The 72089-nt window shown below is 39.1% G+C and overlaps 1 protein-coding gene across 2 annotated transcripts; it reads right to left on the minus strand.

Moving 5' to 3' along the window:
- Positions 1–4510: 4510 nt before the first annotated feature.
- LOC126101107 (TLC domain-containing protein 3A) lies at positions 4511–35866 on the minus strand. Of its 2 annotated transcripts, none has more exons than XM_049911783.1 (6): positions 35517–35866; positions 35157–35419; positions 34416–34722; positions 14012–14113; positions 13796–13924; positions 4511–13680 (listed from the first exon to the last, which is right to left on the minus strand). In XM_049911783.1, exons 1-6 carry the CDS (start codon positions 35550–35552, stop codon positions 13561–13563), a joined length of 957 nt encoding a protein of 318 aa, XP_049767740.1. In that variant the 5' UTR covers positions 35553–35866; the 3' UTR covers positions 4511–13560. The 2 variants fall into 2 exon arrangements, with proteins under 2 accessions (XP_049767740.1, XP_049767739.1); XM_049911782.1 differs by having other exon boundaries at positions 35157–35422.
- Between the last annotated feature and the right edge of the window lie 36223 nt (positions 35867–72089).

A 72089-nucleotide genomic window follows, 5' to 3' on the forward strand; every position in this document is an offset into this window, starting at 1 on the left:
AAACAAAGAGTAACCATAATCAACTCCATTATTACAAGTAGTTAGAGAAATGTTAACTGCGCAGATGGCCGGTCAATGCGATTTAAGCAACATGCAGTCATTGAATTCTTGACAGCTAAAGGTGTCACCGCAAAGGAGATTCATCAGAGAATGAAAGCAGTTCATGGTGAATGTGTTGATGTGAGTACTGTGCGTCATAGGGCAAGAGTTTTTAAAGGTGTCGAGGTGGGAACATCTGACCTGTGTGGCAGAAAAAAGGAGTTGGACATCCTGTGACAGCAACCACCAAGTTTCACAAGTAAAATGTTGACAGATTGACAATCGTTGCATCACTCAGAGAGAAATTGCAAGCACAATCGGCATTTCACAAGAATGTGTGGGTCAAATTATTGTTTTGCTTGGTTATCAGATCTGTGCACGATGGGTACTCCAGATTCTGACTCCTGAAACGGAAGCGCACAGACTGGAAATTTGCCAGGAACTCCTCTCGCATTACGAGAATGAAGGTGACGCCTGACTTCCATCTGTTCTTGATAATGAAAGATGATCTTCGGGACATCATCGTGCTTCTGATGAAGACATTGAGAGAACTGTGAGTCTGTGGTTGCGGAAACAGTGTCGACTTCTTCCATGACGGCTTCAGAAAACTTGTTCATCGCTGACAGAAATGTATCCAATTGGCTGGTGATTATGTGGAAAAGTGAATATTGGTCATTATAGATTACATTCTAAGGATTATTTCTGCGTTTGATTTATTAAAATTTTCTCATCCAAACCCGATTAACGAAGGTGGAGGCATTACTTTTCATTCAACTCTTGTACAAAGGGCAAATTGGTTACAGTACAGTCAATGGGCTTTCTGAACAAAAGGATTGTGCACAGGAGACAGTGGCCCATATTACTTGTGAGATCGAACGGGCTGTCACAGAGTCCATCCCCCAATCTAGGAACCACATTAGACGACAGCTTGTACCTTGGTGGAACGATGACTGCCGAATGCCATTCAGGGCCAGATGAACAGCTCTGCAGAACTTTAAACACCACCCAACTGCAGAAAACCTTCACACCTTCAGATCTGCGAGAGCATATTCAAGGCAAGTGATAAAAGAATGGAAGAGGGCTTCCTGGAAGGAATTCAAGACTTCCATTAATTGGTCCACTTCCACTGCAAAAGTTTGGGACTCAGTAAGGTGGATTTTGGAAAAGGGCAATACATGTCCCCTTACGGCCTTGTCCAGTAATGGGGTCTTGGTGAGCACAACAGAAGACATGGCTCAGGTTTTAGCTGGACATTTTTTACTGTCATCCAGACAAACTCCTAATTTTCAGGTGTTCCATAGGACTGCAGAGATGAGTAAGCTTCATTTCTTCTTGCATAATCAGGAAGTCTACAACCTTCCGTTCTCCAAGTGGGAACTGGAATCAGCCTTGTCCGTGGCCAGACACACTACTCCTAGACCTGATGAGATTCATTATACCATGCTTCATCATCTGTGCTCTGAAGTGAAAGGACAGATCCCCTCTCTTGTTTCAGTCAGATCTGGTTTGATGAGCAGTACCCCACAACTTGGAAGGAGGCATTATTAATTCCACTCTGGAAATCAGGCAAGGACCATGGCACCCCTAACAGTTTCCGGAGTGTAGCCTGTACCAGTTGTATGGGTAAGACTCTTTAATGTACGGTCAATTGCCAACTTGTCTGTCTGCTCGAATCCCGAGGTCACCTGAGCTGCTCCCAGTGTGGCTTCAGGCGCTACAGTTTCACCCTTGACGACTTAATTCTACTGGAAACGGAGATACAGGAGTCTTCTTAAGCTGAAACCATTTGGTTTGCATGTATTTTTACCGCAAAAAAGCATATGACACTACTTGGAGGTACAACATCCTTTGCCAACTTCATGAATGGGGACTATGTGGACAACTGCCACTTCTTATCCAATCCTTTCTCGAGGACCGTTGTTTTCTATGTCGCATTGGCGATGCCGTGTCTGACTGCTGTATACAAGAGAATGGGGTCCCCCGAGGCAGTGTCCTCAGTGTCACGTTGTTTGCCATTGCTATCAATGGCATTTCCTCTGCAGTCAGGAACCCTGTCGAATACTATTTATTTGTGGATGACTTTGCACTCTTCTTCTTCTCTCTCTGATCTTACAACAATGATTAGAGGCAGGAACAGCTGACCATTAGGAGGTTGGAAAGCTGGGCCAGGACAACTGGTTTTCAGTTCTCACCTGAAGAGACTGCATGTGTCAATGCTAACTGCGCTAGTCGAAGTTTTAGCCAACCAGTGCAGACAGTGGGGGACAATATTTTACATTTTCAAGAAACTGTGCACTTTTTTGGTTTATTATTTGACTCAAAATTAACTTGGCTGCTACACCTGAAAACTACTAACAAAAGGCTTCCAGTAATTGATTATTTTGAAATGCCTTAGCGGAAAAACATGGGGAGCAGACAGGTCCCATCTCCTGCAGTTTTACACGGGACATTTGTCCGATCATGTCTAGATTACAGCAGTATGGTCTATGGGTCAGCCCATTTCCTAGTTCAAGATGTTAGACCCTGTCTACCACGAGGGCATTCAGATATAGACTCGAGCCTTTCGGACCAGCCCAGTTCTGAATCTGTGTGCAGAGGCTGGTGAACCACCACTCTGGATTCAGCGACTTATTCTTTTGGCTCGGCACTGAAAATATCGTCACCTAACTCATCGGTATTTAGTGCAGTGGTCCAACCCACCTTTGAACAGCTGTTTAGGAGTCAGTCCTACATGACCATGCCATTTGAGATACGTGCTACTGACTGTCTCAAGGATCCAGATCTATCAGAATTCCTAATACACAGCCAAGGATGAAACGCGTTGCCACCTTGGCATCTTCAGAGACCTAAAGTGTTTTCACACTTGACACGGTATAAGAAAACTTGTATTCCTGATTATGTTTTTACAACTTTGTTTTCCTCCATTTTAAATATGTACCATAGTTTTATCATTGTTTATATGGATGAATCCCAGCAAGAGAATGTCCTTGGTTATTCTGGTGTCTGATAGGGTTTTGAAAGAGCATCTTCTGGAATAATTTACAAATTATGATGCGGGATTATGTGGCATTCTGAAGGCTTTGGAGAGAATTCACAAGCATCACCGTACAAGGTTGCCTGTCTGTTCCGACTTGCTTAGTGAACTACTTCACCAAACGTAGCCAGTAGAGCTGCCGATTCAGCTCATCCACGACTCCTTACATGGGCTCCAACACTGTGTGCAAGGATGTGATCTTTTGCTGGGTACCTGGCCACGTCAGGGTGCAGGGCAATGACAAGGCCGACAAAGCTGCCCTGGAAGCATGTCGGCAGGTGCTCTTTGTCAATATCCCATCCCATTGCACACCATCACCTCATTTTCTGACAGGTGCATCATGCGTCAGTGGAAGACAGAATGGATGCAGGTGACAGAAAACAATCCACGGTCGCATTTCAGACTTCGTGTGAGCCTCACCGCTGGAAGGAGGTTTTGCTTACCAGACTGCACTCTCGACATAGCCCTTTAACTTGTGGCTTACTCATCCGGTGGGAGGGGTGTGCCATTTTCAATTCAGCATATTTTGGCAATGTGTGTCCTCAGTCTCAATTGAGATCTACCCACCATCCTCACCAATACTAATTGTAGTGTTACAAGAGTGCTGAAATTTTGTGAACTGTCAGGCATCATCCCTAAATTGGTCGGGAAAGGAGGCAGACTTTAATACATTATACACTGCTCCGCATGTGGGGGACAGCCTTTGTCCCCACCCGTGAGACTGGCATGCTGACTTTTTGTCAGGGTGCTGATGGGCTCCCCCACCTGGCCTTAATTTACACTAATTTCTTTGGTCTCAGCATTTCTTCACAACAATTATTCCTTTCTGCACTCCCTTTTGAGTTTTCTACCTCTTTCATTTTCTGAAATATCTCTTTTGCCTTCCCCCTCTCACCTCTTATCACATTCAATGCCCTTAGCTTTTTGCTCTTATTAACTCATGTATGATATTTTAGCAGTTATCTCTGTCTTGCATATAACTTATCTCCCACCTCTAAACTCCCAGGTTATCAAATCTCGTCCAGTGCTGTCTTAAACAATCACTTTTCCCTTCTCATCCTGTCCGGTAAGTCTCCCTTGATCCATGGTTCTGGGCGACTTTCCCAAACTCCACCCCTTTTCCTAAAGCTCAGCACTCCTTTCCATTCATCCCTCGTCATTTCCCTTGAATCCTTCTGACAGAAGGAGCCATTGCCTATGAAAACTAGCAAATTGTAATACCTTTTTATAAGTGTGTTCTCCTGCCACCATTTGGTGAGCAGATTTTTTTTTATGTATCCAATTTCTTATATTTTCATATATTACTAATGTTGTACACACTATTATTTGCTTACTAAAATATATCTATGTAACTGTCGTTAATTTGTGAACTGTCCACTGAAACAGTAACTTAATGTGCTCCTGTGTGGCTGTTGTGGAAAAAGAATAACTAACAAGTTTCTGACAACATATTTATTATCATTTTGCAGTCTTTGTACTTTTCACATTTCACGATCTATAGTACAACAATACAAATACTTAGACACTGTTTTTTTTTCTTTCTTTTTTCTTTTTAGTTGAACATTTGGTCACAGAATCTAATGCAACAGCGATATAACAGCTACCATTTACAATCAGTCCACATCAATGCCAGCTAAAGTTGTGCTATATTACAAAATTTTAGGTGAAATTCACCTACATCATAGCTCATTTGTATAATATATTTGTACAATTAAGTTATATTGAGTCCCTTCTGCAGTATAATATAAATAAAACTGTTTCTGCTGAATATTACACAGGCTTTCCATGGATCAACTAACTAGATGTACATTAATTCTACTAACTGCTAAACTATGCAGACAACATTCAATGATACATGATTGTCCAGAAAAAACAACAAATAAAGTCAAATGGAAGTATTTGTAGGTTTTGTATTAGACAAATGAACAGAAACAGACTTAGACCTTTTCCAACTCTACACAGATCATGATAATCATCATGTCATTATTATATAAAAATTTACCCACAATGCTCCAAAAGAGTTCTTACCAAATATTACCACCACAAAATTACACAAAATAATTTGCAATTTATTTCTAAAAATCACTGCACAGTTTTCTTCTACCTCTAACATATCCCCAAGAATATATGTCACTAAAATATCCAGAAAATACAAAGGTAAATATATTTATATGCTTAGTTAACAAGTGGTGTGAGATTCACTGACAGTAAAATAATCCAGCTTATCCGAGGGAAAAAAATAAAAAAAATCTTTAAATGAGATTCATAATATTGCAAGCTGTTTAGTGGATCTTTGGTATTAGGATTCAAGTCCCATTCACAAATGTTACATACTGAACAAAAATTTACATTGAAATTATTTCCAGGAATTTCCATCTATGATATAATCTTTTGCCTTGGACATTACCTGCAGAACAGGTATATTTTTAACTGCAATTTTTTCTAACAGGAAGAACAAAAGATTACAATCTTTTAGTCTTATGGAAGGCTACAATTTTTAACAAAAACTTGGCAAGGAGTATGTTTAGCAGCACTGGTCTATAACTGATCTGTGAAGTTCTGCTTCTTCCTTGCTGTGCAGTGAACTTCACTTTAATAGGTTTACACAATGATAAACAAGGAAAATGAAATTATTTAAACAAGTACGAAGAACTTTTTGAAAATATATCTGTCATATTACACGCCATACATTCAATTTTCATCCTCTTGACATCATTCAAGAGTCACATTAAATTATTATGTTAATTATTCTTGCTGAAAAGAATAGGTAAGTTGTAGCATATGTATTTCATACCTTCGCAACAGGAAACTCTAAATTTGGGAAGATCAAAAAGGATGTCATATAGTATAAAATTCAGTCCTCAATAATATGCCAAATACATATTCTGAATCAAGAATTATAGTGTGTGTGTTAGCTTTAGAAGCACAGAACTGTCCATGAAAACAAGATAGATAGGAATAGTTCAAGACCTGTAATGCAAACAATGCAAGCAGCTGGCCAATTATCTAGTGAAGAGGCGTAGTTAGGTACTTTGCAGATGAGAGATCTGACAAGGAAAATGATGACGATGATTATGATGACGATGATTATGACAAATTACAACACTGACAGGAAAAAGTGCACTACAGAAGGCAACAGCAGATTGTTCTCTCAAATATTAACAATGGGGACAATTGAAGCTCAGAAGTTAAACACGAATCCCTGAGAACACAGAACGCTTCAAAGTATGGGGGCCCCCACAGGGCAGAGCTCAGCATGAAGAGCATCTGGCAATGAGAAAGGATCATCACAACTATATCAGAGATTCTGTTTTGAGATAGTTTCTCCACTACATCTGGAACTAAGTGATCATTTCAAAATTAGTAATTCACCCCTCCTCCTATCCCCCCCCTTCCACTCCTCTTCTTCCCAATCACTTCATCTAAGTTCATTTACTATGTCACAGTAACATGACAAATAAAAATAATCTCTTGTTTAATTTTTGATGTATTTGAATCCACTCTATATCTTCACTTATATTTTTCAAGTAATCAGCAAGCATGGAAAATAACAAAATAAATATTGTTGCATGATGAACACTATTTTAATTTTCTGAGTAACTATGACCGTGATTGACACATTCTTGCCCTTTTTTCGCATCTCAACAACACAATTGCTCCTTGTTTAACACATACTTGCAACAGTTCAATTATTATGATTTGAACCAATATTGCAAGTATGTAGTTAATTTTCTCCAACCCAATTTATGAGTTAAGTCTTTATGTAACTTCCATGGGCACATTTTCAAGAATGAAATACAGAACTTGGGTGAGCAATGCCTAACTATCCCAGATATGTCTGTCCTCTGACTGTAATTGCAAATACTTAGAGGCAGATGAATCCACTTACTGTAAATTAAACTTATATTAATATATATGTTTTTCCATCCAGTCCAAACAAATTACAATGATATATTACTGATTGAAATCTCAAGCCCAAGATATTTTACACCTGCTACAGTTTAGCAATATCACAGATGGTTTAAGAAGTATGGTATACACACACATTTAGATCATGATTATGGACTACATGTACAAAACATTTAATGGCATATTTTACAACTGTACAATATGTACAAAACACATAGTTATCATGCAATAAATTCTCAATCTACTTCCAGTACATCATCTAGAATTTATTCCAACAAAATTAACAGAAAACTCCATTTACTAAAATATCAATTCCACAGCCACCAATAACTGTTTCCTACAACCTCTTGGCTCAATATATTATTCAGATCCTACTAACACCTATCACCTGGCAGTAACTGTTCTAATGAGGACACTGTTCAGCACATGCATAGTGTATTAAGCAGACATTTATAAGTGACTGATGCTGAACCACTGGATTATTTTGCTTCTATAAAACATGTTCCAAATAGAGATTCTCTGAAAGCAACAGGTATGCAGCTGATCATGTAGTGATATTCAAACCACATATGCCACACAAAACTTTAAACCTAAAATCACACACCCTGGTTATAGACAGCTACAAATATGAGAAGTAAACAATAGGAAATGACTGCAAATTCATACGTAAAACATAAAACTAAATATGCAAGTAACTTATTAGTTTAGCATGTGGTACTGAGGAGGATGAGGTTGTGATGACACTAAAATGCTATCAGCACAGTATAAAAATGTAAATGTTGTATAGATTCTGTTAAACCTCACCATGAAGTAATAGACATAAAGCAGCACGATGGATCACACCACCACTAAAGTGACAAGATCCATTTAGTGTTCTGTAAAGCTAAAAACATCAAAACAATTTGACTGCTTGTAACATATGCCTATTATTTCTCCCCTTTTGTCTCTTAGGGTAGAAATTTATGGTCGTAAGCAAGAACACTGATGCAGGAAGACAGTATAAAAATGATTGTGTGTGTAGGCAGGAAGACTATCTTTCAAATGGCATTGTTTCGTAATTGGTCAATACAGCTCAAAGGTAAATTCATACAGTGTATGTTATGATTTTTTGCAACATTTTTAATTTCCTGTGTCGTAAACCAATTAACCTCATTCAAAATGAATGATACAGGGCTTAATTGTGTTTAGTTCAAGATTACCCCCAAACACAAAATTTGTAAAATAGTATAAGTAGTAGTAAATGAATTTTGCAATTAGTACTGACTTTCTAGAAACACTTATGCTTCATAATTCTCTATTCTCTCGTGCTAACAGATGGGCAAGCTGGTCAACAACAGAACATTTGAGAATAAGTGCTCATTTCAGGAATAAAGGAACATAAAAACCTGAAGCTTTATGTATTTTGTGCTGTGCTGCTTTGTGAGTGCAGCTGACTTTACTGTCATTTTGCGATGATGCAGTGAATAATTAACTGAGTGCTTAGCCATCATTCGGCTGATGTATAATTTGTAATCATAATGAATTTTAAAATAAGTGCTTCTACCACTGAAATAAACAAGAAGATATGGACAAAGAATCTAGTACAATTTCAAGAATCAAACAGAAAAATAATAACTGTTCCACTACAACAACAATCACTTGAAAACTTGAACAGGATACTGCACAAAATACACATTGTTGGTTGTTATATATTCCTTAGAGAGTTCATGACAGACAGGGAAGAATGTGTACAGTAAACTGTGAAGGAACTATTAATGTTATGGCAAAAGGAATTAAATGGCTCAATCTCATCAATTCCAGTAGTACGTGCTTCAATACGGTACTAAAAACCTATTTTCAATGTGTAAAATGAGGAAAATATGATTAACTGAGTGAAGTTTTTCACATTACAAAAGAAAACTGAATGGGTGTGCAGTGAGGAAAAAGGTAGTATCATGCTCAGATTAAAAGCAAAGAGCATGTTAGTTACACAGTTGGGAAGCCTGAGTTCCAGAATTATCCATCTATTCAAAAGAAGAAAAATATCTTTGCAGCATACTTCAGCAGCAGCAGCAGCAGCAACAACAACATTACTACTTCTATTTCAAGTAAATCAACATAACTGTCTGACAATGGCTATCAGGAGTCCCACAGTCCAGGTGAACTGTTCCCAAACATAAGGAACAAATACATCAACACAAAAACTGTAACCCAATTGCGAACAAGTTCAAAATTATCAATCAGCAAAGTGGGCAACCATTTGCAGACAGATATCTCACGTTGAGACTGACAATGAAACCCCTTCACAACCAGGTATTTACAGATCTACCATTAAAGAAGCTGTTAAATGCAAAGGAGAAATGAAGAAAACACAAAACCTAGACAGCTGGTTCCTGCATTTTGATGGTAAGCATATTGATAACCAAGAATGTCAGGTATTGGCATTGAAAAATGAATGAAGTCAAGTTGGAAGCACTAGACTTACCAAATGGGAAAGCAGGTACTGTGGTCAAAGGAATAACAACTGTTCTCAATTAATAAAATTTATGGACAACCATTCTGCGGTGCAACGACCAGCAAGATCGGCAGAGTCCTAAGCCGGCAAGGAATCAGACCAGTCTTCCGGCCACCCAGGAAGATTAAGGAAATGCTGCGACCCGTGAAAGATAATCTTGACCTGAGAGTACCGGGAATTTACAGCATTCCTTGCGAGTGTGGCAAAAGTTATGTGGGCCAGTCTATAAGAACTGTCGCCGATCGCAGTGTGGAACATCAGCGTCACCTGAAATACAGGTATCTAGAAAAATCAGCGGTGGCTGAGCACAGTTTGTTAAATAAACATAAGATTTTATTCGATGAAACAAGACTACTTGCTCACGCTTCAAACTATTGGGACTCTGTCATCAGGGAAGCAGTTGAAATTAGACTCTGTGAAAATAATTTCAACAGAGATTCCGGTTATGCACTCAGCAATGCATGGAAGCACGCAATTGATATAGAAAGAGCGCAGAGGGAGACTTCTTACATTCCTCGCAGTTCTCCGCCTGTTGCGATGGATGGCGCTGCAAGCAACGCTGGATAAAGCGCGCAAACAAAATCTATGGATATAGAGGCTGCCACCTCAGTACGCATCGGTTTCACCGTGACGTCATCCAGCCAATGAGAAGCCGTCCACTGCTTATAAAAGCGGAAGCCTCACCGGTCCACGACAGTCAGTTTTACCCCTGACGAAGATGACGGAGGTAGTCATCGAAAGCTTGGGATTTTATCCAAATTTGACGCGGCAAGTAAACCGAGAACTTTTTATGCAAGGACTCCGTCGCAAAAGACTCCGTAGTCAAACTATAAAGAGGATTGCCACTGACACTACAAATGTGAACACTGGAAGGGAAAAATGGCACTGCTGTTCAGTTATAAACACCAGAAGAACCACGATTTATTGGCTGTCAACACTTCATTCATGACTGTGTGCTTCACATGATAGCAGATGGTGACTTGGAGGAAACAACGCATTACCCAATATCAAGTACTCATTTATCCTGGCACTTGGTATGAACTATGAGCAGCTCAAGATGAATTTTCAGAATGGTCTAGGAGAGATTACTGAAACAGAAGGATGGTGTCATGCTATGAAATTTCTAATTCACTTAACTCTCACTTTCCTAAAGTGATGTTTTGGACAATAACTTAACTAATGCAAGATGGAACTCTTAAGTAATACTAGCTCTTCTGCTATTTAATCTTCATCTTTTACAGATTGGTAGATGTTTGGTTTACTGAGTGCAGGATACAGCACTTTATTACCAGAAGCTATCAATTCCCAGAACAAACCAGAGTAGGAAATGGGAATAAATGAACACATTTTCGCTACCCACTAACAAAAGTTCATCGATTTACGGCACAAGAACATGGGGTTATAAAGAAGTCATAATCCTACCATATATAACAATGATTGCCCAGAAAGTAAGACATTGCCTTTTTTTTTTTTTCTTAGCCAGAAACAACGCTACGAATACAAAAGTTACGTATGTATAATTTGAAGTCTCCTGAGTGAGCGCGCCAAGTTTCCGTCACTTCCGACAGACAGCATAGCTGCAGGACAGTTTCAAAATGGTGTCTGTAAGTGACATACGTTACAAGCAACATGCCATCATTGAATCTCTCACTGCAGAGAAAGAAACAGTGGGGAATATGCACAAATGCTTGTGCAAAGTCTATGGGGCATCTGCTGTCGACAGAAATACAGTTAGTCACTGGACATGGAGGTTGAGGTCATCAGAAGGCAGTTCGCTGGAATGTCATGATTTGCAGTGGTCGGTGAGACCATCCCCAGCTGTCACACCTGACATATTGCAGCGATACGATGTTGGCATTCACGAGGACAGACGCATTATGAGTCGGCACTTGGCGCTGCAGCTGTCAATCAGCAAAGGAAGTGTGGATGCAATTCACACAGTGAAGCACGGGCTCTGCCACCAGGACAAGGATTGGTACCGACAAGGCATAAACTCCCTCGTTTCGTGCTGGACGAAGGCCGTAGAACGGGATGGAGATTATGCGGAAAATTGGGTGTGTAGATAAAACACAATTCTTTTGTATGTGTAATTCTCATTATGTTCAGTAAAGAATTGTTGAATAAAAAATGTGGTGCATTACTTTCTGGGCAACTCTCGTACAAACAGAAATTAATGTTGGCAAACTTTTATTTAGGATGCAACATCAAAATGTTTTCAGAATCATTAGATTGCCCCACAAGATGGAAAGCTACAAAAAATATTAATGGGGATACTTTAACAGTAAAAAAGCAAGCTCTTTAGCACAAACCAGAATAATTAAATGACTGCAACATAATTTTTGGTTTTGCTCATAAGAATCTAACATTTCCTGGATGTGTAATGAGTTGATTTTCACTTCTCAACACATTAATACTGCACTGTGGCATCAAATTCAAATTTGATAATTTGACAAATATAAAATGCACAACTTACAAATTCACACTTTTTTGATAATTATAAACAGAACAATAAGTGATTTTGATGTATCAAATTAAAGATAACATACAAGGAAGTTTGCCTTATTTTCTAAATTGAGATGGGAAAGGAAAAGAGAAAATATCAGTGTATGACAAATAGAACAATATCTGAGTACATAAACAAGCAAAGGAGGAGAGTATACATCCCTATGACAGGAACTTTCTGCTTACTGAATGACATATTATAACCCTGGGAGTGAACTTCGACAAAAGACCTGATGTCAATTTCACAAGACTGAGTATATTAACGAAAATCTTTAAGCAATGATAGGGGTATCTCTCCCACTAACAAAGTGAGAGTTCAGTACAAAGTGACTACTCATTCTACTATTTCTTTCCATTATAGTAGTCCAGGAAGTAAATAGTTTTTCTTCAAATATCAGTTTCTTTTTCTATGTCTGCACTTTTTGTGGCAACTGCTTCGTAACTACCTCTGTCCACAGGCATGTGAATTTCAAGTTTCCATCTTCAGTCTTCTAATGTGTTATTTGAATGATTAATCTTATTTCATACATTCACCTAAAAATTTTATCAAATAATATTGTTAAATCTGCATAATGAAAGTATAGGTGTTTTTTCTCTCCAGAGAGTGTGGAAAATTCTGTAACATTTTATTCAGTCTTTTAATGAAACAGCAATATAATATACTGGATTAATTTTCATACTTTTAAGCCAATTATCATAAATTCGAAGCCAAAACAAAACTCCCTACAATGCAGAAAGAAAGCTACGTCAATCTTGTGTTCCCAACAGGTAGTGCCACACACCTATAAGGACAGATGTTCTCCAGTTTATTGCTTGTTGCAATAACAATAAAACTGACAGAGCAATACTAAGCATCTCCCATGTAATAATAAATGCTAAACACATTAATCTCAGAAGTTGTCAATATTAAAAAATAATTTCTGGTAGCTATGTGGAAATAAGAGCGTTGAAATGATTACAGCAGCCATGTTCCACAGTATAATACAGAAATTAACAAGGAGCAGTGGAATGTTGTTGATCATTTTTATAACAGCTGTTAACACCCTTTCTCTACACACATTTATTAGTTAATTATTTTTTCTCCATAAAATGTTTAGGTTTTCTGCAGGTGTGTGCGAATCTGGTTGAGGCGTTTGACTCTGGTAATGTTTTGTTGTCAATACTGAACTACAATCATAATTAAATGCACATTTTTTGGCAGCATGACAGCCATGCATATAGACACATATACACACATCTATGCACATATAGGAACTATTGTCGCCAATACTTTTTGCATTTCATAAAAAAACAGCACACAACATTTAATCTGTATCTGAAAATCCTAACACAGCATTTCTAATCCCCACAAACCAATCTATCACACACATGAAATTTCAGTTTAGCTCTATCCTGCATGTTATGAAGGAAAGAGAATGTCAGATCTTTAAATACCACAGGCAGGAATAGCTATGTACAACTGTATTACAAGGACAGAAAATTGTGAATGCTCTCTTCCCACTGGCATAAGGTGAAACATTCACAACTAAATTAATGGGTATTTACTGCACAATAGTTATATTTTTTAACTGGCGATACTGTTTTACTTCACTGGGAAAAAAACTGAAAATGCACCCTTTACCATCAGAATAAACCAATATATCTGAGGAAACATCAATATGGCTATGCTAATTTTACAACCAGTAGGCAGTGATATGAAAGCCTGGAAAAGAAAAAAAAAATGTCATTACACATACATAGTTACAAGTGTCATCCTTTAACACAAAACTTTGGGAGAATAATGTTGCAACCAAAGTTCAAAACAGCCAGGTACTTACCTCCCAAAATGACAATCCTACATAGTCACTGTACTTATAGCAGACATACGGGAGCGTAATTACACGGCAGAGAAAAAACGTGACTAGCATGACTAGACCATTGACCACATAAAGCTGTGATGATTTCATCTGTAACAATAGAAAATAATTGTTCTCTATTCAATTTTCTGAGGGTGAACCAGTAATGACGCACATAAAAAGAAGCAGTTTACCAACCTTTAACTTACTGAGGATGCCTCTAAAAGAGACAAAAGGTGTACTGAGTTCCATAAGGTACACAACCCCAAATATACAGTCCCCTAAGTCACCTCTCAGATGCTGAAATTAAAGCACCAGGGAAAAAAACTGAATGATTATGAAATCTAAAAGAGTATTAATGCACTAAATATTATCTAGTCAATAAGTTTCTACTAGATTTGATATTTATACGAATCACCATTTAGTACAGAATCAACAAAAATCCTCCTAGCAGTAAATAACTAGTCCCTCAAAGTCACATATGTGCCCTTCAAATATCCCCCCTCACTGATTTAGGAGAGGTTAACCCTGTTACACAGGTGCCAGTATCTCTACACAAATAAAACGAAGTTCCCCACTTCCTTCTGTCTGTATGTACAGGCTAACCTCAGGAACTAGTGTGGGATTTTGATCCAGTTTTGCCCAATAGATACATTTCATAAGGCAGGGTAGGGCATATAATTTATATAAATATTTCATGGAAATAGGCTGAACTAAGATGAACTGGCCAGCAGAAAATGATGGCACTGCCACTTAGTAGTACAGCCACTGCAACTCCAGACAGCAGTAAATCTGGAGCAGAATCCAACTCCAGGCATCAGTGAATCTTCATCAGAATCTGAGTTGGGTCTGGTGGTTCAGCACATGACTCAAAACCAAAACGTCCAAGGACTACATGCTGGTTGGACCACAGTTTTTTCACAGGCTTAACCTAGCATTCACCCCTCAGTGGGATGTGGCTATGTGTGTGCATGTGTATAGGATTTGGGGGGGGGGGGGGGGGTGTGCTAATCTCGTTTCTCTGAATGCCATGTCTCCTTGGAGACTGCATACCCAGAGTACCATGTCAAAAACACCCATATAATCGTCCCAGGCAGTTCAGCAATGAAGTGACCACTTTTATAAAATCATGTTAACGAATCTTCTGTTGGTTCCTGGTAGAGCGACATCATAATTAGTGAAAAGTGCTAGTTTGCTTTTGTTTTACAGTATTAATTTATCTTATTACCCTGTTTTCAGCTTACAAGGCCCTCATCAGACATTTACTGACTATTGTTGCCAAAGGCAATAGTCAGTTCTGATCATTTTGCTATGAGCAGCCAGCCAATTTATTTGAAATTCCTGAAGCACTTTATTTTTTTCTGCATGTAATCTTGGTTGTCAGAATAGATGTTACAGGTTCTGAGGTCATTGTGACAAAGATAAGCATATTAATCATCCTGTATATGCTGCAGTTATTCTTATTTCCATGCTCGCTAATAACAACTGGAGGGGCATTCCAACTGATGCAAAATACCCTAGTCATGTTTAAGAACATTTTGTACTATCATCAGTGGATTTATTGTTTATTTCCATTATCAAATGAAGCTAATATGTGCATGGTCATAGTCTTAAATCCATTATGAAACCTCTAGCTTGTCACAGTTTTTGATGTTTATATGATTGACATGCTCCCATGGTCTTACATCCGCAACTGTCAAAGATTGAGTCGATGACTACAGTTTCCCAACAAACATCATCACAGAAAAAAGCTAAAGAGAGGCAGAAAGGAAAGTTCAGCTGCCGTTAACAACAAAACAGAGTGGACTGCAGATCCTCAGCAAACACAGTCATCCACTTAGCACTAAGAAACACAGACATGGGTGCAATGTTACCACATAAGAAAGGATTTCATACCTTCACTGCAGGATGCCATCTGTGAAATAATACATGGTGCTTATCATCTACATCTACACAGATACTCCGCAAGCCACCATAGGGTGCGTGGCGGTGGGTACCCTGTACCACTTCTTGTCATTTCCTTTCCTGTTCCAATCACAAATAGATCGAGGGGGAAATGACATAAAAAGAGCTGTATGCTCATGGAAGAGGAGCTACAGGCATCCCTGGCTTGTGTGCACTACGCGATGATGAAAGCATCGGGATTCTTCCTGTACCGACAAGGGCAATGCAGCCATAATTATGGAATATGTGATCTATGATACAAAGATTTATGCACAACTGGATTAAGATAGTTACTGCAATCGCTCACTTGATCTGACACTGAGAATAATAAGAAAGGCATATTAGCTTCTTAAGCACTCTTTTGTGGAAAATGGTGTGGTCTAGAAACTTCTCCCTCAGGCACCCAGACCATCTACTGCTTACAGTTTACCGAAGATCCAAAAAGATTGGATGACATTCCACCACACTGTATCTAACATTGTCTCACCGACACAAAAGCTGGTAAGTACTTGGCCAAATCCTTGCTCCACATGTGGGACACTGTCAACATCATATATATATATATATATATATATATATATATATATATATATATATATATATATATATATATATATATATATATATATATATAAAAATAATAATAATAATTTGGTCCTAGTATCCCAGTTAGTGGTGTGGTTCAAGCTATGTGGGCATACTCTTACGTCTGATTTTCTATACAATGGCCAGTATTACGATCAGGCAGATAACATTGCAATGGGAAGCCTGTTAGCTTCAACTGTTGCAAATCCCCTCATGGGAAACCCAGATCTCCCGTGCCTTATCTCTCCAGTCACCCACCACCTCCCACAGCACCAACATCCGGCCACAGAGGAGCATTCCCCTCGTGACAGTACCACACGACAGGAGCAACTTAATCACATTCTCCATCAGGATTTTGACTACCTATTGTTGTACCCTGAAATGAGGAATGTTGTACCCACTATCCTTCTCCCCCTCCCCCTCTCCCCCCACTAATGGTATTCCACTGCCCACCGAACCTACACTATCTCTGTCCACTCCTATACAATCCCTGCTCTCCCCAACCCCCTTACCTCATGGTTCATATGCCTGTAATAGACCTAGATGCAAGACCTGTCCCACACATCCTCCCACCACAACCTACTCCAGTCCGTTCACAAACATCACCTATCCCATCAGAGGCAGGGCTACCTTTGAAACCAGACATGTGATTTACTAACTAAGCTGCAAACACTTTGCTTCATTTTATGTTGGTGTGACAAGCAACAAGCTGTCTGTCCGCATGAATGGCCACCGACAAACTGTGGCCAAGAAACAGCAGGACCATCCCATTGCTGAACATGCTGCCCACCACAATGTTAATCATTTCAATCACTGCTTCACAGCCTGTGCCATATGGATCATACTCACCAACACAAGCTATCCAGATTTGTGCAGGTGTGAACACACTGTGCAATATATCCTACGTTCCCATAACCCTCCTAATTGCAAACTTTGTTAGTCGCTGTCCTTACCCTCTAGCCCCTTCCCTGTTCCCATTCCGGCACTACACCATCGCACCCCTTCTCTCCTTTTCCGCTATCCTCCCCTGCCTGTCCTCCATCTAACCTCCTGACTGCACATAGCTACCCCACCCTCTCTCCACCTAGTCCTTGTACACTCCCACAAGCAGCACTTTACTGTCCCCCACCCCTATCCTGCTATCTCTCCCCCTCCCCGTCCCAGCCTCCTCCATACTCACACCAACAGGTTGCTTTTCCAATCATGTTCTGCTGCTCACGGTCTGGCTTCTGCAGCCTGAGACTGTGGTCATGTGTGGGTGAGTTACACACGTGTGTGTGTGTGTGTGTGTGTGTGTGTGTGTGTGTGTGTGTGTGTGTGTGTGTGTGTGTGCGCGCGCGCGCATTTTTGTGTGCTTTTTTTTATCTATTTCTGACAAAGTTGGCCAAAAACTCACTTTGTGACAGTCTTTTTGTTGTGCCTATCTGCAACTCAGCATCTCTACTATATGGTGAGTAGCAACTGTCCTCTTCATAATATTGTTACAAAGCTCCTCGCGGAGAATTTGAGGATACTGCCTTACCCATGGCACCATTAAAGCCACTACCTTACACACCGCACCATTAAACCCACTACCTTACACATGGCACCATTAAAGCCTAGTTGTTTTTTCCGATATGTTGATGAAAGACTGGTCAAGGCCCCACCGATGTGAGAAACTTGGACGAGATACTGGAAAACCTCAACAGCTCTAACAGCAAACTTCAATTCAATGTGGAGGTAGAAAAAGATAATTGTTTGTCCTTTCTTAACATCTTTGTCCATTGCAAACAAAATGGATGCCTTGGCCACAGTGTCTATCGGAAACCTACTCTTGTCAATCTATACTTGCACTCACATCAGCCATCACCATCTGCCACAGAAGCACACTGTGTTAGGGCACATTGTGAAAGAATAATATCAGACCCCAATAACCTGCCCCATGAGCTGAGCTACTAGTGCAACTTCCACCAAATAAATGAAATCTCAAGAAAGAATCACAGGAAGACCACTGACGAGGAGCACAGAAAGAAACTTTCTTCTCTGCCCTTCTGTAGCTCTGTATCCGGCAATAAAAGCCACCTGCTGATATGGCAAGACCAAAAAGGTCTTTGCACCTTCAACAACAATCTGGCAATTACTGACATCCGTTAAAGATTCAGCAGGTCTCAGAACTCCTGAGGTCTATAAAACACCTCGCAATGTAGCCAGTCTTAAACCGGACAAACAGTATGCACTGTAGAACAATGCAAGAAGGGGCACGAGGAGTTTTATCATCAAAGCTACCCCTAGAAACCCACTTCAGTTGAGCATGCTTTAGATAACAATCACTGGATCAAATTTAATGAAACTTCTGTCTTGGCTTGTGCTACCAACTTCTGTGGCTGTAATTAAAGAGGCCATTGCAACAAAAATCATTGATAACATCCTTAACAAGAAATGGCAGCTCAGCACAGTGCAGGATACAGCAATGGTAAAGTTAAAATGGGCACATCAAACACCAAGTCAACGCAGCTAGCATCAGAGATGTCACAGTAGGCAGGGCAGCTAGTGTGTATAAGGGTATACCAGCAGCCCACTGGCAGTTGACAATGGCCAAGGTGAGCAAGCTTGTAGAATTTAACCACCTGACTGCAAGTGATGAGCAAAGGGATAGCATTGTTAAAAGGAAGTCTACAGATACCAGTGACTGTATGCTGGTCCCTATTTTGATTGTACAAGAGGTGGGATTTTTCCTGCATGTCAGTTAGGAGGCCTGAAGATGGCTTACTGTATTGCTGAAACTGGTAACAAAAATTTGATAAAATTGGAAATACAGATGGCTGAAGATGTTTTTGATTTGACATTTACAACAAACAGGTGAGGTCACACAACCATGGACTTACAGGGACAACAACTGGATGATATAAAAGGGGAGAATAATCTTCTCAAAATTCTCATCCTCAATACTGTTTCTTGCCATCCACCTTCCAATATGAAGTTAAATGAAAATATTAAGGCTCCTAATACTACTTTCGTACAGCAGTCCAAGAATCACAGGGCTACTGCCACATTTAATAGTCTGCAACTTGTGGACTTTTTCAAATCATGTTGAAGGATGTGTCTAATGATGAGTCAAGTCTGTGACAAAGATAGTCTGGTAACAGTTGAACATAGTGCAATTAGAGATGCATGGAATGACCACTCCTAAATATGAAATTGTGTATGGAGAAAAGTGTTGCCTGAGGCTGTATCATTGTCAGAGAATAAACTGAGCAGTGACATTACCAATGCAACTGCAGACTACTGGCACTACACAGCAAACTGGCTTCACACATGTTGGTGAAGATAATGTGAAAGACTTTCAGAAATCTTATTCTGAGGATATGAGCCATGAGAATCTGATGACAATCGTGGGATAAAAATGAAGAAACCAAGTGTGAGTACACAAAACCTGCAAGGAAGTTCGCAGCTAAGAAGATTGCAAACACTGAAATGCCTCAACATGTTCTAAAATGCTCCAAAGAGCTACATGACCACAGATGAGAATGAAAAACAACTACTTTCCTTTTTTCTTGACAAGAAACTAAATTATCCACTTCACCTGCTAACGCTGTGTTTGCTCCCAGAAATCATTAATGAACTAGAACAGATGCAGCATTGCTGAAATCTTCCAATTTAGATCACCCAGGTGCCACTGAAGTTGTTAATCTGGACTACATACCAACTTTAAGAAAGAACTGCACTAGAACACTGAGAGTGAATCATTAAAATAATGTGTTTTCCATTTTTTTAATTTACTTTATTAAAACTAGTTGCAAAAACATGCTATTAATTGTTTTCAATTGAAAACTCTCTGAAGAGAAGAGGAAAACAGTGTACAATTTCTTGAAGAGGGAAGCAAACGTAACATTTTTTATATATATAAGATGCTGTGACTTACCAAACGAGAAAGCACTGGTAGATAGACACAATAAAAAACACACACACACACACACACACACACACACACACACACACACACACACACACACGTAAATGCAAAGAGGTTGGGCAGAGATGTCAGTCGAGGCGGAAGTACAGAGGCAAAGATGTTGTTTAATGACAAGTGATGTACAAGGGGCGGCAACTTGAAATTAGCGGAGGTTGAGGCCTGGTGGGTAACTTGAAGAGAGAATATACTGAAGGGCAAGTTCCCATCTCCGGAGTTCTGATAGGTTGGTGTCAGTGGGAAGTATCCAGATAACCTGGACGGTGTAACACTGTGCCAAGATGTGCTGGCCGTGCACCGAGGCATGTTTAGCCACAGGGTGATCCTCATTGCCAACAAACACTGTCTGCAGTGCACAGTGTAGGCAGGTCAGTTGGTAAATCACGTGGGTGCTTTCACACGTGGCTCTGCCTTTGATCGTGTACACCTTCTGTGTTACAGGACTGGAGTAGGTGGTGGTGGGAGGGTGCATGGGACAGGTTTTGCACCAGGGGCGGTTCATCTACATCTACATTTATACTCCGCAAGCCACCCAACGGTGTGTGGCGGAGGGCACTTTACGTGCCACTGTCATTATCTCCCTTTCCTGTTCCAGTCGCGTATGGCTCGCGGGAAGAACGACTGTCTGAAAGCCTCTGTGCGCGCTCTAATCTCTCTAATTTTACATTCGTGATCTCCTCGGGAGGTATAAGTAGGGGGAAGCAATATATTCGATACCTCATCCAGAAACGCACCCTCTCGAAACCTGGCGAGCAAGCTACACCGCGATGCAGAGCGCCTCTCTTCCAGAGTCTGCCACTTGAGTTTGTTAAACATCTCCGTAACGCTATCACGGTTACCAAATAACCCTCTGACGAAACGCGCCGCTCTTCTTTGGATCTTCTCTATCTCCTCCGTCAACCCGATCTGGTACGGATCCCACACTGATGAGCAATACTCAAGTATAGGTCGAACGAGTGTTTTGTAAGCCACCTCCTTTGTTGATGGACTACATTTTCTGAGGACTCTCCCAATGAATCTCAACCTGGTACCCGCCTTACCAACAATTAATTTTATATGATCATTCCACTTCAAATCGTTCCGCACGCATACTCCCAGATATTTTACAGAAGTAACTGCTACCAGTGTTTGTTCCGCTATCACATAATCATACAATAAAGGATCCTTCTTTCTATGTATTCGCAATACATTACATTTGTCTATATTAAGGGTCAGTTGCCACTCCCTGCACCAAGTGCCTATCCGTTGCAGATCTTCCTGCATTTCGCTACAATTTTCTAATGCTGCAACTTCTCTGTATACTACAGCATCATCCGCGAAAAGCCGCATGGAACTTCCGACACTATCTACTAGGTCATTTATATATATTGTGAAAAGCAATGGTCCCATAACACTCCCCTGTGGCACGCCAGAGGTTACTTTAACGTCTGTAGACGTCTCTCCGTTGATAACAACATGCTGTGTTCTGTCTGCTAAAAACTCTTCAATCCAGCCACACAGCTGGTCTGATATTCCGTAGGCTCTTACTTTGTTTATCAGGCGACAGTGCGGAACTGTATCGAACGCCTTCCGGAAGTCAAGAAAAATAGCATCTACCTGGGAGCCCGTATCTAATATTTTCTGGGTCTCATGAACAAATAAAGCGAGTTGGGTTTCACACGATCGCTGTTTCCGGAATCCATGTTGATTCCTACATAGTAGATTCTGAGTTTCCAAAAACGACATGATACTCGAGCAAAAGACATGTTCTAAAATTCTACAACAGATCGACGTCAGAGATATAGGTCTATAGTTTTGCGCATCTGCTCGACGACCCTTCTTGAAGACTGGGACTACCTGTGCTCTTTTCCAATCATTTGGAACCTTCTGTTCCTCTAGAGACTTGCGGTACACGGCTGTTAGAAGGGGGGCAAGTTCTTTCGCGTACTCTGTGTAGAATCGAATTGGTATCCCGTCAGGTCCAGTGGACTTTCCTCTGTTGAGTGATTCCAGTTGCTTTTCTATTCCTTTGACACTTATTTCGATGTCAGCCATTTTTTCGTTGGTGCGAGGATTTAGAGAAGGAACTGCAGTGCGGTCTTCCTCTGTGAAACAGCTTTGGAAAAAGGTGTTTAGTATTTCAGCTTTACGCTTGTCATCCTCTGTTTCAATGCCATCATCATCCCGGAGTGTCTGGACATGATGTTTCGAGCCACTTACTGATTTAACGTAAGACCAGAACTTCCTAGGATTTTCTGTCAAGTCGGTACCTAGTATTTTACTTTCGAATTCACTGAACGCTTCACGCATAGCCCTCCTTACGCTAACTTTGACATCGTTTAGCTTCTGTTTGTCTGAGAGGTTTTGGCTGCGTTTAAACTTGGAGTGAAGCTCTCTTTGCTTTCGCAGTAGTTTCCTAACTTTGTTGTTGTACCACGGTGGGTTTTTCCCGTCCCTCACAGTTTTACTCGGCACGTACCTGTCTAAAACGCATTTTACGATTGCCTTGAACTTTTTCCATAAACACTCAACATTGTCAGTGTCGGAACAGAAATTTTCGTTTTGATCTGTTAGGTAGTCTGAAATCTGCCTTCTATTACTCTTGCTAAACAGATAAACCTTCCTCCCTTTTTTTTATATTCCTATTAACTTCCATATTCAGGGATGCTGCAACGGCCTTATGATCACTGATTCCCTGTTCTGCACTTACAGAGTCGAAAAGTTCGGGTCTGTTTGTTATCAGTAGGTCCAAGATGTTATCTCCACGAGTCGGTTCTCTGTTTAATTGCTCGAGGTAATTTTCGGATAGTGCACTCAGTATAATGTCACTCGATGCTCTGTCCCTACCACCCATCCTAAACATCTGAGTGTCCCAGTCTATATCTGGTAAATTGAAATCTCCACCTAAAACCATAACATGCTGAGAAAATTTATGTGAAATGTATTCCAAATTTTCTCTCAGTTGTTCTGCCACTAATACTGCTGAGTCGGGGGGTCGGTAAAAGGAGCCAATTATTAACCTAGCTCGGTTGTTGAGTGTAACCTCCACCCATAATAATTCACAGGAACTATCCACTTCTACTTCACTACAGGATAAACTACTACTAACAGCGACGAACACTCCACCACCGGTTGCATGCAATCTATCCTTTCTAAACACCGTCTGTGCCTTTGTAAAAATTTCGGCAGAATTTATCTCTGGCTTCAGCCAGCTTTCTGTACCTATAACGATTTCAGCTTCGGTGCTTTCTATCAGCGCTTGAAGTTCCGGTACTTTACCAACGCAGCTTCGACAGTTTACAATTACAATACCGATTGCTGCTTGGTCCCCGCATGTCCTGACTTTGCCCCGCACCTGTTGAGGCTGTTGCCCTTTCTGCACTTGCCCGAGGCCATCTAACCTAAAAAACCGCCCAGCCCACGCCACAAGGGTACGAGCCAGAGGGAAGGGAAGGTGGTTTGCGGATTTCATAAGGATGACCCTCTTGGTTCACCTTTTAAATTAGGATACACCATATGTAATCAACAGAAAGTAAAGATAAACTCTGCTACTGAGAACACCAAAACTCCAATGGATAAGGATATGGTAAATTGAACAGAAAGCCGAACAACTATCATTTCTCATGAACTTTAAAGATTCAAGATCAGTACTGCAGCAGTGGGTACAATTAGAGGACCAGGCGAAGAACAAATCAAAGAACTTGGAGGTGGCTACACTTTCTTTTAGAAAGGAAAAGAAATTCATGAACTCTGCATTCATGGTGTTGGCTCTGCTATCACAAAGAAAGTTGCTCCTCACCTTAATGAACTACCTTGTGGCAAAACCAAAAGACTCTTGCGCCTACACCTCAAACTTACGACTAACAAACAAGTTACAGTTATATGTGCGTACACACTGACCCTCACTTGTGAAGACAATGAAAAGAAAACCTTCTACTCCCAACCTGTAATGTTTAAATGCTTCTACCAAGAATACTCCATGTTGACAAAAATCATTCTCTTGGGAGACTTCAATGCTTGAATCAGTAGAGACTCAACGCTATGACCCAAAGTGATCGGAACAGGGGGTAGGGAAGAGCAGTTCCTTAGTTATCACTAATACTATCTTCAGGCAGGAGGATAATATTAAAACCTCACGGCAACATCCAGGATCAAAACACTGGCACATGATTGATTATTTAATTGTGCATGCCTGAGACCAAAGAGATGTCATAATCATGAAAGAATTGACAAGTGCTGATGAGTGTTGGAGAGACCACCGACTGTGATGATCCTTCATGTTCACTTCTAATGTAGGAAACAGAGAGAACTTGCAAGATCTAAAATGAACATAGACCATCTTAAGGATAGTTACAATAAAGGAAAATGCCAGAACTCTCAGATGATAGGCTACCATATGAATATTCTGAAAGCACATAAGAATACTGGGCAACATGGAAGGCTGCAATAATATCAGCTGCTGAAGAATTAGTTGAATACTGCAAGATTGAAAACGAAGACTGGTTTGATGAAAATGACTAAGAAATTCAGGCAATACTAAACAAAAAGAGAAGAGACACCAGGCCTGGCAGAGCAATCCTAAGTCATTCACCAAGAAAAGAGAAGATCAAAATGCGAAGGTGGAAATGCAGACAAAAACTCTTGCTCTGAAACATATGGGGGACAATGATACCTCAAGAAATGCAACCTCTAGCAGAAACTAACAGCACTCAAGCTCTCTTCAGCATTATGAAAATTATATATTGTCCAATATCTCAAAATTTAAATCCATTTAAACCTATGGATGGCTTCGTCCTCCTGAAGGACAGCAATTCCATTAACAAATAATGGATCATTTCCACAAACTATCAAATAAAGTCTGAGAGATCCAATGAAACAATGCCTTCCACAATTCCGAAAGAATCTACAAAACCTCAGCTTGGTAAAGTCCCTTCTCTACAAGAAGCTGAGAGAGCTATTAAGGAACTCAAAAACAACACCATTGTCAAAGTATGGAGCACTGGAACAATTCCTCCTGATTTCAGAGGCGCACTGATAGTTTCTGTCTTCAAAATAGGCAACAGAACCGACTGTGGTAACTACTGGGAATATCTGTTCTATGTGGTAACTACTGGGAATATCTGTTCTATCTGCCACTGAATAAATATTTGCCTAAGACCTCTTGCTGAAACACAATGTGGATTTTGACCTAATCACGCTACCACAGATATGATTTTCTGTGCCAAACAAATGCAGGAGAAATGCAAAAGAAACAACAACATCTCTGTACATGGCATTCACAGATCTTGTAAAAGCCTTTGACTCAGTCAAGAGAGGTGCCTTGTGTGAAGATCTTAGCTAAAATAGGCTGTCCTGTGAAGTACATTAACACTGTTAGACTGATGCACGATATCATGACTGGCACGGTTCTTGTCAACAATAGGCCTGGAAATCACAATGGGCATAAAACAAGATTGTTTGAGTGCTCTTATATTTTTTTCAACATTTGCACTGGAATAAGCTTTAACATCCAGAGTACGCAGAACCTACATCAACCTGCACCCAACTCTTATCGCCATACGCTCCAAGAATCACAGCCCAAGGCAAACTGCTGCAGAACATAGAGCACTTCCCATACTTTGGCAGCCATCCTTCAGCAAACGCAAATACTAATTCTGAAATACAACACTGCCTCAGACTTGCCGATACGGCTTCTGGTCGTCTTCAGGTAAGGTTCACCTTTAGGGTAAGGGGCTTTGATAACCATAATATCAACATTTAGACCAAGTTCTACATACGCCAAGCTACAGTTATACCACCTCTCATATACGAGTGTGAGGCACAGACTACTTGCAGAAGGCACACATGCCTGAGGAAGTATCATTGTCACTGCCTGAGAAGGATGCTACGGGTAAATGGCGGATCAGTGCACTAACATCAGTGTTCTGGGAGTAGCAAATTCTTCTATCATTGAAGCCATGACCATTAACTATCAACTCCGTTGGATGGGCCACATAGTCAGGATTGTCAAAGAAAATTAGAAAGATCACAGAAACAATACAAAGATTTATTAAAGGGCAACTTGAAAACATCTCAAATTGAAACTGGTCACTGGAAAAGTGCTGCACTTAATTGTCCAGTATGGAGTCACAATGTTTGGAAGGAATTCAGCACTTTGACCAATTGAGATGGAAAACAGAAACTGACAAGCATAATGCTAGGAAACAATGGGAACTCCTGAAGATAAATAACACTACACAGCCAGTCCCAACCAGTGTCAACAAGGTGGAAAAATTAACAAGTCCAGGATTGGCCTCTGTCACTTAACATCCCACAGAACTGAGTTTCAAAGAAGACAACCATACCTGTTAGTGAGTGAAAGAGGCCATCATATTATTACCGGTCAACATTTTTTAAAAACTTACTTTGAAAACTTCAGTAGTTTTGCTGTTAATCAGCCTCACTGTTTTCTTTGTCTATTTCTGAACTGCACATGTAGCTAAGTTACACAATGTAACTATATGCATTGTGCTCTAACAACCCATTAACAAAAGGATAGGCATACATATCTCTAACTTCCACTTATTGTATGAATGCATTATCTATAAGGGTACAAATGTCTTCAGCAACTTTTCCAGGGAAATTTATAGCATATTAAATTAATAAGTGACTAACACTACCCCTAGATTCTCTTTTATATCAGTTGCTTTCAAGAATCTTACTTCAAAATCAGCAAAAATTAATAATCCCTTCTTTTTGTCTGGCAGACTGCACAACAAACCATCAAAATTTCTGATGAAAATTTCATAATTATGCAGTGGAGATCATTATACTGTAAAATTTACAAGTATTACAATCCCTGGTATTAGGAAGTGTCAGATTCCACCCATCTGCTTTCACCCATGATGTCATCCACATAGCAGAAATGGCTATTCAAAGCGTCTCCAATATGGTGCCTATGAAGTAACTATATACACATAACAACAAACACGAAAATATGTATAAATAAGACAATAACGTCTCCCTCCAAATATACAATGAAACTAACAGGACAACAGCAGGAAATTGGGGGTTTTAGGGAGGGGACAAGCTAAATATAACAGTAAAAAAAACACATGATGATCCCAAAACACACAAAACGACAAACAAAAAACAATAATTACAAAATCTACAGGAATCTGACACTTTCCTTGACCTATATAGGTCAACTGCAACTGATGATACCAAAACAGCAATGCCTACACCAAAAACCACGAAAATTGGAATCAGACATTTCCCTTGAGCACAGCTGACAATACCAAAACACCAATACCTACGTATAAAAGTACGGAAGTTGGAATCGGTAATTTCCCTAGACCTACACAGCTCAACCATAACTACAGATGCAAAAAATCCAACACCTACAACTACGAAAACCAAAACGACAACATCTCAGAAAGTCAAACATCCCTACGTAAATTAAAACACATTCAATACACAAAACATTTCAGCTCGAGAAAAATAGACCCACAAAAACCAATTACTTACCACCAACAAATTTCAGCACTGCAAATTAGGTCGGCCGTCCCAAAACACACACACACACACACACACACACACACACACACACACACAGAGGGGGGGGGGGGGGGGGAGGAGGGGAAGGGCACCATCAAACAACAAGATGACATCTACAAACACAATCAACTCAAATGCCGCGCCATAATGACATCACACACGACAACACACTTAATGTCATGGGGTCAAAGCAGATGGGTGGAATCTGACACTTCTATTGACCCCTATATTATATCACAAGCACATGCTTCTATATCCACATCTACACAGAATTTACATCTTTCTACATTTATTATTTGTATTTTTTATGTGAATATTCCTCTTTTATCCATTTTGGATCTATATTAATTTGCATCTCATTTATAACAACTTACATTAGGATTTTCCATCTCATGTTCTGACATATGACATCAAATTCTTTCAAATAGCAGATTTTATAAACAAATAACTTCTTTGACTTTATTTTTATATTCCACAACAGTCCCATGAAGCAAGTTTATAAGGTGAACTGGGAGGCTTTGACAATTTAATTTCCTTTGTTATAGTCTGCCTGAATTTCAAATTTGACCTAATTTATGGTATTTGTATAACTAGAGAAATGTTTTGACATTGTTTATTGAACTACATTCTTCAAAATTGTGAAGGTAGCAGGGATAAAATACATGTAGCAAAGGTTATTTACAACTTGTACAAAAACAAGATTTCAGTCAGTCATAAGAGTTGTAGAAGACAAATAGCCATAGTTTAAAAAGCAGGGAGACAAGGCTGCAGCATATCCTCAATGTTATTTAGCTATGAGTAAAGGAATTGATGGAGAAATCTGGAGAGGAAAAAGGAATAAAAACTGCAAAGCTTGCCGATGACACAGTAGTTCAGTCACAGATGGGAAAGGACTTTGAGCAGATGAGCAGAATGGACAGTGTCTTGGAAACATTACTATGATGATTATTTGCTTTACTAGAGACAAATCGTTGGAAACCATAAAATACCTATGAGTAAGCATCCAGCTTACAAACCCTTGTTCACTAACTTCTTGAGTTCTGCTAACCAGTCTATGATCCTTAGCAAGTTGGATCCATAGAAGACGTAGACACGATTGAATGAAGAGCACCACGTTTTGTCACAGGATCATTTGGTGCACAAGAATGCATTACAAAGATGCTCAACAAACTCTTATGGTAAACGCAACAAGATTATGTGTTTTGCATCATGGAGAGTTTTACCATTAACAATGTAAGAGATTGCTACGTACCGCAAAGAAGACACACAAAATATACTTACATGAAGCTTTTGGCCACGGCCTTCATCAGTAAAAGAGAAACACACCATTCATATACACAAGGAAGCACGTCTTACGTACACATGACCACCAAGTGTTTTACTATTGAAATTCAGGAAGTTTGTTGCAGGAATTAGGTAGTATATAATTTACTCCCAGATGTGTATAACAAAATGAAGATCTGAGAAATTACAGCTAATATGGAGGTTTACCAACAACTCTTCTATTGCCCTCACCATTAACAAATGGAACAGTAAGGGAGATTAGATAGTGGTATTAGAAGTACCCTCTGCCACACACCTCAAGGTGGCTTGCAGCGTATGAATTTCGATGTAGAACAAAAGTAAAACAAGTGTAACATAGTTTAGATCAATCAAATCAGATGATGCTGAAGATTGGGAAATGAGAAAGTAAAAGTTGATGATATTTGTTATTTGGGCAACGGGTCATTCCATATCAAATCACCCAATAAAAAATAAATTTTACACCCACCTCCTTAGATTTTCATGAAATTTGGCTCAAATGGTTCTAATACCATCCTGACAACACCTGCAATATTTTTTTTTTTTTTTGCTGTATCTCTTACAGTTCTTTTTTATAAATTTTTAAAGTTTTTATGTTTTGTGTTTTCTGAACCTTCAGAAATGGTCAATTTAATTTGTATTCAAAACTTTAAATTTGCTTATCTTAAAAATTCTTTTAGATAACATCATGAATTTTTGCAGCAAGTTTATTTATTATACATATTTGAAGATAAAAATGATGCTATTAAAATATATTAATATTTTCTATGAAAAAAATATATACATGTATTTTTTTTTTTTTTTTTTTTTTTAACGGATGTTTTGTTTTATAAGAATTGCAATATCTCGAGTCTCAGACCAGATAGAATGCTCAAATTTGTTTTAATTTACTCTTAAACATATAGGCTACTTGATAAAACAAAAATAATGATGGCTTTTTAACATGTTTATTAATTATAGTAGATTACATTAGAATTATGTACAAAGATAGTTTACTTACGACACTTATGTATAACCCAACTGATGGCTTGAAACATTGAATTTTTTGAGTAATTTTGTCTTTTTAATAAACATTAATGCTGATTCAAACTGTTTTTCCACTTCATCCAAGAGCTTTCAGTTCTTTTGATACAGTCTTTTTTGAAGTAATACATTCTCCCAGTGCCGCTTGATTGAGGTGCGTCTACTACACAGACTATGTGCTCCAAAGGCACTATGCAGGAATCTTCTCTTTCAGGCCAATAAAATGATGCAGCGGGTCCTGAAGGATGTAGAAATAGAATTTCTGCATCTTCTTCATCATTGAATATTGTTTTTACCAGTCCAAAGTACCAGTTACCATCATAATTTGCAGCCACATAGCAATTTATGGATGGTTCAACACGAATCCAATCAGAAGAAGAATGGAAAGAAAAGACTAAGGAGGGTTTTACACTATCTGTAGTCCTTCTAATTTCAAGGTTGTTTGTTGGAAGTGGTTTGAAGTTATGAAAACTTCTAGTTCCAGGAATGGTTCGGGTTGCTGAAAAACGTTTTTCTAGTTTTAACCGTAGCAAATCAGCTTCTTTTTTGTCAATAAAGTGAAAATGAATGTTTTCAATATTTTTTTCACAAAACTTATACACATCGATTGCCGTCATTATTTGTTGTTTGTGTGAAAGCTGTAGACTGGCTTTCCTTAAAATTCTTTTAATAGTTCCTCCTAGGCCATCACAAATTGACTTCCCATGACTTGTTGCAAAAAAAGAGTGTTGGGCCTTCAAATTAAAGTCTCTCAAGTGTTCAGTCAAATTTTTAAAACTGTCTCTGTTTTTGTACTGCCCAGCACAACCATCTGTAAAGTAGTGAACTGAGTCAATGTCAGTATGATGTAATGACAGCCACTTTGTAATTTCTTTTTGTACAAAGTTAACAAAACCAGTGTCATGTTCTTGGTCATCACTAACAAAACAGTGGTTGGAAACAAAAACATTGTTTTCCTCATTTCTTAGAAAAACTCCAACTAGGTGTAGAGTACAACCACCTCTATTCCAGTGGTAACTTTGGATCTCATTTTGTATAACAAAGGAATAATTTTCACTGAAATCCATCACAATAATTGCTGTTTTGGGTGGTGGGTCTTCTTTCAATCTTTTAAAGGCTGCTGATTGGGATTTTGCTATAAACGAGTGTGGGGTGAGCTTATCCAATGACCTAACCAATAAAGAAATGTAGTCTTCAACACTGATAGACTGTTTGATCATTTCTGCCCTGTCTGTGTTAACCCACTGACTGATTACAATTTCTTCTTCTAAATCATAATCTTCACTTAGTTTTTCAGTTAAGCACTCTGTTAGCGCAGTATTTGCAGGACAGCTGTTGCAATGATGTAGCATGCAGTATTGGTTTTCTGTGTTGCACACAAGCATCTTAATTAGGTCTTTATAAGATTCTTCAATTTTCACAGCATCCAGTAATAGTTTAACATTCTGGTGGATACTGCATACACATACAGTGTGTGTGCCTGCAGCACCAGCAAGGATACACCATTTAGGTCTCAAGAAACAAAATTTTGAAAATCCTACTTCTACCTCGGGATTCTCCCATTTGAAAGAATAATAGAGTTCTCTCAAGTTACACAAAATGAGTCTTTTTTGCATGTACACATTTTTTTGAACACTTACTTTGTCTTTTGTTCCAGGTAGCACTCTGGAACTTTCATCCTTTTCATAAAAATCTGTTACAAGTCTTACTGTATTTTCAGAAAGAGTTTTACCTTTTTTTTGGACCAGGAGTTTCCAAACTACCCTTTTCAGATTTTAGCTTTCTAGCTTGTCGCACCATTTACTCACTTACATTAAATTCTTTCATCACTTTATTTCGAGTCCAAGAATCTGGAGCCAAGGTCAGAATCTGGATTTTTCTAGACCTCCCAACAGATGAAATCTTCTCTTTCATAAGAGAAATCATTACATCAAAATCCTTTGCTTTCTCAACCACACTTTTATCTTCTTCGTCATCATCAGAACTTGGTGCATCATATTTTAATGCTTTTGAAACCGCCTTTTTTGCAGTCTTTTCAATACTGCTAACCTTCCTTTTAAAATAAGACCCTTTACTTTGTTCTGACAAGCCATGAAGCTTTATCGGTGTTAAACCTAAATAATCAAGAGCAATGTTTGTTTGTACGAGGGATTCATTTCTGGATTCCAATGATTCTAATTCAACCATGACTTCATCATCTGTTTCACTTTCATTGACTTCAACTCTTAATTTTTCCTCACAAAAGTTATGGCATGTTGAGCAAAGCTTTTGCCCAGGTTTTATGCTAATATTTTTTGTCAGTAATTGTTTAGAAAGATCCAAGCCTACACTTCTCAACGATTTTTTGATGGGCTTTTTGTGTTTTTTTAGTGGGTCTACACGTGTTGTTTGATACTTTTCAAAAACATTTAAAAAGTAGTAGCTGTGGTGTGAACATATATTCTTAAATTCACACAGATTAATTCCAGATCGTAAGCGGATCAAATCTTTTTCTTCCTCACTCAATTCTGATACCAGTTATAACTTTTTTGAAGGTGTGTAGGTTGTTTGGAAACAGTCAGATTTTTTAAATAACCCTACACTACAGGTTTGAATATCTGACATACTGATTTCACTTTTGGTCTGATTACTGTTCTGGTTACTTTTATAGGATATTGGAAAAGAATCTCTGTAAACTAAGCAACCGTACTTACTGAGAGTTCGAATAAACTTAATAAAATACTATCCAAGCACTATTTAACACTGTAATAATTTTTTACTTCAAAACACAGGAGTAACAATACAAAATCCAAGTGTACATTGTTACTCCAAGAAGACAAAAACTTATTTTCGGTGTCTAAGTCACTTGGCATTTTTTATTTTTAAAATATAATTAATATTATTTTAAAAATTAGATAACTATTAAATAGGTTAAAAAGCCAACATAATTTTATTTTATCTAATAGCCTATACAATTAAGAGTATTTTAAAACAAATTTGAGCTTTCTATCAGGTCTGAGACTCTAGATATTGCAGTTTTTGTAAAACTAAACATCCGTTAGCTAAAAAAATAAAATAAAAAACTTATAAATTTTTTTTCATTTGGAAGAATTTAATATATCTTTATGGTAATTTTTTTAACATTTAGATATAATATACAAACTTATTCCAAAATTTCATACTGATATCTTGAGTATTCTTTAATATACAAATTTTTTTAGTTGTGAGGACACGTTTAAGTTACAATTTCCGACTGCTGAAACAAAGCCAAATCTAAAAACTTTAAAAATTTATAAAAAAAAACTATAAGAAATAGAGCAAAAAAATTTTATAAGTGCTTTCAGGATGATAAAAGAAGTAATTGTACCAAGTTTCATCAAAATCTGACATGGTTGGTGTCAAGGCCTGGGTGACTTGACATGGAATGACCCGAAATGAGAAAGTAAAAGTTGATGATATTTGTTATTTGGGCAGCAAAAATAACTGATGATGAATGATAAAGAGAGAACATAAAATGCAGACTAGTTATAGCAAGGCAAGCACTTCTAAAAAGAAGAATTTGTTAACATTGAATATAAATTTATGTGTTGGGAAGTATTTCCTAAAGGTATTTGTCTGGATGTAGCCTTATACGGAAGTGAAATGTGGATGATAAGCAGTTTAGACAAGAAGAGAACAGAAGCTTTTTGAAAATGGTGTTGCAGGAGAATGCTGAATAATAGATTGGTAGCTCAAGTAGCTAATGACGTAGTGAATCTAATTGGATTAACATGAAATTTGTGGTGACTGAAAAAAGAGGTTGGTTGATACGACATCCGGAGGCATCAAGGGATCATCAATTTGGTAAGGGAGGGAAGTGTGGCATCAAATAAAACTATGTGCACTAGGTGACTGAATAACTCCATGTGGTTAATCCCAATGGTGCCATACAATCATTTCATTATATTTCATTTACTTCATGACAATTAATGCCACCTGTGTGACTGATCATATAAAATAAAACAAGAAACATGGTGTGCGAATCAGTGAGTTGAGACACGAGTAAAATCTGATCACGGGAAGCAGAGGAGATTTTCATATGCCTTTATCTACTAATACCTCCACTGAAACATGCAATAAACCAGAAAAGAAAAATAAACCTCACTATGAAGCAAACTAACAAGTTTACAATATTTAGACTAACATTTTCTTGCTCAAAAGCGTATGTGCTAATGCAAATTCAAGTGTATAGTGTTATATGCTGCTAAATAGTCTACTCTTGAGATTTAAAGACAAACAATTTTACACATAATTTACAACACTTACAATAATGACGAGGAATCCAAATGAGCCAATAAACAAATGATGCAGTACTATCATTGGCTGTTTGCAAATGTAATCGCTCCATTGTGCAAGGCAGTGACCACTGTGTTGTTGTCGCTCCACATCACTTTTGCCAGATGTATGGACTTTGTACATTGACCATATATCATAGAAGAAGTACGAAGCACCAAACCATGCATATGCTTCTGACATGAAATGTGAAGACCGCAGGAAGTCACGTGTACACGACCACATACATACAATGGATCCCGTGATACACGATAATACTGCCTGAACTGCTGACACAGTTCTGCAACACACAGGCACAATATGTAAATAAATATATTCCTACATCTGTTAAAAGTATTGGATCTACCCTGAAACACACTGACATTTTCAGAGACCTAAGAAGGCCTAGGAAGTAAACTGTTCTAATCACATACCAGTACATACAACTTGAATGTTTAACACCACCAAGTAAACCAAGAATGCTTCACAGAAACACTTTTCGCTAATCTTATAAAACAAAGCCGCTTATTAACGAAATGAGGTTCCGTTGTTTCAAATGCTCTACGTTTTATTAATCTGATTCAACGTTTTATTAATCTGCCAAATCTTCAAACATAAGGGAAGGTTGAGGATGCTAAAATCGTGCTTCTGCTTCAAACGTGATGCAGACCAGTGTAATTTTGGTACATAGCTACATTAAATTAGACATATACACGTCCAACTCATCACACTTACTTGTTGGAAATATCGAGGACTTCATACAATGTCAGTTCGTACTTTTTTCGGAACACATGTCCCACATTCGTCTGCAATGCCACATGATTAAGGAGATCAAACAGCGAAACGAAGAAGATAAGCCCAAGCCCCGAAAGCCAGGCCCCACGGGCAACTGAAATGCGGTCTTCTGGTGCCAGAAGAATTACTGAGCCTGCTGCTAGAACAAACGACCCCAACACTGACACCAGAAGTAAGGAAGCCGGCGGAGTCTTCAAACTCTGCTGCTGAAACAAATGAACAATTATTACATACTGAGATTAACAAATTTACATAGCACACATATTTCTTCCATCTTACAAGTCCTATTATCAATCTTACCTCCGGGTATCTCCCGGCGTAGGAAAGTCGCTGCATTTTTGCCGCTTCAGCAAACTTGTGGCCTTGTTTCAAAGCATACACTACACGAGCGGCCTATCACCATTCTGTGAAGGAGTTTCGACTGCAAACTCGGCAAAGCAATCATTTCTTTACGTAACAAAACATGTATTTCCAGCACAGCGTTAATTGGAAACGAAAGAGTTCTTATGCCCTTCAACTATATATGAAGGACATAATCTTAACACATCACTCCGTGTCAAAACAAGGTACAGATGCTAGCCGTCTGCTACTTTACTTGCCATCAATAAACTTTTTTCCGAAAATAACATAACGAGACTTCATTAAGGAATAAAAATAGAAAACACTGTGTCATTACAGTCTTTGAACAAATAAACGGATAATTTTCGTCTGCTTGTAAATCGAGTTATCGAAAGTGACGTTCGACTACTGTTATAACTTCACCCCCAAGAGCTAAACAGGAGTTTTAACGCAAAATGCAAAACGTAGCGTAGTAAAGAAGCGTTTTGAGATAAAAATGAATCCTTACGTTCTGTCATTCTTTTTAATTTCGTGTTGATCAAGCCCACAGGGCAATGTATCATAAATTATTACCATTCGGAATAATTAATTATGGGAAGCAGCATTACAGACAGCAGTGAAGAGACTTAATTATTCTTTGGCCTACCGGTCGACTGGAGTTTACTAATTTTTTATTGTCTTCTAGCATACAAAGTTTTCAGCTATCGCAAATAAATGTACTGACACATATAACAAGGTAACATATTTTTTTCTTCGTCATACATACTGTTTAGGGCATACATTCATATGTTTTTAGATCCAAATTATTGTAATCAGATTACAAAACACAGTTGACCGCTAAAAATTTATTTTTTAATTAAGTTCTTTAGTTAAGTTCAATTCATTTTAGATTTTTACGTCTTCTTTCGCTAGAAACCGGGATATGTCATCGTATGTACTCCTGGTTGTATCTCCGAGAATTGGGATCGTGCAAAGCGGCTGGCAGTGAGCAAGTCCTTGAAAAAGTCGACTCTGCCTTTCTCATAGCGTCTACACTGAAATAAGATGTGATTTTCGTCGCCAATTGTTTCCTCTTCACATTGACAGTAGGGTGTCTCCGACATGCCGATTCTATGTAAGTGTGCCGTACGTGTGGCCGAGCGGTTCTAGGCGCTACGGTCTGGAACCGCGCGACCGCTACGGTCGCAGGTTCGAATCCTGCCTCGGGCATGGATGTGTGTGATATCCTTAGGTTAGTTAAGTTTAAGTAGTTCTAAGTATTAGGGGACTGATGACCTCAGAAGTTAAGTCCCATAGTGCTCAGAGCCATTTGAACCATTTGTAAGTGGGCAGAGAAAGACCCTGGACTGAGACGCAATTCTCACAATGGACGTTATAATTTTCCTTGAATGTTTGAAGTTTGCAAACCATGTCTGTCTTGGTATGCATGTCTGTATACGTGCATAGCTTTTACCTCTTGTTTGTTGGCTTTCATTCCATTCTTCCTGGCATGAGAGAATCGCTTGTTGTTTTATTTATAGGTGCTATTCTGTGTATGGGAGTTTAATGTACATAGGTCTTCCACTGTTAATCGCATCTTTCGCTAGATGATTTTCTTTGTCACTGTATAGAATGCCGGAATGTGATTTGACCCATACAAATTCTATAATTTGGCCAGTCTTCGTAGCTTTGTGGTATTGATCCAGTATGTCGAGGGTGTATTTACTAGTTATTTTGTCCCAGTTCCTGTAACTAATGGATTTCAGAACGCTTTGAGAGTCAGTGATTGTTGTTTACTCATTTATTCTCTATGAGTCTGTTCTCTGTTTATCTTTTGTCAACTGATAATTTGCTGTTGTAACCAGTAAAATAAAAAGTTACTGCGCGGTATACTGTGAGTGTGACTTTTGTAGATTACGCTATGAGCAATGTCTATAAAATAGTGACCCCGAAGGCACAAGAAGAAACGACAAATTCAAGCAAGACGCACAGCGAGGCGATGACTTCGCGTTTCGACGATGGTCAACACTGGGCGAAAGAACAACTTCCGTGCTTGCAAGCGGAGCTACAGAGACATGTTGTTGTTGTTGTTGTTGTTGTGGTCTTCAGTCCTGAGACTGGTTTGATGCAGCTCTCCATGCTACCCTATCCTGTGCAAGCTTCTTCATCTCCCAGTACTTACTATGGTGTCACCACCATACACCACACTTGCTAGGTGGTAGCCTTTAAATCGGCCGCGGTCCGCTAGTATACGTCGGACCCGCGTGTCGCCACTATCAGTGATTGCAGACCGAGCGCCGCCACACGGCAGGTCTAGAGAGACTTCCTAGCACTCGCCCCAGTTGTACAGCCGACTTTGCTAGAGATGGTTCACTGACAAATTACGCTCTCATTTGCCGAGACGATAGTTAGCATACCCTTCAGCTACGTCATTTGCTACGACCTAGCAAGGCGCCATTATCATTTGCTATTTATCTTGTGATGCATGTGCCGTCAGACCGATGTTCACCAATTATGGATTAAAGTTAAGTATTCCAGAAGCTACGTACTTTTCTTCCCACTATAAACTCCTATAACTGTTCCAGACCTCACGCCAGCCTGCGTGAGCTTAGACGCGTGCCTTTCGGCTACCAATCATAGTGGATTGGCTGCCTTGCCAAGTCACAACACATACTGCAACCTACATCCTTCTGAATCTGCTTAGTGTATTCATCTCTTGGTCTCCCTCTACGATTTTTACCCTCCATGCTACCCTCCAAAGCTAAAATTGTGATCCCTTGATGCCTCAGAACATGTCCTACTAACCAGTCCCTTCTTTTTGTCAAGCTATGCCACAAACATCTCTTCTCCCCAATTCTATTCAATACTTCATCATTAGTTATGTGATCTACCATCTAATCTTCAGCATTCTTCTGTAGCACCACATTTCGAAAGCTTCTAATCTCTTCTTGTCCAAACTATTTATCGTCCATGTTTCACTTCCATACATGGCTACACGCCATACAAATACTTTCAGAAACGACTTCCTTACACTTAAATTTATACTCGATGTTAACAAATTTCTCTTCTTCAGAAACGCTTTCCTTGACATTTCCAGTCTACATTTGATATCTTCTCTACTTCGCCCATCATCAGTTATTTTGCTCCCCAAATAGCAAAACTCCTTTGCCACTTTAAGTGTCTCATTTCAATCTAATTCCCTCAGCATCACCCGACTTAATTCGACTACATTCCATTATCCTCGTTTTGCTTTTGTTGATGTTCATCTTATATCCTCCTTTCAAGACACTGTCCATTCCGTTCAACTGCTCTTCCAAGTCCTTTGCTGTCTCTGATAGAATTACAATGTCATCAGCGAACCTCAAAGTTTTTATTTCTTCTCCATGGAGTTTAAGACCTACTCCGAATTTTTCTTTTGTTTCCTTTACTGCTCGCTCAATATACAGATTGAATGACATTGGGGAGAGGCTACAACCCTGTCTCACTCCCTTCCCAACCACTGCTTCCCTTTCATGCCCCTCGACTCTTATAACTGCCATCTGGTTTCTGTGCAAATTGTAAATAGCCTTTCGCTCCCTGTATTTTACCCCTGCGACCTTTAGAATTTGAAAGAGAGTATTCCAGTGAACATTGTCAAAAGCTTTCTCTAAGTCTAGAAATGCTAGAAACGTAGGTTTGCCTTTTCTTAATCTTTCTTCTAAGATAAGTCGTAAGGTCAGTATTACCTCACGTGTTCCAATATTTCTACGGAATCCAAACTGATCTTCCCCGAGGTTGGCTACTACCAGTTTTTCCATTCGTCTATAAAGAATTCGTGTTAGTATTTTGCAGCTGTGACTTATTAAACTGATAGTTCGATAATTTTCACATCTGTCAACGCCTGCTTTCTTTGGGATTGAAATTATTATATTCTTCTTGAAGTCTGAGGGTGTTTCGCCTGTCTCATACATCTTGCTCACCAGATGGTAGAGTTTTGGCAGGACTGGCTCTCCCAAGGCCATCAGTAATTCTAATGGAATGTTGTCTACTCCTGGGGCCTTGTTTCGACTCAGCTCCTTCAGTGCTCTGTCAGATTCTTCACGCAGTATCGTATCTCCCATTTCATCTTCATCTACATCCTCTTCAATGTTCAAATATTGTCCTCAAGTACATCGCCCTTGTATAGACCCTCTATATACTCCTTCCACCTTTCTGCTTTCCCTTCTTTGCTTAGAACTGGGTTTCCATCTGAGCTCTTGACATTCATACAAGTGGTTCTCTTTTCTCCAAAGGTCTCTTTAATTTTCCTGTAGGCAGTATCTATCTTACCCCTCGTGAGATAAGCCTCTACATCCTTGGTTGGTTGGTTGGCTCTGAGCACTATGGGACTTAACATCTATGATCATCAGTCCCCTAGAACTTAGAACTACTTAAACCTAACTAACCTAAGGACAGCACACAACACCCAGCCATCACGAGGCAGAGAAAATCCCTGACCCCGCCGGGAATCGAACCCGGGAACCCGGGCGTGGGAAGTGAGAACGCTACCGCACGACCACGAGATGCGGGCCTCTCTACATCCTTACATTTGTCCTTTAGCCATCCCTGCTTAGCCATTTTTGCACTTCCTGCCGATCTCATTTTTGAGACGTTTGTATTCCTTTTTGCCTACTTCATTTACTGCATTTTTATATTTTCTCCTTTCATCAATTAAATTCAATATTTCTTCTGTTACCCAAGGATTTCTACTATCCCTCGTCTTTTTACCTACTTGATCCTCTGCTGCGTTCACTACTTCAGAGCTACCCATTCTTCATCTACTGTACTTCTTTCACCCATTCCTGTCAATTGTTTCCTTATGCTCTCCCTGAAACTCTGTACCACCTCTGGTTTAATCAATTTATCGAGGTCCCATCTCCTTAAATTCCTACCTTTTTGCAGTTTCCTCAGTTTTGACCTACAGTTCATAACAAATAGATTGTGGTCAGAGTCCACATCTGCCCCTGGAAATGTCTTACAATTTAAAACCTGGTTCCTAAATCTCTGTCTTACCATTATATAATCTATCTGATACCTTCTAGTATCTCCAGGATTTTTCCATGTATACAACCTTCTTTCATGATTCTTGAACCAAGTGTTAGCTATGATTAAGTTATGCTCTGCGCAAAACTCTACCAGGCGGCTTCCTCTTTCATTTCTTAGCCCCAATCCATATTCACCTACTATGCTTCCTTCTCTCCCTTTTCCTACTCTCGAATTCCAGTCACCCACGACTATTAAATTTTCGTCCACCTTCACTACCTTTTATCTCATCATACATTTCATCAATTTCTTCATCATCTGCAGAGCTAATTGGCATATAAACTTGTACTACTGTAGTAGGCGTGGGCTTCGTGTCTATCTTGGCAACAATAATGCGTTCACTATGCTGTTTGTAGTAGCTTACCCGCACTCCTATTTTTTTATTCATTATTAAACCTACTCCTGCATTACCCCTATTTGATTTTGTATTTATAACCCTGTATTCACCTGACCAAAAGTCTTGTTCCTCCTGCCACCGAACTTCACTAATTCCCACTATATCTAACTTTAACCTATCCATTTTCCTTTTTAAATTTTCTATCCAACCTCCCCGATTAAGGGACCTGACATTCCATTCTCCCATCTGTAGAACGTCAGTTTTCTTTTTCCTGATAATGACGTCCTCTTGAGTAGTCCCCATCTGGAGATCCGAATGGAGGACTATTTTACCTCCAGAATATTTTACCCAAGAGGACGCCATCATCATTTAACCATACAGTAAAGCTGCATGCCCTCGGGAAAAATTACGGCCGTAGTTTCCCCTTGCTTTCAGCTGTTCGCAGTACCAGCACAGCATGGCCGTTTTGGTTAGTGTTACAAGGCCAGATCAGTCAATCATCCAGACTGTTGCCCCTGCAACTACTGAAAAGGCTGCTGCCCCTCTTCAGGAACCACAAGTTTGTCTGGCCTCTCAACAGATACCCCTCTGTTGTTGTTGCACCACAGTACAGCCATCTGTATCGCTGAGGCACGCAAGCCTCCCCACCAACGGCAAGGTCCATGGTTCATGGTTCATGTTAGGGACCTGCAGATGCAGGATGCATCTCTTTGATAGGAAGACTTGCGTCTACAAGCAGTATATATAGCAGACGAAGGAACTGCGGATTTAACACGTCCGTCAAGACGACGATGAAAACGCAAGTTCCAAAGTTCGTACTGGAGAACCCCCAGCGTTTACGCACGAAAACATCACGAACGATTATACAAAATTTGCGCTGGCACTTAATAGTGTAGACGCTAGAACAGTGGAGAAATTGTGGGATCTCATTCTGAAACCTTTGAACATTTCAGAGACATGGTGATCTTTAGACCAATGGATGCAGCAGGTCCTACAGTTCGAACGTACTGGCGACAGGATGCCATCCAGATTCTGACTGCTTCTCCAGAACGCTGTGGAGGAAGCAGCAATGTCGGACGAGACAGGTTGGAATATGTGGCGCATGCAGCGGCCACTGTTAGTGAAAACAGCAGTTAGTCTCTTATGGAAGGACAACATTAGTTCTGTTTTGTATGTCGCTGACAAACTACATGTGGCAGTGGGGCAAGCGAGCGCCTCAGGAATAACACAGGTAGACAACAACTACAACACAACAGAAGCCACTGCTGTACAACAGGAGCCAAGGAAGTCAGTCGACGGGCAGACGTGATGGTAGAGTGTGTCGGTACTACAAAATGTTTGGAGTACAGGTCACAAGACGCACAGTTCTCTGTGCATTCCCAAATGTCCCCAGCATCTTGCAGTAGATGCAGCAGGCCACGTAACTTCACGAGAGTGCTAGAGTGGATTCAAAGCGGTTAGACATTATGTCCACAGACAGCCTGGTTATTTAAGACACTCCTTCAATGCATATGCAGACATCTAAGCCAGCTTGCCCATTGCTTGCTTGTATGGAACAGACGGAAAGGCTAATCGAATTACCTGGTCGATTCGCGCTCGGCAGTTAGCATACTGTCATTGAGGCAGTGCTTGCAGCACTCTGCCTTCCTGCCATTAACAACTCGCCCATCATGACCTATGGTGAACAGGATGCGACAATGGACATACGTTCAAATGGCTCTGAGCACTATGGGACTTAACTTCTGAGGTCATCAGTCCCCTGGAACTTAGAACTACTTAAACCTAACTAACCTAAGGACATCACACACATTCATGCCCGAGGCAGGATTCGAACCTGCGACCGTAGCGGTCACACGGTTCCAGACTGAAGCGCCTAGAACCACATGGCCACACCGGCCGGCGGTAGCTGAAGAACACATTCACAAGGTGGCTGTGATGACATCTTTCAGATTACTTGAACACCTCTGTTTGCCATTTGGATTGCAAAATGCAGCCCAGACCTGGCAAAGACTTGCAGATGAAGTGTTGTGGGACCTGGATTTTGACAGACAGCTGAGTCACATGATGGACACCTTGAATCAGTATTTGATAGGATGAAGAATTTTAGGCCCGTGGTGAATGAAGCAGTGTTCTCCGCCAGAGCCAAGTGGCGTTTTTTGGTCATGTGGGATCAGCAGCTTGTATCCATCCACTCAAGGAGAAGTGCAAGGTTTACGGAACATTCCTAGTCTGACCAGTTATCAGCAGTTACAAAGATCTCTTGGAATCGTCAACTTTTATAGACGCCATCTACTGGGGCAGCGGAGATGGCACTGCTCATGGAGGCACTAGCAGGTACCAATATAACGAGCAAGCAGCCCATACTGTGGATACCAATCCTGCAGCAGGTTTTCGAAAAGGTAAGAACTAATTTATGAAGTGTAGTACTGTATCTAACCCAATTTGTAACGCGTCATTGATGATTGTTGTAGGTGCCAGCCAACTGGTTCTTCATGCAGCAATCCATCAAAACTTAAAGGGCAGCTGGAAGGTCCTAGGGTTTTTCTCCTAAAAACTATCACAAGCACAGTCAACGTGGAGTGCATGTGATTGGGAATTACTGGCCATTCATAAAGCCATACAACAATTCTGGACATATGACGAAGGTCGGCAGTTTACGATCTACACTGATCATAAGCCGGTCGTGTGAACTTTTCAAAGAATGTAAGAGGGGTGTTCTTGGCAGTTCCATCAACTGGAGTTTATTGGGCAATTTAAAACCGATATGAGGCATATTTTTGTCAGGGATTGGCGCAATATCTGCCACAATAAATTACGAGATCAGAACAAGCCACAGACGAACAGCTACTAAAGTTACTGCCAAACAGCTCAACATCTCTTAAGCTTGAGCATTTGCGACTATTAAGCAGGAAATACCTAGTTTGGTGTGATGTGTCCAAGACCCAGCATATATCATTTGCAACTCAATTACAGCAAAAGTCAATTTCTCACAGCACCCACAACCTCACGCATACTGGCACGAACACCACTGTCAAGCTGATTATTGTGTAAATTTGTATATCCATGTATTAAGAAAGACTGCTGCATGTGGGCGACGGTGTATTTGGCCTGTCATTCGTGCATAGTTGGCAGCCAGTGGAAGACTTTCCCGAGACAACAAGTTGATTCTCTCATGTGTTTATAGACCTCATAGGCCCACTCTCATCACAGGAGGGATATTGCTGTTTGTTTATGGCAGTGGACAGATATACAAGCAGTGCAGAAGCAACTCCTGTTGGGGATATATCAGCAGAGACAATGGAAATGGCATTTCTCAATACAAGAATTTCGCACTTAAGATGTACCACTCATGTTACCATCGACCAAGGAAGACAATTTGAGTCAACATTGTTTCACCAGCTACCTAAATTATGTTGTTTCAATACCCTAGCTATCCTCCCTCAAGCAATGAAACGGTGGAGCAATGACATAAAACACTAAATGCTAGACTTACATGCCATGACAGTTGCTGGACAGTTGTTCTACGATTAGTCTCGTTACGACTTTGTACAACAGTTAACCTGGACACTGGGGCATTTGTCAAGATGTCTTACAGGGAAAAACTGCGTCTGGCGTCAGAGTTATTTTCGACACAGCTGATGTCTACAAAACTGTAACTGCTGTATATACAGCACAGGCGAACCTCCAGATAGCCAGGCTGTGCCCATGCCCAGCATCACAACACAGAGTTCAGAAAGACTTTATACATAAAGAGATTGAAACAAGCTCCCACATGATGTTGCAGACAGACACTGCACAACATACTGTTAGAACCACTATAATCAGGGCCTTTCGACATATTAAAATGTAGCGTGCATATTTGGCCAAATAGCGTACAATGACCGGTCTCTAACAGTGTCATGGGAGTGGGAGAAACCAGCGTATGTTCTACAGAGATACCTATTCAACAGCAAAAAAATGTGACTGCTACATCGGCGAATTCAACTCCTCCTGACATGTAGATTGAACAAAGAGGAGCAGCGCCGCCTTCAGCATGATAAACAAGGGCACAAAAGAAGGAAGAAAGGCTAGGGACTTATGTTAGGGCAGGTCGATGAGTACTGCACAAGTCTCCACACATTCTGGGAGCTCTACCATTAGGGTGCTGTGCGGGAAGCATCAATTTCGGTCAATGAATGAAGAGACTTCATTATTCTTTGGCTAGTCGGCTGACTAGTGTTTACTCGTTTATTCTTTGTGAGCCTGTTCTTGATCAAGTTCTCTGTTTTTCAGTTGTCAAGTGATATTTTGCTGTTGCAATCAGCAAAATAAATAATTATTCCGAGGTAGTCTGCATCTGTGGTCTTGTGGTAGCGTCGTTGACTAGTAATCGAAACGTCCTCAGTACTGGTTTCAAACCCTGCCACTGATTAAACATTGAATAAAAATCATCAGCAACGGCGGCAGCCAAAGCCTTCCAGTGTAAGAAGTCACCTTCACTCTGCCAAAAACCTTGTTAAAGTGGGTGAAGGAGCAGCAGAGATTCAGGGCATCATCTTACCCTTCGGGTGCGAAACTTCCCTGAAAAGGCAGAAGAATCAGCAGTGATCAATGGCATGAGAATTCAGCAGGATGTGGAAACCACTGTATTAAAGACACATAATATTTATCCACAGGACTTGTGGACTGTAATAGAAAAAGTGTCATGATGATCTTCCCATTGCCAAAATATTCCAATCTGGCTCCCAGTTGGATCTCTGCGAAGGGACTGCCAAAAGCAAGGAGACCATGAGAAGATATTGAGTAACTAACAGAAGGATAACGTTCTACGAGTCAGGGTGTGGAATGTCAGATGTCTGAATGTGGCAGAGAAGCTAGAAAACCCGAAAAGGGGAAAAGGATTTCTGGTCATATGAGTAATAGGGTAATATCAACAGCAGCAGAAAATGGTGTAACAGGAGTAGGAATCTTTATGGATAGGGAGATAGGGCAAAGAGTGAATTACTGTGAACAGTTCAATGACAGGGTTGTTCTCATCAGAATCGACAATAAACCAACACTGACAACGATAGTTCAGGTATACATACCAACGATGTAAGCAGAAGATAGGAGTAAGGTATATGAAGAAACTGAATGAGTAATTCAAGTGTGTAAAAGAAGATGAAAATCTAATAGTCTTAGGGGAGTGGAATATGATTACATGGAAAAGGGCAGAAGAAAGGGTTACAGGAGAATATGGTCTAGGCAGTAAGAATGAGAGATGAGAAAGACTAATTGTGTTCTGCAATAATTTTCAGTTAGTAATAATGAATACTCTGTTCGAGAATCACAAAAGGAGGAGGTATACTTTAGAAAGGCTTGGAGATATGCGAAGTTAGGTTACATCATGGTTGTGGAGAAGTTACGAAATCAGATATTGGATTGTTGGATTGTAAGATGCATCTAGGAGAAGATACAGACTCAGACCACAAAATTTAGTAATGATGAAGAGTAGACTCACGTTTAAGAGACTAATGAAGAAGAACCAATGCGCACAGTAATGGGATGTGGGAATGCTAAGGAATGAAGAGAGGCACTTGAAGTTTTCTGAGGCTATAGATACTGCTGATCGGCGGAAGATGGAAGTACAAAAATGTTCAAGGAATACAAAAATACAAGTCACTTCAGAATGAAACAGAAAGGAAGTGCAGTAAAGCTACGGCAGAATGGCTGCATGAAAAATGTGAAGAAATCAAAAAGATATGATTGCCAGGAGGAGAGATTCAGCATACAGAAAAGTCAAAACAGCCTTTCATGACATTAAAAGCAAGGGTGCAAACATTAAGAGTGCGATGGGAATTCCATTATTAAATGCAGATGAGAGAACAGACAGGTGAAAAGAGTGCATTGAAGGCCCCTATAAGGACTGATGACATGGTAGAAGAAGAAACATGAATCGATATAGAAGAGAAAGGGAATCTAAATTTAGGGTCAGAACTTAAAACAGCTTTTGAAGACATGAGATCAAATAAGCAGAAAGAATGGATAATATTCCACTGTAATTTCTAAAATCATTGGTGGAAGTGGCAACAAAACGACTATTCACGATGGTGTGTAGAACCTACGAAACTGGCGATATACCATCAGACTTTCAGAAAAACATCATCAACACAATTCTGAAAATTGAAAGAGATGATTACTATGAGAATTATCACACAATCAACTTAACTGATTACACATCCAAGTTTCTGACAAGAATAATATGCAGAAGAATGGGAAAAAATGAGGATCTGTTGGATGACGATCAGTTTTGGCATGGGAAAGATAAAGGCACAAGAGAGGCAGTTCTGACGTCGCATTTCATAATGGAATATAGACTAAAGAAAAGTCAAGAAACTTTCATCGGATTTGTCGACAATATTTGGCAGTATCAAATATTGCAAGATGTTTGGAATTACGAGAAAAATAAAGGCAAGCTATAGGGAAACATGGGTAATATACAAGAAGCAAGAGGGAACAATAAGACTTGACGATCAAGAGCGAAGTGCTCGGATTAAAAAGGACTGTTCAATTCATACAACCAAGAAGCAATGGCAGCTACATCTACATCTACATGGATACTCTGCAAATCACACTTAAGTGCCTGGCAGAGGGTTTATCCAAGCACTTTCACAATAATTGCAATTCCAAAGAGCACGTGGACAAAACGAATACCTTTATCTTTCAATGTGAGCTCTGTTTTCCCTTATTTTATCGTGATGACCGTTTCTTCCTATTTTCGCATTTGGAGGAGAAAGTTGGTGACTGAAATTTCGTGAGAAGATTCCACCACTACGAAATATGCTGTATCACGTCAGTGACACTCTCTCCCCTATTTCGGGATAGTACGAAACGTGACGCTCTTCTTTGAACTTTATCGATGTACTCCGTTAATCCTATTTGTTAGGATCCGAGAACGCGCAGCCGTACCCCCTCCTCCAGAAGAGGACAGACAAGCATAGTGTAGACAGTCTCTTCGGTCTTTATACTTCCTAAGTGTTGTACATATAATATGCTGTCTTCGGTTTGCCTTCCCCACGACATTTTCTATGTGTTCTTTCCAATTTAAATGGTTCGTAATTTTAATTCCTAGGTACAGTGTTAAATTTACAGTCTTTAGATTTGACTGATTTATCGTGTAACCGAAGTTTAACGGATTCCTTTTAGCACTCTTGTGGATGGCCTCACACTTTCTTATTTAGGGTCAATTGCCAATTTATGCACCATTTAGATATCTTTTCTAAACCGTTTTGCAATTTGTTTTGATCTTCTTATGAGTTTACTAGACGATAAACGACAGCATGGTATGCAAAGAACCTAAGATGGCTGCTCAGATTGTCTCCTAAACAGTTTACATGGATAAGAATAACAGAGGTTCTATAACACTACCTTGTGGAACGCTAGAAATCACTTCTGTTTTACTCAATAACTTTCCATCAGTTACTATGAACTGTGACCTCTCTGACATGAAATCACGAATCCAAGATAGGTAATATACAAGAACCAAGAGGGAAAAAAAGAAAGGTCAAAGAGTGGGATTAAAATTCAAGATGAAAGGATATCAGTGATAAGACTCCCTGATGACATTGCTGACCTCAATGAATGTAAGAAAGAGTTATAGGATATGTTGAATAGGATGAACAATTTAATTAGTGTAGAATATAGATTGAAAGTAAGTTGAAGAAAGATGAAAGTAATGAGAACTATCAGAAATGAGAACAGTGAAAAACTTAATATTAGAATTGTTGATCTTGAAATAGACAAAGTTAAGGAATTCTGCTACCTAGGCAGCAAAATAACCAATGATGGACAAAGAAATTTAGTTCAAATTTTTAACTTTCTAAGCTTTATACTGTTATGTCTATAGCCAGTTCCAGTAGTAAACTGCCTTTTAAAAAATTAGTACAAAACAATTAACTATCTCAGATTAAATTTCACATTAACACGTTACCCAATTTATGTTAACAACTAAGGAAGTAAGCTGTTTGTTAATAATACAACTTTGAAATTTCGTGATATGAATTGCGCAGTCATGTTACACCAATGTTCTTGAAAGTTTACTTCTCCCCTATTTCTGAAAAACTGTGATGTGTATGATTACTCAAAATGATAGCTCTACTTGAGAGCTACCAAAAATATCCTTAACAATATTTTATTCAAAATGATTTGTTTATAATTAATTAAAATGTAATTTAAATTTTTGTACTGTAAAACTCATTGAAATTATATATGAAATTATGTAAACTTTTCTAAACTCAATATCAGAACATGTAGGGCAATATGTGGCCCATTTTTGGTCTAACAGAAATCATCTAATGACTTTTAATTGCTATTTTGTAAATCTTACATTTAACAATGTATTGAATTGTTTAGTTTTATATCAAAGGAATGGCGCATGAGCCATGTAAATCAGTGAGAAATAGGCATCTAAAAGGTAGTAAGTTGAAGTGAGAGAGTCAGTCAGTTGAGTCTGCATTATTGTCTTTCGGTAGTTGTATGTGTGAGACTCTTTCAGTACCTGTCAGATGAGAAATGTACACATCATATGGAGCAGTTAAGTTACTTTTATTACCTGTGATTGAAATTTTCTACTTTTCTTTTGTCTTCTTACCTGTAATTGGTGGAGGCCCAAATTATTAAGTTGCTCCAATGGTATGATTGAGTATACCTACCACCACTGTCCAACTGTAAAAAGAACTACAAAAACTGGATATTTTATTCTCACTCTGTGTCAGTGGTGATTAAAATGCTTCACTCCTCTCACACACTCAAGGGTGACATTTGAATACGGTGTCACTGAGCTGGGACATGTGTACATGTATGTATTAATTTTTGCAATACATTTCAGGGTTTAATTGTGATGTGTAGCAATCGATTATTGGACAACAGTTGGGATCAAGCAGGAAGTATGGTGTGGCAAACCATTGTCGGACCACATTTAAGATGAGTACAATTTTTAAAATTTTAAAACTACTTTTCCTCATACTATCATTTTTTCTTTTGTCTTGTGAATTTTGATAGGCAGGATAATTGAGAATTAGTGTGTGATGATAATCTCGTTAGGTAGGTTTATATTCGAGTTTTGTGTCCAATATTATCTTGAAATGTAGCAAATACTGAAAATGTTGATACAACTGGAGAGATTTCATATACTCAATGTTCTCAATCATCGACACTGAACATGCAATAGTCATTCGATGCATCACATTTCTTAGGATTTTTCCTCAGGTTTATTAGAAAGGTTGTCTCAGCTCTTGGATCACAAGTTTACAGATCAAAATAATGATTTAAAGAATGAACTTACAAGTCAAAACAATGACCTAAAATGAGTACTGTTACTCTAAATGACACTGTTAAGACACTGGAAGGGGAATTAAGGGTACACAGGAACAAGCAGCCAACTCCCTTTCAAACGTTAGTAAATTACATGAGTCGACTGCTCTTGAAATTCAAACAGTAAACGATAAGATTGTTCACATACGTTTGCGTGTGGAGAATGTTGAAGATGTTATTCATGCTGAGTTAGGTAGAAGGAATTCTAAAATCAAAATTATGCCAGAATATACAGAACAATAAAGTGACTTCATCGAACAGAAACTAAAACTAAGTAATGATCAAATTCGTAACCATACTACGAGTGTTAACAATGATATTGAGTCTTTGAAATTTTGTAACAGGTTAACATCCGATTTGTGATGTTGCAACAAATATGTCATATCCGCAAATCGGCGAAAATTTTGTACCTTTTGCAACAATTTATCTCTTAAATACTTCACTGGGGATTTTAAAATACAACCAGTGGACCTCCTATGGCAATGTAAAGACAGCTCTCCAGTCAAACTTGCCTGATTTTGCAAAAATTAAACTAGCCAAACGTTTACTTGATGGTGAAGCATTGTCGTGGGCTAATCAAAACATAAAGCCAAACATAACATTTAATGGATCCGAACTGATGTTCTTGAATAAATTCTGGTTCCAAAAGTAAACAAGCGTGCATAGGAGCAGTGTTTTTAAACAGTAGTACATACAGACCAGGCAATCTCTCGATACGAGGATTTGTTTTGTAGCCTTGCTCTCCTGGAGAAACCTTTTGGTGATCTTCTTCTCATTGACCCCTTGAAAAGACATCTAGCAATGAGACCTCATTAGGACCTTCTTTGTTGTCCTGATGATTCAATATTTTAAAACATGTTGATAAACTTGACAAGGCTTTTGAGGAAAAGGTCAGGGTTAATAAGTCGCATGACATCAGCAACAACAATTACAATGAAGAAATGGTAACGGCAATAGCCACAATGGAACCATAGTAACCAGAAGCAGGAAAACCATAAATACCTTCTCTTGCTGCATGTCAAATGGAGGTGGTAAATCGTTTTCATGAGCAGGCAATAACAAATTCAGATCAGGAGAAGTGTGATGATGAAAATGTATGTGATTATCCTGTTAAAGCAACTAGTTTTGAAAGTAAGTTCTGGAATGTTATAACTAAACAGATGTATAGTGTCAAGAAATGTAGTGTGGCTCCTTATGAATTTGAAGTTTGTGAACCTGTTTCAGTAAAATTGTTTAACACTGAATGTTCTGTGAAAGACATAGATATTGATAGTGACTACTCTGGTATTGGTATTTTAATGTACCCTGAGCAGGAGACTTTTGTCGCTAATTGTGATGAGGAGGGGGAGCCTTATCCTGAGTCAGTAGTGGTGGAAGTGTGTGACACGGGTGAGTGGTGTCAGCACTAATGATTTAGTGGTTCAAGCTGATACACTTATTTTAGAAGAGATGGACAGTATGGTTTATATTAAAGTAATTGATCATGTATAGGCCAGTGGTGAGGCTCAGGAGAGTCAACTTGTTGCATTCGACGTTAATGACATTTTTTGTGAATGCCAGGACATTAGAACACAGCATTGTGAGGTAAATAAAGGATTATTGAACATTTCAGAGATTTTGGTAAGGATGAGTTATATTTCAGTTCAGGCAGTGTATTGATCATTATCAGACAGATTTTGTAAGTCCAACCAAACATTATAAGTTGTTCATGACAGAAGCACACAGACGCCATTTCGCCCTATACAGCTACCTAACGATAATGAGAACCCTTTGCAGAAAGATTTATTTTTGGAATATAGAGAGGATGATTTGCTTAGAGAAACTTATGTTAACAAACAGTAGGATTTATTTGGTAGTCCATAAGTCAAATTCACAGTTGGTGATAAGCATACTTATTGTCTGATTGACATAGGTAGTGCAATTTCCGTTATTTCTGAAAGCTTCAGGGATAGAGTTAAGCAGAGTTCTGAGTACATTTACATTTCCTATAACGGCAGTTAGGATTAAAGGCACTACAGGTAGGTTTAGTAAAGTTGTAAACAAACAAGCTTTAATCACATGGCCGGCCGCGGTGGTCTAGCGGTTCTGGCGCTGCAGTCCGGAACCGCGGGACTGCTACGGTCGCAGGTTCGAATCCTGCCTCGGGCATGGGTGTGTGTGGTGTCCTTAGGTTAGTTAGGTTTAAGTAGTTCTAAGTTCTAGGGGACTTATGACCTAAGATGTTGAGTCCCATAGTGCTCAGAGCCATTTGAACCATTTAATCACATTTTATGTTGACATTGCAGTTTTTGAGCAGGTATACTTGGTAGTCAGTAATCTGAATGAGAAAATGTTGCTAAGCACGGATTGGATAGTGAAAAGCAATGTCACATTTCACTGGGTAAAGTTCCGCCCACCGCTCACAGCTCTCACCTCACCCCCACCCCCAGCCCCACTCTCACCAGTTGCAGATGTGGGCTGTGCTGGCGCCTTGTGTGCTGTTCCCTTCACAGCATACAACAGTGCTTCTCTTCACATAATGATGGTATACCATCTTAGTATATATATAATGTAATTTGCACCTAAATAAGTATAAACTCACTCTCCAGGTCTGTTCTAAGGCTTGCTACAGCGAGTATTGTATCGACAGACTCCACCTCAACTATGTGTTCCGACAGATAGCTGAACATAGCCAACTGAATTTTACATATCGCTATACATTACAACGTTATTCAGTGTTCCACAATGTTGCTGCTGGTGTCGACACATTTCGAATTTGTTGGGCAAAACGTAGAATCCAACTTTAATGCATATTATTTTACAATAATAGTTCTATTTTACGAAACCAAGCCACTGTAAAAGCGAAAGGTTTCTGTGATCATAATCGTTTGACGAGAGGTGCGACTTCCTTTTTATGCCAGGGCACGTTCTTGCACATGTTATGTGGCAGACACATACATGAAATTCTCAGGGTGGCTTGAAAAGCATGCAAGATCTTAATTTCATCTTTTTTTTTTGAAATGACCATGCAAGAATGTAGCACTTCCATTCCACCGATTACAAGGCAATTGAGAAGCGTGGGGACGTTTATTTCGAGAAACATTAATGACAAACTTTACAGAAACCACAGCTGAGACAGGTAGAAAAACGATGTACATCTCAGCTCTGTCAGGAGGGACAATATGGAGCTAGATCAACTGCTTCAGGTGGCTACTTCGTCAGGCATATGTTTGGTTCCTCTTGATGGTATTCATAGGTAGGACTTCATAAGACATGACCTGCATCTCATCAGGAAAGGGTAAATTGGCTGGGATGATAGTAAAATCTTTAAGGAGAGGGGGGGCACTGAAACTCATGTGAATACTTCTTTTTTAGGCTAAGATCAGTGTAAAATCATCCAACATTGATTGAAATTAAACTTAATGAGAAGCACAGACAGGCAGATACTAGAGACGTTAAAATATTGGGACCGATGGCCTTTGTAGTCTGGTCCCTTCAACCCCCACAAACCAGCCAACCGTTAAAATACCTCATAACAGTATAGTGAAAATTAATGTTAGTATGTCACAAGATTTCCATAAAAACACAGTGAAAAATAATGTTAATATATTGCATCAGAATATCGTTGTTGTTGTGGTCTTCAGTCCTGAGACTGGTTTAATGCAGCTCTCCATGCTACTCTATTCTGTGCAAGTTTCTTCATCTCCCAGTACCTACTGCAACCTACATCCTTCTGAATCTGCTTAGTGTATTCATCTCTCGGTCTCCCCCTACGATTTTTACCCTCCACGCTGCCCTCCAATACTAAATTGGTGATCCCTTGATGCCTCAGAACATGTCCTACCAACCGATCCCTTCTTCTGGTCAAGTTGTGCCACAAACTTCTCTTCTCCCCAATCTTATTCAATACTTCCCCATTAGTTATGTGATCTACCCATCTAATCTTCAGCATTCTTCTGTAGCACCACATTTCGAAAGCTTCTATTCTCTTCTTGTCCAAACTATTTACCGTCCATGTTTCACTTCCATACATGGCTACACTCCATACAAATACTTTCAGAAATGACTTCCTGACACTTAAATCTATACTCGATGTTAACAAATTTCTCTTCTTCAGAAACGCTTTCCTTGCCATTGCCAGTCTACATTTTATATCCTCTCTACTTCGACCATCATCGGTTATTTTGCTCCCCAAATAGCAAAACTCCTTTACTACTTTAAGTGTCTCATTTCCTAATCTCATACCCTCAACATCACCCGACTTAATTCGACTACATTCCATTATCCTCGTTTTGCTTTTGTTGATGTTCATCTTATATCCTCCTTTCAAGACACCATCCATTCCGTTCAACTGCTCTTCCAAGTCCTTTGCTGTCTCTGACAGAATTACAATGTCATCGGCGAACCTCAAAGTTTTTATTTCTTCTCCATGGATTTTAATACCTATTCCGAATTTTTCTTTTGTTTCCTTTACTGCTTGCTCAATATACAGATTGAATAACATCGGGGATTAAAAAACACAGGAGATGAGCTTCTTGTTTGTTTAAAAGATTTAGAAACTGAAGCTGGCTGTCTGAACATCATGTAGTCACAGATATGGAAATGGTAAATTTAGGTGGATATAAGCTCTCAGCGTATGTCAGTAGGGACGCTATAGAGAGGAGAGGAGTTGCCATATACGTTAAAATGTGTCACAGTGTGAAAAATTTGGAAACTAAAAAATTTTGTGTAGAGCAACATATGGAAGCATGTGCATGTGAGCTTAAACTAAATAATCGTACTTTTATGATTGTAGCCATGTATATGTCCCCAGTGGGAAATTTTCAGCTGTTTTTGAAAAACTTGGATTCTTTGTTGTGCAGTGTGTCAGAGAGAGGGAAGCGAATTATTGCTTGTGGGGATTTCAATGTAGATTTTCTGAAAGAGTCTGATAGAAAGCTTGACCTTGAAGTATTACTTGGTTTTCAATTTGACATCAGTTATTGATTTTCCTACGTGGGTGGTACAGGAAAGCAGCACAATAATAGATAATGTTTTTATACACCAAGATAAATTTACTCAAATAAAAAGGTTTCCTGTTAAGAATAGTCTGTCCGATTATGATGCACAGTTAGTTACAGTATATGACATTGTCCCATACAGTAATGCAAAACAGCCCTCCAAAATAGTGCATTCAATTAACGATTTAACAATTGAAATTTTTGGGGGAAGCTTATAACAGTTAGACTGGGATGAGGTGTACAGGAAATTTGATGCTAATTTAAAATTACCCTATTTCATTATACCTTATGTGAGTATATTTGAAAACAGCTTCCCTAAGAAAACAGTGAAATATAATTGTAAGAAACCATCTAAGAAGGTATGGCTTACTAAAGGAAAAATGATATGTATCTTATAGCTAGGAGGAGTAATGATCCAGAAACAGTGAAACATTATAATAACTACTGCACTGTATTAAGAAAAGTTATTAAAAATTCCAGAAGTATGTGCATTATATCTAAGGTTAGCACATCTGGCAATAACATTTTAAAAATTTGGAATATTGTTAAAAGAGAAATAGGGCAACCGAGAGCACAGGAAGACTGTATTTCTGTCAAAACTAATGAAAATTTTTTAGCAAGCAGTTAGAAGTAGATAACATTTTTAATAATCATTTTGTAGGTGTTGTAGAGAATATAAGATCCAGCTATCCATTAGAAAATGCAAGGCAGTATATGGAAGAGGCAATACCTATGCAATTTGATAAAACTGAAATTCAAGTCACTTCTCCTACTGAAATTATGAATCAAATAAATTCACTCAAAAGCTGAAGCGCACATGGAATTGATGGCATTTCCAACAGAGTACTAAAAGCTTGTTCCCAACAGATAAGTGGGATTCTCAGCCACCTATGTAGTAGCCTGATAAAACAGGTCATTTTTCTGGACAGACTGAAACATTCTATTGTTAAACCAGGGGATATGTCTGACGCTAACAACTACCACCCAGTCTCACTTCTAGCAGCTTTATCCAAAATTATTGAAAAAATAATGTCTTCAAGAGCAGCATCACATGTTTGTGAAAGTGAAGTACTAACAAAATGTCAATTCGGTTTCAGAAAAGCTTTTCAACAGATAATGCTATATATGCTTCCACTGATCAAATATTAAATGCATTGAATAACCGACCATCACCCATTGGGATATTTTGTGATTCTCAAAGGCGTTTGATTGCGTGAATCATGAAATTCTTTTATATAAGTTTCAGTATTGTGGTATGAGTGGGACAGTGTACAAATAGTTTAATTCATGTTTTACTGGAAGAATGGAAGATTGAAATTAACAGTACAGATAGTCTACAAAAATCAACAGAGTCCTCTATGTGGGGAGGTATGAAGAATGGTGTCCGACATGATTCAGTCATGGGTCCCTTACTGTTCTTGATATATAATACTGACTTGCCTCAGAAAATTATTAAGTGGTTCTCTGGAAATGGACTCTCACTAGATTTTGAGAAAACACAGTATATACAATTCTGTGGGACAGTGTACAAATAGTTTAATTCATGTTTTACTGGAAGAATGGAAGATTGAAATTAACAGTACAGATAGTCTACAAAAATCAACAGAGTCCTCTATGTGGGGAGGTATGAAGAATGGTGTCCGACATGATTCAGTCATGGGTCCCTTACTGTTCTTGATATATAATACTGACTTGCCTCAGAAAATTATTAAGTGGTTCTCTGGAAATGGACTCTCACTAGATTTTGAGAAAACACAGTATATACAATTCTGTACAGTAAATTGCATAACACCATTGATAAATATAGACTATGAACAGAAGTCTGTTGATAAGGCAGAATATTCAAAATTTCTGGGCGTGTGCACTCATGAGAAATTGATTTGGAAGAAACATATTGACGATCTGCTGAAACGGTTAGGTTCAGCTACTTATGCTATTTGGGTTATTGCAAATTTTGATGATAAACATATCAGTAAATTTTCCTGCTATGACTATTTTCATTCACTGCTTTCATATGACATTGCATTTGGGGGTAATTTATCATTAAGAGAAAAAGCAGTCATTGCACAAAAGTGTGTAATCAGAATAATAGCAGGAGCCTGCACCCAAGATCAACTTGTAGAGATTTATTTAAGGAACTCGGGATACTCACAATACTTTCGCAATGCATATATTCACTTATGACATTTGTTATTAATAACCCATCCCAGTTCACAAATACATAGCTACATTACTAGAAGAAAGGATGATCTTCACAATTCTGGGTTAAATCTGACTTTGGCACAGAAAGGAGTGAATTATGCTAACACAAAAAGCTTTGGTTATTTGCCAAATAGCATTAAAAGACTGGCAAATAGCCAACCAACATTTAAAAACAAATTAAAAGAATTTCTGAATGACAACTCCTTCTATTCAATATTTTGTGTACAGAAAACTTACGTTAAAGTGACATGTTCCACATCATTTAAAAATGTCGTATTCATTTATTTATTTTTATTTATTTGCCTGTAGACAACTGTTGTGTTGTATAGGCATCGTCAGATGGTTATTCAAATACATAAGGTCAGTAGTTACATAGTTATACAGATTGTGGTACAAATGATTACACAAAAGTTAACATATGGTATATGATTATACAAAAGGTCAGTATGGTTGTATGACATAAATTACAGTTTCTTTGATCACAATCACATTTATAATAATAGAGAATCATATTTTTTCATTATGTAGGAATTCACTTATGCTATAGAATGCTTTCTCTTTCAACCATGTCTCTACCACCATTTTAAATCTATTTTCATGCAATTCCCTCGTTCCATGTGATGTACTGTTGTAAAATGTTTTGCCAGCGTGTAAAAAATTATTTTAGTTTTTACTCAAACATGTCCAAGGAATGTCTAATAAGTTCCTATTTCTGGTTTTATATGAGTGCACATCTGACCTGCTTTCATACATGTGGGCATTCTCTTTGGCATTCATAAGTGCTTTAAGTATGTATAGACTGGGAACTGTAAGAATTTTGTGCTCAATGAAGTACTATATGCAAGAAGTTAAATTGCTCACACCAAAAATACATCTAATGGCTTTCTTCTGCCAGAGGAAAACGTTTTTTGCCCCAGCAGAGTTTCCCCAAAGAAGTATTCCATAATACAGAGTATGAAAATATACACCCCTTACTGACACAATCCTTCAGTTTCCTGTGTGGGTATTCCAGCACAGTTTGGTATCATGATAAATGCCTAGCAATTTTATTGAATGCCTGAGTTCATTAGGTCCATCATTAATATCTCTAAGGGAAAAGAGGATGTGTTCAGTTTTATTTTTATTTAATGACAGACTATTTTCATGGAACCAGTGAGCTGCCATTTCCATCATGGATTTGTTCATTTGTTTGACAACATTCACATCATTATGTGACTTGATAAAAGTTGTCGTCAGCAGACATTACAGATTTATATCGTAATGTGTTGGGCAGGTCATTCACATACACAATGAATAAGAAAGGTCCCAGTACAGATCCTTGTGGGACTCCATATTTTGCGTTGAGAAAGTCAGATTTGTTTTTTGAATTTATATAGACCATTTGGTTTCTGTTTGTCAAATTTGATTTCAGCAGTAATAGTTCTGTTTCAGTTATTCCATATTTAACTAGTTTCTGAATTAAAATGCTATGTGAAACAGTGTCAAATGCCTTGGTTAAATCAACTAAAGTTGTATAGGTATGTTCCCTATTTTCAAAACCTTGTAATATTGATAAGACAACATCCTGAACTGGTTTTATTGTTGATAGCCCAGTTCGGAATCCATACTGAGCCTTATTTAGAAGGTTGTGACACTAAAAAAATCGTTTAATTGGTCTTTCATTAATTTTTCAATAATTTTAGATAATATTGGTACTATTGCTATAGGTCTGTAATTTTGGGTTGAATTTCTGTCTCCCTTTTTGTATATGGGCAATACAATTGTCAGTTTAAGCCAGTCTGGAAATGTTCCATCTGTAAACATCCTATTGATTAAGTAAGACAGTGGAATGAATATACTGTCTATTATTTTCTTTATGGTAAAATTAGAAAAACCATGGATGTCCTCAGTTCTGGAGTTGCTTAGTGATCTGACTACATCCAGTATATCCCTAGGATAAATGGTTCTCCATTCAAATTTTGACAAGTCTCCTGTCAACTCTGTTTCCTGCATTTTGGGAAGTATGTCCTCACTATCATCTAAATTACTTTCGTCTATCATAGCTAATTCTCCAGGATTTATGAAACTATTATTTAGTTCAACTGCACTTAGTGGAACAGGTAAATTTTCTGCAGTTAGCCCTGTTTCTGCTTTAGCAATTTTCCATGCTGCTTTATATTTGTTGCTGGACTGATAAATATAGTTATCATTAGCTCTTTTCTTTGCAGAAATGACTTCTTTTCTGTACAGCCTTTTTAAATTGGCATATGTGTGTCTATACTCATTATTGAAGCAAGATTTATCATGGTAAATTCTTAACAGAATCCTTAAGTTATTTAAGGAAGGTGTATACCAGTCAGTTACTTTTCTTTTCTGTTTTCTCCTTGCATTTAGTCTATTGTGTTTAATGATGAGGGGGCAATATTCATTAAAGATAGCGGTAATGGTGTCTAAGAAATAATCAAAAGCAACACTTAATGACTCATTTTCCATGACAGCATTACACCAGTTCATGATCATAAGTCTTTGTGTCTATGAAACGTGTATTAATGTATGTATGTATGTATGTATCATGTAACGGCCTCGCTAAAGCATCGTTACTCACAGTTTGATGTTTTACATCAAGTATAATGACGTCAGACTACTCCATTGGATTTCTAAGTCGAACGTCGAAGCATCACGAGTAAAGCGATACAGTTCCGACAGAAGTCAGAAAACAAAGGAAATTTATTGTCAGTTAATGAAAAATGGGAATGGCTGTTGAACAGCGATTCGTGTACATTACAGCGTCGATCCTGTTTCACACAAAAAGAGAAAACCCAAGCCCTGGTGTAGTGTCGAGCTTTCAAAACGAATATTACACCGACGACACAGAATTTTGCATCGAAACAGTGAATAGAGTAACGACAACTAGGCAACTGGGAGTTATACACGCATTTCTGACGACTACTGATGCTGGTAATACAACAGCTTGTTCATTTTTCCACGAAATGTAAGTTATCTGCTCACGTCTCCTGCAGTTTACGATGCAAGAACCATTCCATTCTAACTGTGAAAGGGTATGTTTCACACAATTTCACGTGTTTGGCGTTACTACATCTCTCAAGTACATGATGTTTACGTATTTAACTATTGCTACACCTTTGAATCTCTGGGAATATCGGTGTTTTACGACCGAATTGAAGCAACACACTGCACCAATGTTGTGAACAGAAGACTAGATCACCACAAACTCTCTCTCTCTCTCTCCCTCTCTCTCTCTCTCTCTCTCTCTCTCTCTATCACACACACACACACACACACACACACACACACACACATAATAGGTGGCAAGCAAACGGTTAGAGAAACCTAAGCATAGAGCTGGCAAACTCTCACCAAAGGTATGTAAAGGTAAAATTAATAGAGCAATACTGTAATGGTGTGTCTACCGCCTTCTGGGTCTTGTGTATGAACATCATGAGTTTCGTCCCACACAATCAATGTTTATGGAATACGTGTTGTTATTCTTACCCCAGAAAGGGCGTAAGATGCTTTTTTTCAAAATTTAGTATCCAGTTTCCGACTTAGACCTTTCGTTGCGTGCATCAACTCAATGATACTTCACATAACACATTTTATTTTTACTGTAACTTTGAACTTGCACTACAGGTCTAGATCGGACATGCAATAGTAATATCCATTGAATTATCACGTTAAGGTATTCGCATTTCTAGCACAGACACGAAACCAGCGCGACTTGCATGCTGAGTGTTCCATACACATTACTGACGAGCAGTGCAGTTTTTGAACCGGTAGACTATTTTCCGTCTTTCCTGGGACTCAGTTGTATGCACACAAGGTGGGAGTGCAACACACACACACACACACACACACACACACACATACACACACATACACACACACACACACACACACACACACGCACATGTATGCTTCCCTATGACGACAGCTTCTGCACCTCTCTGAGGCCCCGAATATCCTTACAGCTGTGTATGAAGTAATAATACACAATATATGGTGATCGGTCTCGTCGAGTATACATAGTCGTCTTTCTAACGTTCGGTGCTGCAGAAGTGGAATAAAAGTCCTTAACAACACAAACACACACCGGAAACCTAACATCAGACCTATCATTTCTGACGATTTGTAAAAGGGCTTCTTCAGAAAAATGTGCTGTAATATGGGTCGCTTTGGCTCAGGTGGTATACATTTGTAGTAGCAGTAGCAGCAGTAGTAGTAGATTCAGTAGGTTTAAACAGTTGGCCTCATGGCAAATTCAGACTGCAGCATGTTGCCAACCAACTGTAGGATTCTCATCCAGCTGTACCATAGTGACCCTAACATTCTTTTGATGTACAGCAGTATAACTCTTTTAACTAACACCTGTTTCCGCTGTACACATGACTTGGTGTAATGGTTTATTTTACCGCTCCCCTGATCCAGATGATACAGTTTCTGAACCGTCTAAAGAATAGGTATTCCACTCACAATTATAGTTCGTGTTTGACTTAAAGTCTATCTCGATATGCTGGCAAAAACACATGCTGAAATGCGTTGGTAGGCATAAAACGCCGTCCGAAATTGTACTGAATGCTTTCTCAGAAAATTATTTCGAACAATTAGTTCAGGAAACCACTTGAAGTGTAAATGGTTACGAAAACAAACTTGACCTCTTAGCAACACATAATTCTGAGCAAATAGGGGGCGTCATGATGGATACAGAGATTACTGGCCACAAAGTGTTGTAGAGGGACTGAATACTGTAACACACAAACCCACCAAAACTAAATGCAAAGTACATCTATTTAAAAACGCAGATAAAAATTCCCATCACATCTTTCTAATAGACAGTTTAGAGTCCTTCGACTCTGACTATGAGTGTAGACCAGCTGTGGTTTAAATTCAAGGAGAAAATATTAGCGGCAGTTGAGAGACATATATCCCATAAATTAATAGCAGATGTTACTGATCCCTCATGGTACACAAAACGGGTCAGCACACTGTTGCAGAAGCAATGAAAAAAGCAGGTCAAATTTAAAAGAATGCATAATGTCCAAGACTGGCGAAATTTTACAGAAGCCCAAATTTAGAGCAAATGTCAATGCGAGACGCTTAAAATAGTTTCCACAACGAAATCTGTCTCGAATCTGGCGGAAAACTCAAAGCGATTCTAGTTATATGTAAAATATAGCAGCAGCAAGATGTACTCAGTACCTTCACTGCACGATAACTAGGGTGACGTCACTGACGACAGGGCCACTAACTAAGGCAGAGTTACGAAACACGGTCTTTTAAAACTCCTTCAGCAATGAAGGGGCAGTACATGTTCCTGAATTCGAATCTACATAAACTGCCAAGTTAGTAGACATCATCAGTGTAGTGAAGCAGCTTAAATCATTTGATAAAGGCAAGGCCAGTCAGGTTCCTTTCAGAGTATGCTGATACAATAGCTTGGTACTTATAAATCATTTACAACCGCTCATTCGTCGATAAATCCATACCTAAATACTGGAAAGTTGCTGAAGTCACGCTGATACCCAAGAAAGGAGATAGGAGTAATCCGCTTAATTACAGACCCATATCACTAACGTCGATTTGCTGTAGGATTTTGGAATATATATTGTGTTTGAACATTATAGTCACCACGGATTTAGAAAATAATTTCTTGTGAAACACAACTAGCTCTTTATTCTTGCGGAGTAATGATGTTATCTAGATGACAAACTGATTCTATATTTTTAGGTTTCCAGAAGGCTTTTGACATCATTCCTCACAAGCATCTTCAAATTGTGTACCTATGGAGTGTAGCCTCAGTTGTGTGACTGGGTTCGTGATTTCCTGTCAGAAGGGTCACAGTTCGTAGTAACTGACGAAAAGTCATCGATTAAAACAGCAGTAATACCTGGCATTCCCCAAGGAAGAGTTATAGGCCCTCTGCTGTTCCTGATCAACATAAACAATGTAAGAGACAATCTGAGTAGCCCTATGAGATTCTTTACAGATGATGCAGTCATTTACCATCTCGTTAATCATCAGATGCTCAAAACCAATAGCAAAATAATTTAGACAAGCTATCGGAATTGTGTGAAAAGTGGCAGTTGACTATAAATAATAAAAAGTATGCAGTCCCCATATGAGGACTAAAAGAAATGAACTAAATTTCGGTTACGTGATAAATCACACAGATTTAAAAGTTGTAAGTCCAACTAAATACGTAGGGATTACAATTATGAATAGCTTAAACTGGGACGATCACACAGATAATTTTGTCGCTAAAGCAAACCAAAGATTGCGATTTATTGAGGGAACACTTAGAAAGTGCAACAGGTCTACTGAAGAGACTGCTTTAACAAAGCTCATCTGTCCTGTTCTGGAGTATTGCTGTACAGTATGGGATCCGTATCATATGGAACTGATTGAAGGTATCACAAAAGGAAGGCAGCTCTTTTTGTATTATTGCGAAATAGGGGACAGATTGCCAAGGAATGAATTAAGGTGGCAGTCATTAACATAAAGGCGCTTTTCTTAGAGGCAACATCTTCTTGTGAATTTTCAATCACCAACTTTCTCCTCTGATTGGAAAATATTATTTGAGCACACATACATAGGGAGAAATGATCATCATGATAAAATTAGAGAAATCAGAGGTCGTACATGAAGATTTCAATGCTCGTTTTTCCCGCACACCTTTCGAGAGTGGAACGGTAGAGAAATCACTTCAAGGTGGTTTGATGAACCCTGTGACAGGCACTTGATTGTGAATTGCAGAGTAATCACGTAGATGTAACTGTAGATAGGAAATTTGATATTGATATGGACCAAATGTTAAACTTCAACTATCCTTCCTATAAACAGAATGTGATTCAACATCAGGCCTGACACTGAATTTTTAAGCGATAGCTTACATAAATTATAGTGTTTTACATTGTACATAGAACATCTAAGATTTCCAGCAGATTTCCCTGTCTACTTCTCAGCTGTAGCATTCAGGCTACTCATCCCGAATGAAGTCTCTGCTATGGCTTTCTATCACATTATTCACATCTGACATTCCAACACAGTAAACCACTAATCACGATAATGGTATTTCCGCAATGTAATCCAGCAGGTACTAACAGGCATGGTTACAAGTTTAGAATCCGTGATGCCTCTGCTGATAGTAGAATCCAAGATGCCTGACCTGGGGATATGAATGCCGTCTAAAATATATCACAAACAAAATAACACAGGCACTGCAATATTAGGTTAGATTTACTTTCATTCCAATTGATTCGTTGTGAGGAGGTTCTCCAGGATGTGGAACATGTCAGAAAAACAACAATATATGAAAAATATTTACAACTCAAACAAATAATCTAACGTACCATTCCACAGGTCCCAAGTGGAATGATAGTCATTTTTTAATGAACACTATGTGAAAGAATCATTTTACAAATACTAATGCACTGAAGTTAAAATAAAAAAGTTTTTTGTTTATTTATAAGGTAATAAACGTAAAATACATTATAGTGGAACAGACCCCTCCCCACTGACGCAAATGACGAAAAAGGAAAATGTTTTTTTTTATTCAAATAAAATTACGCAATTAGTTATTTAAATTATCATTTTTGTAAATTAATATTAAAATAAATAAATAAATTTTCTTGTAAACGTGCTCTTTGGTCGGAAGCGTGAAGACAAGGCATTGCTATCTCTGACCAAAGAGGTGCGGTAGCGTTTATAGACGTCCGCCTGTCGAGAGCGGCAGCAGTTGCAATTAAGATCTCTGTTCATAGGAACAGTGCAAGTGACTGATGTATTCTTGTAAATGATATTGACCAGTTTGAAGATTCGATAATGTCAGATTTCATTGCAACTCAATTTCGCATGGTCGTAAATAAGTACAAGCAATAAATGAATATGAAAAACAGCAAGATCAAGAGTTAGAAAAAAATCATTTCCATTCCTACCTACTTCAAGAATCAGAGGGAGAAAATCAACGGAGACAATATCCTGACCAGCAGCTATCAAGAGAAAACGAAGATCTACGCAGCCTACTGTAAAATTAGGTAAAAAGGGATTCTAAAAGCAAATTCACTCTGTTAAATCTAAAAAATTATCCAAGGTTGTTATTTCTGTAGTAAATTGACCCATATTGTCCGATACGGTCGTGAAAAGTTACATTCTCAATACTGCATTAAAAACACTTTCTTTTGGCGACTTAGAAAACTTTAATAGAAATTTGTTCACATAGAAATAAATTTTCTTTTGGCAATTTTACTTCGGATCGAAAATCAGGGGTAGTCTCATTCACGAGTTCCTATCCCCCTAAACTTTAAAAAATAAACTACCTACCAAAAAAAAACAAATTTACTACAGAATTGGCTACCTTTTGACAGGACACGAATATGAGAATGTGTAAAATTTTATAAAAATTGTAGAATTAAAGAAAGTATTTATTCATTCTGTCTTTGTCATTGTTAACGTCAATTTCTGTTACATGTAACAACTTCAAAATTGAGTGCAACATTTCTGGATGAGCAATGCACATAATATAAAAGGAAAATTAGTAATATATTAAAAAAGGAGACGTAAAAAACGGTGAAAGAAGGACATAAGTGCATTCTTATCAGCAAACAATCAGAGGACATAAGTGCATTCTTATCAGCAAACAATCAGAAGACACCAATGGTGAGTGATAAAATGCAAATTCATACTACTTCTTTACGTAAGTCGTAACATCATGTAGTTCATACTTTTCCGCCTATATCTATCGCTTAGCTGCTATTGTGTGGTTGGACAATGCGTGTGACGTAAGCCGAATTGTCAAAGAGCATTGTCTTTACGTACCCAGTGTTAGAGCACGCTTGGCGGAATACGCGAGTGCAGTGAAGTTTTGTAACACCTACATTCACATTTTTGAAAATTTGAAAGTGAAAAACATCATTTGTAGTGCAAAATTTGTGTATTCGCAAAAAATCTTAACATCAATAATGTCGCAATTGCTGAGTAGTAACGATTCGGAAGCCCTGTTGCGCACTACAGGTGACGTCACAGACCACGTCAACGAACGTGTTGCTATGGACACAGCTGACCTACATGTAAACAACATGACAGACGCGACAGTCAATATTACTGATTTGGACATACAAAGTATGGAAGTGTGTAGTGTTGACAAAGATACGTAACCGATTAACACAGCTTCGGACACGTTAAGTTCTGGTAGTAGCCGTAACGGGCTTGGCCCAGAAACTTACGATAGTCCCAACACAATAAGGAAAATAATTTACGTACCGAACAGAGATCAAACACAAACACACATTTCGAGTGCATGTGAATTGCAGAACACACAACCTGTAATTTCACAACCCGACACAACACATTCTGCACAGCAATTAGGCGATGTAGCAGGAAATGGAGCGTTTGCAGCTTTGCTCACTTTCCTAGGAGACAGACTCGCACAGATCACACAAAAGATAGACGAATCGAGCGAGAAAACTACGTATGACTTAACACAGAAAATGGATGAAACGAATAGGGACTTAACACGGTTAAATCAGAAGGTAGAAGAATCAAAGAGGGATATAACGCAGCAGATAAGAGTGGTAAAAGACGATGTACAGAGCCTCACAGTGCAGTTAAAACACCTCACTGTGGAGCATAATGAATTTAAGAACCAATTAGGTACACTACATCAACAACAAGACAATTACGGTCATCACAGAATAAACTGATTACTGACGTAGGAAACATGAAAACCGAAGTAAACAGTATACAGGAGAATTACGGAAACATTCCAACAGAGGTTACAAAACTGTCAGATCGAATAGGATCACTAGAATTAAAGCAAAAACAGATCAAGGAAGATCTAAGCTTAATAAAGGAAAGTCTAGAAGACACTACAATCGCACAAAAGGTGGTGCATGAATACGGCACATGCCTTACAGGTTTCGAAAGACATCTAGCTGAAAAGGAGACAGAAATATTTGACAGAGTAACGAAACAAGTTAAGACTGCCCTGGAGCAAACCAAACAAAGATCTGTAGAGACAAACACACAAACAGAAACACCTAGAACCGTCACTACTGACACTGCTATAAGCAAACCAACAAGCATTGAATTTGGTAACGAAAAGAGTATTGTATGAGTACAAGATCAGGTACAGCAACGGTACACACCACAAGCGAAAGATAGAACTTCACCAGCTGTTAGCTGTTTACATAACATGCCGTCAAGTAGCAATTATACACCGCATTGCTCGTGTAGTCATTCATCAACACCACATGCAACTTTCATAGACAAAAGCTTACTGAAGAACAGGTAGTTCCAGGTATTTTCTGCGGCCGGCCGAAGTGGCCGTGCGGTTAAAGGCGCTGCAGTCTGGAACCGCAAGACCGCTACGGTCGCAGGTTCGAATCCTGCCTCGGGCATGGATGTTTGTGATGTCCTTAGGTTAGTTAGGTTTAACTAGTTCTAAGTTCTAGGGGACTAATGACCTCAGAAGTTGAGTCCCATAGTGCTCAGAACCATTTGAACCATATTTTCTGCGGAAAATAAAAAAGTTCACTCTGTTGTCTTCCTCAAATCATTCAAAAACATTTTGCCACAGTATTGGAGTGAGGAGCAGAAAATACAGTATGTCATTGGGTACATACAAGGAGAAGCTGCCCTATGGGCGAATGAAATTGCAGAATACTGCCACACCTATTCAGATTTTGAAAATGCATTCCTAGGCAAATTTTGGTCCCAGGGAATTCAGGAACGATTGCGGAAAGAGGTGTTCCACCCTGAACCATTCAACCCAAAAAACGGAGGATTACGTAAATATTTCGAAAAATACCTAAATACAACTCGATATTGGGATAAAGCCATATCTTATGTTGATGTTTTGGAAATTCTTAAAGGAAGTTACCAATCCCGATCAGAGAAAGACTCGCCACAGAACCGGCAGATAATGTTGACTATTTTCTATCAGTACTGGACACCTTTGACCTGATTAACGAGGACGGTCAAAGGCAGAACAGCAACAACAGCAATAACAGTAACCGCAACTGCAATAACCTTAACAGTAATTACAATCACAATAGTAATAATACACCCGGCGAGCAAACACAACATCTTAACTACCCGCGGGGGCAGAATGGTCAAACATATGGAAACAAACTGTGGAACCGCAGGGAAAACAGATACAATTCCGGGTATCAAAACGGCACAAATAGGAACGGGGGCAGATTTCAGCCAAATCCACATTGGCAAAATAATAACACACAGAACAATAACAGAAACAACAACACTTTCGGAAGAAACAGGCGAGCCACATATCCAGCAACTGGCAATGCGTGGCAAGCTCAAACGCCAAGTGAAAATAGCCAGTACACTAGATAACCGCAGCGTTGCCAACACCGCGGAAAACAGCAGGTGACACTACTCACCCCTGCAGCAAGAGTGAACAGCGGAGTAGGGGGCAACAACACGAAAACAATAAACCTTATCAGATATGACATGGACACGGAGATGGAGGAAGATTTGTGTTTTGGCGGAACAATTTGTGCATATCGACAAGAATATGAGGTACAAGTGTTGGTTGAAGGAACACTAGGAGGCGTACCTGTGAAAATTGTTATGGACACAGGCGCATCCGTGAATGTAATGTCAACCAGCTTGTTCGAACAGATTAACAAGACAACAGTATTGCCTACCTTTCCAGTGCATAACTGCAAAATATTAAGTGTAATCGGGAATAAGTCAAAGGGAGTTAAAATACAGACACTAGCACCTGTTACACTGGCGAACATAAAAATAAAATGCTCATATTTAGTAGTTGAAAAGCTCATAGTAAACTGTATTCCAGGAATGGAATTTTTCAGACAACACCAAGTTACACTGGACATAGCCATAGGTAAATGCACATTTCAGTTTGAGGGAAAGGTATTTTCTGTGGACATGATAAGAACACCTGCAATGCATAGTACATATTGTCATTTGGTTAATCTCGAGCTAACACTACCCAAAATTCTATTTACAAGTCATCAGCAACACTATCCTGGAGGTGACACAGAACATGTGAGCACACAAGAAATTATAGACAAGGTAAATGAGTGCAACAGCTTAACACCTGAGCAACAACGTGAACTTTGTGATGTACTGTGTACACATAAAAAAGTATTTAGTAAAAGACCAGTACAAGTGAAGGATTATCTACATCTACATTTATACTCCTCAATCCACCCAACGGTGTGTGGCGGAGGGCACTTTACGTGCCACTGTCATTACCTCCTCTTCCTGTTCCAGTCGCGTATGGTTCGCGGGAAGAACGACTGTCTGAAAACCTCCGTGCGCGCTCTAATTTCTCTAATTTTACATTCGTGATCTCCTTGGGAGGTATAAGTAGGGGGAAGCAATATATTCGATACCTCATCCAGAAACGCACCCTCTCGAAACCTGGCGAGCAAGCTACACCGCGATGCAGAGCGCCTCTCTTGCAGAGTCTTCCACTTGAGTTTGTTAAACATCTCCGTAGCACTATCACGGTTACCAAATAACCCTGTGACGAAACGCGCCGCTCTTCTTTGGATCTTCTCTATCTGCTCCATCAACCCGATCTGGTACGGATCCCACACTGTTGAGCAATACTCAAGTATAGGTCGAACGAGTGTTTTGTAAGCCACCTCCTTTGTTGATGGACTACATTTTCTAAGGACTCTCCCAATGAATCTCAACCTGGTACCCGCCTTACCAACAATTAATTTTATATGATCATTCCACTTCAAATCGTTTCGCACGCATACTCCCAGATATTTTACAGAAGTAACTGCTACCAGTGTTTGTTCCGCTATCATATAATCATACAATAAAGGATCCTTCTTTCTATGTATTCGCAATACATTACATTTGTCTGTGTTAAGGGTCAGTTGCCACTCCCTGCACCAAGTGCCTATCCGCTGCAGATCTTCCTGCATTTCGGTACAATTTTCTAATGCTGCAACTTCTCTGTATACTACAGCATCATCCGCAAAAAGCCGCATGGAACTTCCGACACTATCTACTAGGTCATTTATAAAGCAATGGTCCCATAACACTCCCCTGTGGCACGCCAGAGGCTACTTTAACGTCTGTAGACGTCTCTCCATTGATAACAACATGCTGTGTTCTGTTTGCTAAAAACTCTTCAATCCAGCCACACAGCTGGTCTGATATTCCGTAGGCTCTTACTTTGTTTATCAGGCGACAGTGCAGAACTGTATCGAACGCCTTCCGGAAGTCAAAGAAAATAGCATCTACCTGGGAGCCCGTATCTAATATTTTCTAGATCTCATGAACAAATAAAGCGAGTTTGGTCTCTCACGATCGCTGTTTCCGGAATCCATGTTGATTCCTACAGAGTAGATTCTGGGTTTCCAAAAACGACATGATATTTGAGCAAAAAACATGTTCTAAAATTCCACAACAGATCGACGTCAGAGATATAGGGCTACAGTTTTGCGCATCTGCTCGACGACCCTTCTTGAAGACTGGGACTACGTGTGCTCTTTTCCAATCATTTGGAACCTTCCGTTCCTCTAGAGACTTGCGGTACACGGCTGTTAGAAGGGGGGCAAGCTCTTTCGCGTACTCTGTGTATAATCGAATTGGTATCCCGTCAGGTCCAGTGGACTTTCCTCTGTTGAGTGATTCCAGTTGCTTTTCTATTCCTTTGACACTTATTTCGATGTCAGCCATTTTTTCGTTGGTGCGAGGATTTAGAGAAGGAACTGCAGTGCGGTCTTCCTCTGTGAAACAGCTTTGGAAAAAGGTGTTTAGTATTTCAGCTTTACGCTTGTCATCCTCTGTTTCAATGCCATCATCATCCCGGAGTGTCTGGACATGATGTTTCGAGCCACTTACTGATTTAACGTAAGACCAGAACTTCCTAGGATTTTCTGTCAAGTCGGTACCTAGTATTTTACTTTCGAATTCACTGAACGCTTCACGCATAGCCCTCCTTACGCTAACTTTGACATCGTTTAGCTTCTGTTTGTCTGAGAGGTTTTGGCTGCGTTTAAACTTGGAGTGAAGCTCTCTTTGCTTTCGCAGTAGTTTCCTAACTTTGTTGTTGTACCACGGTGGGTTTTTCCCGTCCCTCACAGTTTTACTCGGCACGTACCTGTCTAAAACGCATTTTACGATTGCCTTGAACTTTTTCCATAAACACTCAACATTGTCAGTGTCGGAACAGAAATTTTCGTTTTGATCTGTTAGGTAGTCTGAAATCTGCCTTCTATTACTCTTGCTAAACAGATAAACCTTCCTCCCTTTTTTTTATATTCCTATTAACTTCCATATTCAGGGATGCTGCAACGGCCTTATGATCACTGATTCCCTGTTCTGCACTTACAGAGTCGAAAAGTTCGGGTCTGTTTGTTATCAGTAGGTCCAAGATGTTATCTCCACGAGTCGGTTCTCTGTTTAATTGCTCGAGGTAATTTTCGGATAGTGCACTCAGTATAATGTCACTCGATGCTCTGTCCCTACCACCCATCCTAAACATCTGAGTGTCCCAGTCTATATCTGGTAAATTGAAATCTCCACCTAAGACTATAACATGCTGAGAAAATTTATGTGAAATGTATTCCAAATTTTCTCTCAGTTGTTCTGCCACTAAAGCTGCTGAGTCGGGAGGTCGGTAGAAGGAGCCAATTATTAACC

This window comes from Schistocerca cancellata, chromosome 9, assembly GCF_023864275.1.
Source record: "Schistocerca cancellata isolate TAMUIC-IGC-003103 chromosome 9, iqSchCanc2.1, whole genome shotgun sequence".
NCBI classification, from domain to species: Eukaryota; Metazoa; Arthropoda; class Insecta; order Orthoptera; family Acrididae; genus Schistocerca; species Schistocerca cancellata.

What these genes read in the sequence shown, in the direction of transcription:
- LOC126101107 (XM_049911782.1), bottom strand. Translation starts at nt 35,552, where the DNA reads ATGCAGCGACTTTCCTACGCCGGGAGATACCCGGAG. An exon ending in TTGGATTCCTCGTCATTATT is followed by an intron (nt 14,114 to 34,415) that starts GTAAGTGTTGTA and finishes CTTTAATTTCAG; the next exon opens with CATCTGAGAGGTGACTTAGG. An exon ending in GCATCCTCAGTAAGTTAAAG is followed by an intron (nt 13,925 to 14,011) that starts GTTGGTAAACTG and finishes CTATTGTTACAG; the next exon opens with ATGAAATCATCACAGCTTTA.